At 42.3% G+C, this 60,948-nt stretch overlaps 5 protein-coding genes across 6 annotated transcripts; 1 reads left to right on the plus strand and 4 right to left on the minus strand.

Annotated features, from left to right (window-relative positions):
* Positions 1-1,865: 1,865 nt before the first annotated feature.
* On the minus strand, positions 1,866-3,587 carry LOC141774467 (tripartite motif-containing protein 16-like). Of its 2 annotated transcripts, XM_074647158.1 has the most exons (2): positions 1,949-3,572; positions 1,866-1,885 (listed from the first exon to the last, which is right to left on the minus strand). In XM_074647158.1, exons 1-2 carry the CDS (start codon positions 3,570-3,572, stop codon positions 1,866-1,868), a joined length of 1,644 nt encoding a protein of 547 aa, XP_074503259.1. The 2 variants fall into 2 exon arrangements, with proteins under 2 accessions (XP_074503259.1, XP_074503267.1); XM_074647166.1 differs by lacking the exon at positions 1,866-1,885 and having other exon boundaries at positions 1,901-3,587.
* Positions 3,588-18,727: 15,140 nt separating this feature from the next.
* LOC141777714 (tripartite motif-containing protein 16-like) lies at positions 18,728-20,403 on the minus strand. The gene has a single exon (XM_074652229.1). It carries the CDS (start codon positions 20,401-20,403, stop codon positions 18,739-18,741), a length of 1,665 nt encoding a protein of 554 aa, XP_074508330.1. The 3' UTR covers positions 18,728-18,738.
* Positions 20,404-35,366: 14,963 nt separating this feature from the next.
* Positions 35,367-37,122, minus strand: LOC141777719 (tripartite motif-containing protein 16-like). The gene has a single exon (XM_074652237.1). The coding sequence runs from the start codon at positions 37,109-37,111 to the stop codon at positions 35,447-35,449; it is 1,665 nt and encodes a 554-aa protein (XP_074508338.1). The 5' UTR covers positions 37,112-37,122; the 3' UTR covers positions 35,367-35,446.
* A 2,120-nt stretch (positions 37,123-39,242) lies between these two features.
* On the plus strand, positions 39,243-53,670 carry LOC141776554 (ral GTPase-activating protein subunit beta-like). Its single transcript, XM_074650234.1, has 21 exons — positions 39,243-39,250; positions 40,395-40,559; positions 41,740-41,854; positions 41,994-42,129; positions 43,606-43,667; positions 44,917-44,998; positions 45,161-45,294; positions 45,417-45,599; positions 46,080-46,228; positions 46,882-47,048; positions 47,381-47,484; positions 47,582-47,737; positions 47,877-48,062; positions 48,164-48,322; positions 49,772-49,895; positions 50,008-50,124; positions 51,009-51,112; positions 51,198-51,300; positions 51,520-51,574; positions 51,648-51,787; positions 52,991-53,670. The coding sequence occupies exons 1-21, from the start codon at positions 39,243-39,245 to the stop codon at positions 53,161-53,163; spliced, it is 2,622 nt and encodes an 873-aa protein (XP_074506335.1). The 3' UTR covers positions 53,164-53,670.
* Positions 53,671-56,919: 3,249 nt separating this feature from the next.
* Positions 56,920-58,602, minus strand: LOC141777728 (tripartite motif-containing protein 16-like). The gene has a single exon (XM_074652246.1). The coding sequence runs from the start codon at positions 58,596-58,598 to the stop codon at positions 56,931-56,933; it is 1,668 nt and encodes a 555-aa protein (XP_074508347.1). The 5' UTR covers positions 58,599-58,602; the 3' UTR covers positions 56,920-56,930.
* Between the last annotated feature and the right edge of the window lie 2,346 nt (positions 58,603-60,948).

Here is a 60,948-nt window from a genome sequence, read left to right on the forward strand (position 1 = left end):
CTGGACTTTGTGGTGTTTCAGGAGGAAAACTGCCTCAGTTATTCTCTCCTAGTCACATTTACTCCATCAGCTTTGTATGATACCCTGGAAAAAAGACAAGCAAAGACTTAGTTCATTCTTGTTTATTGATTATAGAAACCTTCAGTTTGTTCACACATCCCATCAGTAAAGTCTGCTAAATGACTCTTGTTCAATGATTTCACGTACAGATTCATTTTCATCCACACAATCAGTTTGTTTGAGCAGAATCTCAGCGATGTAACAGAGAATAATGATTTCCTTATTGATTATGATCATGATAATTACAGTTTCATTAAACATCTTAGGATCTCGTTTGTACGTCGATCTGGACGACAACATTTAGTCTGCCCAACAAATAAATGTGATTCTAGATATCTTTACAAAAAGTGGTGAGAACAGAATATCTATGATAAGAAATAAATCACTAGACCTTCCTTTAAGACCCGTGCAGTGGAAGAGAAACAACAACACACACACACACACACACACACACGCACACACACACACACACACACACACACACACACACACACAGACACACACACACACACACACGCACACACACACACGCACACACACACACACACACACATAGACACACACGCACACACACACACACACATATATATATATATATATACACAAATATTCATCAAACATTTAGAGCACAGAGAAGTTTACATTTTCATGCAGAGAAATATCAGTTCAGTTGAACAAAGATCATCATGAGCAGTGAAACAGACACAGGAAGGAGCCACCTGAAGACACTCACACATTTACAGAACCGCCGCCATTTTGGACTGAAAACACTTCTTATATTCATATTTTGTTGTTCAACACCGGCCATTTTGGTAGAATGTGACAATAGAATAGAAATAATGTGAATTTGTGGCTAAATTGTTACACAAATAATCAGTGGTCATGTCTATCATGTCTTGTGAACAGTTTTTTCCACTTATATCTTAATGTTTGATTGAAAGACAACTTATAATGATCAAATTGCATTCAGTAATAGTAAATGGTGACATTTACTAGTCAGTATATTATACATTTTATACAAGGTGTAAATGTATCATCATGACATACAGTCTGCAGGTTACAAGTATTTCAGCTTGTTATTAAAGCATGTGTATCAAAAGCATTCATCATATAAGTGGTGTGTAACAATATATACATACTTACAAAGTTGACGTCATCACTGATGTTGTTGCTGCCGTGTTTATTCCTAGATGGAGTGTTGATGGAGCAGCTACAATGTTAGCATAGCCTGGCACTGATCGATCCGGACTCCGTTCAGAAAACAAGCATTTTAAAAGTTGTTTGCTTGCTGTGTTGCGGACAGACCTGACAAAGCATGAATTCAGTCTTTTTACAAATCAACATCATATTATCGTTATTTCGGCATCATTTTGATCCGTTTATTGATATTAAATCACAGCACAGTGTGTTTATTTTGGGTTCATACCGCAGTAGCGACGTGTGGCTTGCTAATGTGCTTCCTGCTTGGTGTGAATGCACGGTGGTAACACAATACGAAGCACAACGTAACGTAACTTAAACTACTATAAACAATAGCACATGCACAACAACAGCACGATGTAATGATTCAATGAACCGCTGACACAATCCCCAGAAAACATAAACACTGAACTGTTCTCCAGCTTTTCATTTAGAAAGAGCAACAACCAATGAGGAACCTGCAACAGTCGCTGATGAATCCTGTAACTTCATCACTCAGTCAGTCAGTCAGTGACACACTTTAGTGTTTGTAGGGCTGGTCCTCTGCGGTCCAGACACAAATCAGCTCTGCAGCAACAATGATGGACACCAGAGAAGTTTAAGAGTTAAAACACTGAATTTAACCCTTAAATGACTTCTGTCTATTTCAGTTTACACAACTCAGCAGTGACATCATAACGGTAAAGACAAAGTCCAGCATAGAGAGGCTCAGTGAATGTGGTCTGGACTCTGTGGAGGAGAGTCATGGTTTCAGAGACGCTGTAGAAGGACAGAATACCTGCACTGTGATCCAGGTACACTCCTACTCTGGAGGACTGAGGACCTGAGACGGGGGTTTGGACTTTGTTGTACCAAAAGCTATAACTGTTTTGGTAACAATCTAACGCCCAAGATTTATCATTGTATCCAAAGTAACATTCATCACACCACCCTGCTCTGCTGATACTCTTGTATGTGACTGCTACATAAACTCCTGTCCCTCTCCACTCCACCTCCCAGTAACAACGTCCAGTCAGACTCTCTCTACTCAGGACCTGACCACAACATCCAGTGAATCTGTCTGGATGACTAGAATAAGACTGATGTTGTTTCATAAATGTTGCTTTTCTGTTCCCCTCAGATAATAACAGCTGTGTGTATGCTGTGTTTGGATCCAGTGTGATTTCCCGTGAATATTGTAAGAACCCAGCTCTGGTCTTGGGCTCTGGTTGTGACAGTAAAACATCCACTTCAGTCACTGTCTGTGAGACGTTTGTCCATTTCTCTCTCAGAACGTCCTGTAGTTTATCTCTGACTTCTGACACAGCCGCCGTCACGTCCTCAAAGTAGCTCAGAGGACGGATATTGATGCTGGATGTAGATTCACTGAGTGGTGACAGTGAGGGGTAGTTAAGAAGAAACTGGTTGTGATCCTCTGTGTGTGACAGCAGCTTCATCTCAGCGTCTCTCCTCTTCAGCTCAGTGATCTCCTGCTCCAGCTTCTCCTGAAGCTCTTTGACTCGACTCACTTCACTTTTCTGCTGGGATCTGACCTGCTGCTTCACATCACAGCTTCTTTTCTCCATGAGACGGATCAGCTCGGTGAAGATCTTCTCACTGTCCTCCACTGCTTTATCAGCAGAGCGATTGACAGCCTCCACCTCCTGTTGGAGCAGCTTCACATCTTTCTCTCTGTCCTGGATCCTCTGCTGGATGTTGAGTCGACTCACCTCCAGCTCTCTCTGCCTCTCGGTCCTTTCTGCTGCAGCTGAGACGGTGTCGTGGCCTTTATGTTCATCCACAGAGCAGAGATAACAGATACACTGCTGATCAGTACGACAGAACATCTTCATCACCTCGTCGTGACGAGAGCAGATGTTCTCCTGGAGCTTCTTGGAGGGCTCCACCAGCTTGTGTTTCTTGAACGGAGCTGAGTCATAATGAGGCTGGAGGTGTTTCTCACAGTAAGAGGCCAGACACACCAGACAGGACTTGAAGGCTTTCAGTTTCCTCCCAGTGCAGACATCACAGGCCACATCTTCAGGTCCAGCATAGCAGTGATCAGCAGGAGCAGCTTGGAGTCCAGTCTTCTTCAGTTCCTCCACTAAAACTGCTAACATGGTGTTTTTCAGCAGGACAGGCCTCGGTGTGAAGGTCTGCCTACACTGAGGGCAGCTGTAGATCTTCTTCTCATCCTCTCCATCCCAGAAGCTTTTAATACAGTTCATGCAGTAGCTGTGTCCACAGGGAATAGCCACCGGATCCTTCAGTAGATCCAGACAGATCGAACAAGAGATTGCTTCCTGGTCCAGCTGAACTCCTTTCTGCGCCATTTCACCTCTCAGTAGCAACGACTGTCTGAGTTTCACTTCCTGAGAACCGACACTAGTTTGAGCTCTGATGTAATCATCATGTGTTATGTTGGTTACACCCACCTTCAAACTGTCGATCTGAAGGGGAGGGAACAAGGAAATAAGAGGACCGGGTGTAGCAGTCTGTGTTTGAGAGCAGGAAGAGGAGGGAGGAGTTATCAAGCTATGAATCATTCCAGGACGAGGAGCAGCACGACTGACTACGTCCCAAATCACATACTTTTCCTTTTTACTTCTAGCACACTGCAGCTGCCCTTACAAAGTACGTACTGTTGCATGCAGTATGAATACAATATATCTGCTGTGCAGAGGATTGTGGGTCAGAACAGCCAGAAAAGCATGCTGGCTTTCATACTGTAAAATGTGACCAGATGTAGTAGGACATCCTGGTATTTTTGGCACACTGCATTTGACATACTATGTATTGGGACATAAGAAATCTTTTTTTCTGTCATACTAAGTAGTATGGTAGAATGGGTTTTGGAACGCACAGTATGTTTCGTCATTTACAAACGGAGCCTCGGTTCAAACCTGCTCCACATTTGAAAACATTTCAGTTTTCAGCTGTAAAATATTTCTTGGCTCCTCAGGCTTTGGTGATGGCTCCACATTTCTCATAAACTCTTCCTCACCCGGGACAGGAACCCGGTGTGGGCAACGGACCGCTGTACGGGCAGCCGTTTACAGACAGGCTAGTGACACATTACACACACTCCTGAGGCTGCAGAGATTGTTTTTAAGAAATCTCATAAGCCATTGTTTTACTGCTTAATTTCTGTTTTACATAAGAAAGTAGAGATAAGTAACCTAAGCAACTAGTGTAGTAATAATAATAATAATTTATATAACACTTGTCAAACTTAAGTACAAAGTTCTTTCCAGATTAAAAGATTTACAGAAAAGAAATGAAAAAATAAAATCTAAATCTCATGTAACAGCGGGGCAGCTGAGCTGAAATATTCATAACAATTGTGCATTTTGCGATAAAAGCAACAAATTAGGCACAGATGTAGGGTTATATGTCACGAAAAGATATAGATATCGGGGCGCTGCCAATTCGGCCCCTGACGGACGCGGCAGCCATTTTCCGAAATGGCCGCAAAATAGGTTTTCCAAAACGTTGCAGAAAACTGATTTTACGACTCTTGATGATTTCCAAGGTGCGTTCAAGCTGATGAGATCAGATGTCAGAAGATCACAGAAATGATTTATTTACCTCATCATTTTTTAAGGGTACTTTTTAAAAGCTTTTAACCTGAGAAAAACATGAAAACCAAATAAAAGGAGCATGGTCACTTCAGGGTCAAACTTCACCCCCATGCCTTCATGGTAGAATGACAACCAATAAAGCAGTAAAACTGACGGAGATAACGCTGGATACTTTTCTTGGTTAACAGTAACCTCTAATCACAGTTAAAGTGATGCTGAACTTTGGGTTGTATTGCTAGCAGTAAAACTGACAGAGATAACGCTGGGTGAAGTTCAGAGATTGCCGGTATCTTCTAGTCACAGGTGACATGAGAACTTTTTAGTTGGAGTAAGCACTTCAGGTTCATATGACGATGTTTTATTTTTGCAATGGCCTTCTAATCTGAGCAAAGGAGCTGATATTTGTCCGGTCTCTAACCTGTGACCAAGCTGACTTGGTTGAACTTATAAGGAAACTTAGGTCAGTCTCCTGTTGAAATACAGGGTTAAAGAGACACACAAGCTTCTCCACCACGGCAAGGTGCCAACTCCAGTAGGATTCATTTTTTTGTTTTATTTTTTTGATATGCAATAGCACTTTAAAAACATGTATATACTATTGTATAACAGCAAACGCTGGCCGGGTTGCGGCATGATACAAGAACTGAGGAAGCGGGTTGCTGGAGGCAAAGTTTGACCAAAAGAAATCCAATTAAATATTCCATTGCCATACTCCAGCACATTGTTTACACTTTGGGATCCACAAATTTGAATGTTTTGGACGTGATTAAAGTGCGCACGTTGTTGGTTTGCTTGGTTTTGCGGAGCGTTTCAGACGGAGGGAGAATACAGGTATATTCAGGCAGGCAGTATGAAAAATAATGTTGCATTGTCAGGGAAAACATAGGGTGGTTCCCCTGAATGTTGGTGAATGAGGGGAGAGATGGACTGGTACCACGGGACATTTTAGAACATTTTCATATTTTTCGTAGGTCTTGCGCTGATCAGCCACCACACTCTAAGAAAAAACATCTGAAGAAAAACAGAAAATGTCCTGGAAGAAAATTACCAGGGGTCTCTTTTATAAAACAGTGCGTAGGATCCATACTAAAAATGTATGTGTGCACAAAAGCCTAAAAATGGCGTGCGGCAAAAAAAAATTGACTTATAAAACCGTGCGTACGCACACCTGCACGCAATGTTCCCTTTATAAATCACAGTCCACCTGGAAATGTGCGCACGTGGATCCGCCTCATATTCCGCCCACTACACGCCCACATTCAACCATAAATGGTCGATGCAAAGCACCTCATGAATGTTTCTGCATGTGAATGAGCCTGTTGATCAGTGGTTCTTTACGGTGAATCACGGCAACTCCCGAGAGGAAGACCAAGAAAAGGAGTTTTTCTGACACAGAGATGGAGGTGTTTGTAGGTGAGGAGATCTCTGAACACTCGTTCCCTCCTGATTCTCTCATTCACGTCACGTAGTCCTCACAGTGCCGGTATATCCACCAGCACCATGCAGCATGTTCCGAGTCTCACCGCTGTGTTTATATCTTTACAGCAATCACACTAATCCATTCACTTAAAATGATCAAGACAATCAGTAATATCCCCCACCTGGATATCATTAGAAAAAAGGAAGTTTGACAGGTGTACACTATTTATTATTTATTATTTAAGTTTTTATAGTGAACTTGTCCTGCATTATGATTAGGACTGATAATGATAATGAAGATATGGAGTGTAACGATTGTGTGAGAGCTGTCACTGGCTTCATTTACACACTTTGTTAATTTACACAATCCATACTGGTGAAGATGTGCTGGTTGGAGATGACTGGAGGAGGCAGAGTGTGTGGCGCAGCGCGGTGGCGCACTGGAGACAGTCTGATAGTTGCATCGGATAGCCATTTTCATTTTGTCTATATGTATACTGTATCTTTCCCTATCTAATAAACCATAAATAAATGAATAAGTCATGTCATTGTAACCCACCTGATGAATAAGTATACACTGGACTAGTATAACCTAGATTCGTAGAGAGGAATAATGAACAGGAATCGGACACCACAATGAGTAAGCAGAACACAGAATTAAGTTTAAGGGAAAATTATTGTATTGACACAGAATAAATTCACAATTACTGCCGACATTCAGTTTTGTTCAGTTTGAAATGTCTATTGAACTGGGTGCACCCTAAAAAATAAAAGTAATCCCCAAAATAAAATGTTCAGATCCAATTGTCTTTTGAGGTCCTTCCCCACAGTCCTACCACACTGACAGCAAGGCAGATGAAAGTTGAAAGCGCTCCTCAATCCAGGTGCTCAGCACGGGTAGCTCGCCATCCCCCTCGTCAGGGAGAGATTCCAATCCAAATCCGGAGTTCAAGGGTATCCAGAAAACCTAGCCTGTGTAAAATAACACGGCTTATAATAATAATAATAATAATAATAATAATAATAATAATAATAATAATAATAATAGCTTGGATTTATATAGCGCCTTTCATGAAACCCAAGGACGCTTAACAAAGACATAAATAAACACAACAAATGTAACAGTAGCTAGAGGCCATAGGCCTTGGTGAAGAGGTGGGTTTTGAGGAGTCTTTTGAAGGTGTCCAGAGATGGTGCATTGCGGAGCTCTATGGGGAGAGAGTTCCAGAGGGTGGGGGCTGTCACACTGAAGGCTCTGTCCCCAAAAGTTCTCATTCTTGTGTGAGGGACGGAGAGCTGACCCGTGCCTGAGGATCTAAGGTTCCGGGGCTGTGTGTAAGGGTGGAGGAGGTTAGATAAATACTGAGGAGCCAGGGCATTGAGGGATTTGTAGGTGAGGAGGAGGATCTTGTAGGTGATGCGGGACTTGACCGGGAGCCAGTGGAGGTGGATGAGTGTGGGGGTGATGTGCTGCCAGGGCTTGGTGCGGGTGAGAACCCTGGCAGTCGAGTTTTGCACATACTGGAGCCTGTCCAGGGCTTTGCTGGGAACCCCGGACAGAACTCCATTGCAGTAGTCCAAACGGGAGGTGACGAAAGCGTGGATGAGGGTTTCTGCCACAGAGTCAGAGAAAGAAGAATTATAGAAGAATTGCTATATATATAGCAATATATGCAAATCTATCCAAGCTCTTAACTGTACAGTTTAATTTGATCAATATCAACATATAATACAACTTTTCAATGCTTAACCCATGAATGTAGGATAACTGTTGCATCACAATATTAACTTGCATCGTAATATTAACATATGAAATATGTCAACCTCACTATTATTATAAACCACTCAATAGTAAAGTGTAAACAACACTATTAAATGACTATTTCATAATTGTGAACCCATTTGAGTTGTAGATTATTATGCAAACAACCTACAGTTTAAACATTAAATACTCACTATATGTGAATATTGTGAGTAAGGCAATGTGAATACTTTCCCTGTCACAACACTGACACCTTGCGTTGATGCACACAAGCAGCACAGGGATGAACAGAATCAAGCTAATCTCATAACCCATGAACTTCAGCTAAAGAATCCCTCTCTGTCCACACAATGTAAATAACACACACATATTACACACACATATTTCTTTCTGCCTCTATCACCAAAGAAATACAAAATATCATTTTAGAATACAGCTCAGTGGCAAAACATTTCGCTATGCCAGCTCTCAGAGCATTTGACTCGTGTTGCCATGTGCGGCGGCTGCTTTAATGTTTGGAACGCACCGAGAAAAGAAAAGAATCAAACGATGCTCTCAGATGTTCTCAGGTCGCTTCAATAGGTGACGGAGCTCTTACTGGCTCATATATAGTTTTACTTCTCTCTGTTCAGTAGTATATCAAGTATAAGTAGTAATAATATCACTCTGTAAATCCAGCTTCTCCGCTGCTCTCTCATCAATCTCCGTGTTTTCCACACTGCGTCTCTAACCTGAGTGAGGAGGCGGGACTTGGGATGTTTCTTCTTCTTCTCTTCTCTCGGTTTCTGGCGGATCGCAACCAACTTTAAGGTGCATACCGCCACCTACTGTACAAGAGTGTGTAACATCATGTCTTTTGCACTTTACTCCTACTCTTAAATTCTACCCACCAATCCTGTGTCTCTTAAGAACATTAATAATGCCTTCCTGGTGCCTTCAACCCCCTCACCCTCTGTTCCCAGTATCCCCATCAGATCCCAGTCCCGTCCCTCCTCTCTGACTTGGTCCTGTAGTCTTTTTCTTTCAGCCTCATACTTTTTACATTGAATTAGGATATGCTCCACATTTTCTTTATCACCACAATCCCCACACTTGTCACTGTTCCTTTTCCCCATTAAAGCCAACGTGCCATTAAGAGTCTTGTTATGATGATTTCTTCCCTTCTGTTCCTTTCTTTATACGTCTTTGTTATGACCGACTTTTGTATTTTGAAATATCTCCTTCCTTTCTGGTCCTCCTCCCATCTTTTCTGCCATATCTCAACTCCTTTCCTTTTAATCACAGCTTTTCCTTCTCCTTTCCCAAGTAAAACTTTTACTGTAATGTCTTTTTGCAGTGAACTTTTTGCTGGTTTATCTGCAAACTCATTTCCTTTCACCCCCTCGTGTGCTGGAACCCAACAGAATAATACATCTATACCCCCTCTGTGTAGTCTTAGCAAGCTATAGTACAGTTCAATGATTAGATCTTGCCTTACAGCTTTTGTTGAATGTATACTTTCCAAAACAGCTTTTGAATCCGTGCATATCACCACTCGGTCAGGTCTGACCTCCTCAACCCACTGCATTGCAATGATGATTGCCACTATTTCTGCTGTGTACACTGATACCTGGTCTGAAAGTCTTTTGGAAATAGATATTTTAAATTCTGGAATATATATACCAACTCCCACACACTCCTGTTTATTTTTGGATCCATCTGTATATATTTTGAGATAATTATTATAGCTGTTCCTTAGGTACACACTTGTTTTAACTCCCACTTCATTTACTTGCCATTCCCTTTTCTTTTCAATGATACTCATGTCTATTTTAACTTCTGGGAGCAGCCAGGGGGGTACGCTGCTTACTGGTGTCGACCTGGTGAACTCTAAGGCCTCCAATCCATATGTCCGCACTTTTTCTTCCATTGTCCATCCAAATCCATACCCTTGAAACTTAGAGTATTCCCAGCAGTTTTGTAATGTTACCTTTGTAGGATTTTCTTCTCCACTTCCTTTTAACCTGACCCAGTATGCTAGAGCTAATTTCTCTCTTCTTAATTCCAGTGTAGTCTCTCCTGCTTCAATTAATACTGCATTAATGGGTGTTGATTTGATAGCTCCGATACATAACCGTAATGCTCTACACTGTATTCTATCCACTTTTTGTAATGATGTCTTTGCTGCTGCTTCATAAACTATACAACCATAATCCATTGTTGATCTCATGTTCGCCCTATATATGTCAATCAATGACTGTTTATCTGCCCCCCAGTTACATCCAGCCACAGCTCGTAGTCAATTTATTACTTTTTTGCATTTTGTTTCCAGATGTTTTATATGAACATGCCATGTATATTTACTGTCTAACCATAGACCCAGATATTTGTATTCATTCACCCTCTCCATCAACTGACCATATAATGTTAAATTCTCAGTATTAATGTTTCTCTTTTTTGTAAATATCATATAACATGTTTTATTTGTTGACATTTTGAATCCCCACTCATATGACCATTTCTCTACTTTCCCTATTGCTTTCCTTATATTTTCCATCACATATGGCACATTTCTTCCCCTCATCCATATTGCCCCATCATCTGCATATATCGCTGATTTGATGCATCCATCTAAATTTTCAAATATATCATTTATCATTATGTTAAACAACACCGGGCTGATTGCACTCCCACTTGGAATGTTTGACACCAATAGCAACAGTTATTTCACTTTGAACCAATGAGCTTATTTGTTGTCAAGTTTTTGACTGGTAGAACACATCCTGATGCAAAGTTAAAACTCTGAGCAAAAACGGAAATAAAATAAACAATGATAAATTAATTTCAGAATAAAATATAGAATGTGGTTATTTATTAAATAAAAGGAATTTTCAGTGAGGGAAATATCTCTAAATGTTTTAGAAACAACTGGTTTTCCCAGAGGGTTACATCATGTTTACTGCAGCGATTTTACACAACAACTTTATGAAAACTAATATGGTACTTGGTGATATCTGCACACTATTAGTAGATATTATTAAAACTATTGGCGCTCTGTTCTGCCATTCTTTAATGCTATTTGATATAATCTTGGATTTCTACAACCGATGATGATGATTTCATCAGCTGCTCCACAGCTGACTGCGACTGTCGGAAGTCCGGTCCTCTCCTCTCAGATCTCCTCTGAGCTCCGGTGGTGGAGGGGGGGACATGATGGTGAGACAGCGCTGATGAGATATTGAGCGGAATTTGCTTTGAGATTTGAGTTGATCTTTTACATTTGTAAGGTGCTTATGTAATAGTTATGGCTCACTAGCACAAAGAACACTGCTGTTTTAAATGTTTATGATAAAGTGGATATAAGTATGAAGTGAAGTTAAATGTGTGAGAGGCATCATTATACGTATAATGACATTTAATGTCTACAGTCTGGCTTCAATTCATCTGCGTCTCCAGTTTCCCCTGCCTCGGTGCCTCCATAATATGCATACGCACGGGTCAAAGTTTCCGTACCGGTGCGCACGTCCTCCCGTCAAGTTTGTTTTTATAGATCACAACTGTTGCGTGGGAAGTGGCGTACGCACATTTCAGGCCCCGTTTTGTGCGTACGCAACGGTTATAAATGAGACCCCAGGACATTTTCCGTTAAGTTAACCATCAGGGGGACAGGGGGAGGGACGCAATTGCGGACCAGGGGCCTCATGTATAAAAGACTGCGCAGCTTTCACACTGGAAGATGGCGTACTAACAAAATTGGAAAAGTACGTAAGCACAGAAATTTCCACATGTAGAAAACTGTGCGTACGCCTGTTCCTGCGTACCTTTCCTTTATACATCTCAATGAACGTGAAATTGAGCGCAGCTGCACGTGCCACTTGGTCCGCCTTGTCTCCTCCCATTAATAACTATGCAAATGACTATAAACACGCTCCATGCTGTCACCTATTGTCCAAATAACGATGGCAAATCGCGCTGGAAAAGGAATAAAAAGAAGTCAGCTGCGCCCGAGCCTCGACTGCTGAGGGGCGGCGGTCTGGCCGTGTCCTCACTAACGCTGTGCTGTGAGTCACAGAGAGAGATTGTCAATACAATGAAGAATATATATGCAACGAATTAAAAAGAATGAATGAGGTTCTTGGTGGGATAAGTTATATATTAAAAGACCTTGTTGAAAAATAAATGTTTGTTTCAACTCACCTCGTTGCTTTACATTCTGTGTGTTGCATCTAAACGGCGCTGTAAAGCTGCTGCTTTTGGCTCATTGTTAGGTGTGCCAGGGTCCGGTTCATCCATCTGTAGCTCCTCTGGAGCACAGACACAGCATGTTGGTCTGCCACATTGTGCAGCACGCGATTTTGTTTTTGACACAGTGGTTAAGGCATGTCATCTCTGGGAAATTAGTTTAAATGTGTTTTTGTTGTGCCTTCTGATGTTAAATATTATGCGCAAACTAGTAAAGAAATATGTGTTTTTTTTGGATCCCACATCATAAATAAAGCTCAGTAAGTTGAGTGGAAAAAATATTTTTACGCATTTAGCGAGTTTCAGGACTTTGTAGTTTGACACTGCCAGATGACAGAGTTTGGAGGACGGCCCGCACATTTTCACGACTGGTCTAGAATTTACGGCACGGTCCGCACATTCTCACGTCACGTTGACTTTTATACATCCCGGCGTGAGCGTGAAACACAGCGTATGCAACATTTTAGTACGTGCGCACCGTTTATACATGAGGCCCCAGGGGAATCTTAAAGTTACTCATGAAGGATAACCACAAAAATCGCAAGCGATTCAAAGGGAGAGGGGGAACACCAAATGAAAACAGGCCTAAAGGAAGGCTCCCTACACTCAATATAACTTGAAAAGACTAAAACTAAAACACCGCTATCGAGCAGCTGACTAGAACAGAGATCCTGCAGGTCCTTTCAGCTGTCAGCATTCCTACGCATTTTCAGCAGGAAATGCATTTTCTAGTTAGTATTATTAGACTGCAAATCAGCCACGTTGTAAGTGTGGCTCCGTCTATTTCTTTAGATGCCCACTTAAGCTACAGAGTCCAAGCATGTAGTTGACGCGTGTTTCAATGAAACTCTGTAGTCCATGTTCTTCATTTCAACCGTTTACTGAAAATCTTTCTTTAGTCTTCAAATACAAAAATGGTAACAAAATATCAAAAACATAAGCAGTAAAAAAGCAAGAACAGTAATATTAAGCACGGTATATTAAGCACGGTCAAAGACTAGTGTGCTCTCCAGGCTCCATGGCTTCAACTGAATCGTTTAACGAGCACATGCAGCACAATTTAGCTTTCGACCAATCAGAATACAGGACTGGCTGCAGTCACAATTGGTCCTTATTGAGCACACTGCAGTGAAACTACAGTTATTTATCTCAAGCAAATAAAACAAAATGTAAATTAACCGCAGATATTTCTACTGAACAAATGGCTCTAACATGCACATTTTATCTTAAACTATGTTATTCAAATTTAAGGAAATCATTTTGAAAGATGTATGTCACAACTCAAATATGAATTGAGAATTTGTGCTTACATCAATTCCTCAAAGTAAGCATGCGCAAAATATCCAGAAGTGAGGCTCTACTCAGCTGCTGCACTGCGTGACCACTGAGACCATGACGCCTTCTCTGCACCGACGGTGACTGTTCGGCCAGGACGGAGCAATCTGTTTTAATAACTCCATTACAAAATTCATAATTATTATGTAACCCGGGCACTTAGCAGAAACCCAGGCTATTACAACCCGACAACGCCACTCTGGGAATTTCACCCAGAGCATAACCCAACCAAGTTACACAAGTTCCTTGATAAAGAGACGGGGCAGAGACGTGAGTTTCAAGTTTCAAAATCAAATAACTTTTATTTAAATTCAAAAATGGTGATTAGTTGCTGCAATTATAAAAGCTGCAAGAGAAGCCAGGCTAGAAAAATAATGTCCTTTATTACAAAAATAGAGTTCAAATGTTTTTAAAAATGTCACTACACCACTAACCTTACCAGTACAGGAGGAAGGGTGCCAGGGAAACCCACAGGAGGAATGGAGTGAGGGGAGAGGAAATGCAGAACAGTTCACCACCACCACCAGTAGTTGGAAAAACACAGTTACTTCCACTCACACTGCAAGGTAAAGAGCACACAGGGGTTAGGAGGACACAGCAAGCCTCATGCAATAAGAACCCCAACACAAGAAGAATCCCTCCACCCACTGACCAACCACCTGCAAGGATATAGCAACCCAACCGTCCTGTTAACTGGCAGAGAGCTAGGAATGTTCACTTCCCGATTACCTCCACAACAACTGGTTTACAGATAAACTAAATAAATGCCCCCTCCCCTATTACAGCAAGAAACCTATGTTGGTGTTGGGCCACCACTTTAAACAAAAAGAAAGAAACAAATGAACAAAAGCAAAACACACTAACCACAAATGCAGAAGATAGAGGTAAACGGGTAAACAGATTATTAAAAATAAATCAACATACAAAAGCCCAATACAACCAAAAATAACGTAATAACCAGAAATAGGATAAATAAAATAACTAACTAAGGGACAAAAACAGCAGTGGCAACAGAGCTCCTCCTCCGCCACGTACAGCCAACTACGTCACACAGGAAGCACCAGTTTCCTCGTTCCTCGAGCCGCAAGTTACGGTGACCAAACAATTGGCCCACGTGTGATTCTCCAGCACGCCAACGCACACACACCGTATCCTACGCTCTTCATATAAAGCTGCACGAGCGTCGCGGGGGGGAGCTAAGACTGCAAACGGCACCTTAGTCTGATGTTCATCTCCCTCAACAGCAGTAACAGGACAGAACAGAGTGAGCCGAGCCTCCGCTTGGCCACCAACTGCTCCCTTTAAGGGGCTGCTAGACTAGGGGAGTAATCAAGGTGTCAACCGTTCTCAATCTCAGTGATTAAGGGGTGTGGCGACGGGGGAAAGATCACCAATGACAATTACTTGCAACTTTGACGTGATCTGTTGGGGGTCTTGGGAATGCATGTCGCCTAGCTCACTAGCTATAGAGTGCTACAGGAATGAGTCCTAAAGCCCGGATATGAGTCAGCATTTTAGCACATTAGAGCTAACTAGAATCAGATACTGATGTGCAAGATGCAAGTAAAATCATATCTAAATTTAGTCCTCCGCCGCTAACCTCTGGAACAGCTTACCTTTTCATATCAACAGCTCAGACAAACAGAATAGTTGAAGTCGCTGTTGAATCTCTTTTTGCTGGCGTTTCATTAAGTTAATTTTCTGTTGAGCTGCAACTCCTTTACTGCTATTATGTGCACATTATTACCTCCTTCAAGGCCCGAGGTTATGTTTTCATCAGCGTTGGTTTGTCTGTTATCAGGATTACTCCAAAAGTTCGTGAAGGATTTGAATGAATTGTTTTGGAGGGGTGGAGTGTAGCACAATGAACAATCCATTAGATTTTGGTGGCGATCCGGATCATGATCCAGATTCAGGATTTTCTTTTAAGAATTCCAATGAGCCTGAGCATTAAGACCACAGGGTATAACACATGCGCAGTGTAGCTGATGACACGTTGATGACGCGTGACCCCGCCTTCTTCCTTCTGAGAGCAGAGAGATACGTGTGTGGATGTGTGGTGAGACATCGAGGTGCGACGGGAGCTGCTGTCCGTCCGCGGTGAGAAAGAAAAAAAAGCGGTAGATGACGGGATGAGAGACGACGTAGTGTAACGTTATACAGACATAACAAGGCTGCTGAATGAGAGAGGCATCCGCCGATACGTTACACGGAAACACACCGTGTTAATAACAAGCCGACCACCTCACGGTACCGCCAGCTGTGAGCTGAGATCTGTTTTTAAAGTCAGGCACCTTGGCGGAGGTCTGCGCTCTCCGAGTGCCATTCTAGTGTTCATTGTTTTTACTCTGTTCTTATTATTGCTTGCTTTGTATTCATTGTCATCATGTACATGTTCAGCACTGCGGTTGTTTTTAAAACGTGCTGAGAGAGAGAGAGAGAGAGAGAGAGAGACTGCACACACTACAATTACCTCGGTTTAAAAATGAGTTCAACTGGACATTTTAAAGAGGCAGTTCATGAGCTGAGAGAGAAAGCACGCAGGGCTTTCTATGCCATTAAAAAAAATATCCAAACCGAAATACCGATTAAAATTTGGCTTAAACTTATCGAGTGTGTTATTGAACCAATTGCACTCTGTGGCAGCGAGGTGTGGGGTCCACTTACAAACCAAGACTTCACTCAATGGGATAAACACCCCACTGAGACCCTGCATGCAGAGTTCTGTAAGATTCTCCTACATGTCCAGAGGAAAACTACAAATAATGCATGCAGGGCAGAATTAGGCCAGTATCCACAAAAAAGAGCAATTAAATTTTGGACACATCTAAAACATAGTGACCCCCTCTCATATCATTACCAAGCCCTGCAGTGCCAAGAGATGAGCAGAAAGGGGAATACACACTTTAAATCAATCTCATGTATTGCAACGAACAAAATAAATGCACATAAAGAAAGAGATGTAAATATGTAAAGAAAGAGATGTAGAGTCCATGTGGCAAGACGGTTTCGTTCATGTATCCAAAACAGTTTAAAAAGCCATAAATCCACAACAGTTGTTGTGTTTAAAGCTGCATGATACGGTTTGAATGAAGAACAAACAATAGTCCCGTTTGTGTGCTCTCCAGGTTGCTCAGAGAATCACCAAAGCACCACAGCTGTGGTTATACAGAGGAGACAACAAGCCCAGTGGAAATAAAACGTTCTGAACACGGTCTAGAAACAAGTGTTGAGCGTATCGTCAGAGGAATAATACGAGCTGAAGTGGAGAAAAAGAGCGTTCTTCTATCAGTATGTGGGGAAAGAAGTTGGAATTTGTATTCAATATATGAACTTGTGATTGTGTTCAATAACTATGATAACAAAATCCTCATGTCACAACTAATAAGTTATGTTACCTTTTAGTTTTAATCTTTCTTTAGATTGTTTTTAAACAGAGACTGACTGACTCTAAACATGAACACTGGACTTTGTGGTGTTTCAGGAGGAAAACTGCCTCAGTTATTCTCTCCTAGTCACATTTACTCCATCAGCTTTGTATGATACCCTGGAAAAAAGACAAGCAAAGACTTAGTTCATTCTTGTTTATTGATTATAGAAACCTTCAGTTTGTTCACACATCCCATCAGTAAAGTCTGCTAAATGACTCTTGTTCAGTGATTTCACGTACAGATTCATTTTCATCCACACAATCAGTTTGTTTGAGCAGAATCTCAGCGATGTAACAGAGAATAATGATTTCATTATTGATTATGATCATGATAATTACAGTTTCATTAAACATCTTAGGATCTCGTTTGTACGTCGATCTGGACGACAACATTTAGTCTGCCCAACAAATAAATGTGATTCTAGATATCTTTACAAAAAGTGGTGAGAACAGAATATCTATGATAAGAAATAAATCAGTAGACCTTCCTTTAAGACCCGTGCAGTGGAAGAGAAACAACAACACACACACACACACACACACACACACACACACACACACACACACACACACACATATATATATATATACATATATATACAAATATTCATCAAACATTTAGAGCACAGAGAAGTTTACAAAGTAGAGCCCATAATGTTTGATTGACAGCTGATCTCTGTGCAGTGAAGACATGAAAAGAACAAGACTCAGTCTAAAGCGAGTATCTGTCTGGACCGTATCTGGTCAGGATGTGAATTTGTGGCTAAATTGTTACACAAATAATCAGTGGTCATGTCTATCATGTTTTATGAACAGGTTTTTCCACTTATATCTTAATGTTTGATTGAAAGACAACTTATAATGATCAAATTGCATTCAGTAATAGTAAATGGTGACATTTACTAGTCAGTATATTATACATTTTATACAAGGTGTAAATGTATCATCATGACATACAGTCTGCAGGTTAAAAGTATTTCAGCTTGTTATTAAAGCATGTGTATCAAAAGCATTCATCATATAAGTGGTGTGTAACAATATATACATACTTACAAAGTTGACGTCATCACTGATGTTGTTGCTGCCGTGTTTATTCCTAGATGGAGTGTTGATGGAGCAGCTACAATGTTAGCATAGCCTGGCACTGATCGATCCGGACTCCGTTCAGAAAACAAGCATTTTAAAAGTTGTTTGCTTGCTGTGTTGCGGACAGACCCGACAAAGCATGAATTCAGTCTTTTTACAAATCAACATCATATTATCGTTATTTCGGCATCATTTTGATCCGTTTATTGATATTAAATCACAGCACAGTGTGTTTATTTTGGGTTCATACCGCAGTAGCGACGTGTGGCTTGCTAATGTGCTTCCTGCTTGGTGTGAATGCACGGTGGTAACACAATACGAAGCACAACGTAACGTAACTTAAACTACTATAAACAATAGCACATGCACAACAACAGCACGATGTAATGATTCAATGAACCGCTGACACAATCCCCAGAAAACATAAACACTGAACTGTTCTCCAGCTTTTCATTTAGAAAGAGCAACAACCAATGAGGAACCTGCAACAGTCGCTGATGAATCCTGTAACTTCATCACTCAGTCAGTCAGTCAGTGACACACTTTAGTGTTTGTAGGGCTGGTCCTCTGCGGTCCAGACACAAATCAGCTCTGCAGCAACAATGATGGACACCAGAGAAGTTTAAGAGTTAAAACACTGAATTTAACCCTTAAATGACTTCTGTCTATTTCAGTTTACACAACTCAGCAGTGACATCAGAACCATAAAGCCAAAGTCCAGCATAGAGAGGCTCAGTGAATGTGGTCTGGACTCTGTGGAGGAGAGTCATGGTTTCAGAGACGCTGTAGAAGGACAGAATACCTGCACTGTGATCCAGGTACACTCCTACTCTGGAGGACGGAGGACCTGAGACGGGGGTTTGGACTTCGTTGTACCTAAATATATAACTGTTTTGGTAACAAACTAACGCCCAAGATTTGTCATTGTGTCCAAAGTAACGTTCATTCCCCCCCTCTGCTCTCCTGATACTCTTGTATGCGACTGCTACATAAACTCTCCCTCTCCTCTCCACCTCCCAGTAACAACGTCCAGTCAGACTCTCTCTACTCAGGACCTGACCACAATCAGTGAATCTGTCTGGGTGACTAGGATAAGACTGTTCTTGTCTCATTAATGTTGCTTTTCTGTTCCCCTCAGATAATAACAGCAGTGTGTATGCTGTGTTTGGATCCAGTGTGATTTCTCGTGAATATTGTAAGAATCCAGCTCTGGTCTTGGGCTCTGGTTGTGACAGTAAAACATCCACTTCAGTCACTGTCTGTGAGACGTTTGTCCATTTCTCTCTCAGAACGTCCTGTAGTTTATCTCTGACTTCTGACACAGCCGCCGTCACGTCCTCAAAGTAGCTCAGAGGACGGATATTGATGCTGGATGTAGATTCAGTGAGTGGTGACAGTGAGGGGTAGTTAAGAAGAAACTGGTTGTGATCCTCTGTGTGTGACAGCAGCTTCATCTCAGCGTCTCTCCTCTTCAGCTCAGTGATCTCCTGCTCCAGCTTCTCCTGAAGCTCTTTGACTCGACTCACTTCACTTTCCTGCTGGGATCTGACCTGCTGCTTCACATCACAGCTTCTTTTCTCCATGAGACGGATCAGCTCGGTGAAGATCTTCTCACTGTCCTCCACTGCTTTATCAGCGGAGCGATTGACAGCCTCCACCTCCTGTTGGAGCAGCTTCACATCTTTCTCTCTGTCCTGGATCCTCTGTTGGATGTTGAGTCGACTCACCTCCAGCTCTCTCTGCCTCTCGGTCCTTTCTGCTGCAGCTGAGACGGTGTCGTGGCCTTTATGTTCATCCACAGAGCAGAGATAACAGATACACTGCTGATCAGTACGACAGAACATCTTCATCACCTCGTCGTGACGAGAGCAGATGTTCTCCTGGAGCTTCTTGGAGGGCTCCACCAGCTTGTGTTTCTTGAACGGAGCCACATCATAATGAGGCTGGAGGTGTTTCTCACAGTAAGAGGCCAGACACACCAGACAGGACTTGAAGGCTTTCAGTTTCCTCCCAGTGCAGAAATCACAGGCCACATCTTCAGGTCCAGCATAACAGTGATCAGCAGGAGCAGCTTGGAGTCCAGTCTTCTTCAGTTCCTCCACTAAAACTGCTAACATGGTGTTTTTCAGCAGGACAGGCCTCGGTGTGAAGGTCTGCCTACACTGAGGGCAGCTGTAGATCTTCTTCTCATCCTCTCCATCCCAGAAGCTTTTAATACAGTTCATGCAGTAGCTGTGTCCACAGGAAGTAGCCACCGGATCCTTCAGTAGATCCAGACAGATCGAACAAGAGATTGCTTCCTGGTCCAGCTGAACTCCTTTCTGCGCCATTTCACCTCTCAGTAGCAACGACTGTCTGAGTTTCACTTCCTGAGAACCGACACTAGTTTGAGCTCTGATGTAATCATCATGTGTTATGTTGGTTACACCCACCTTCAAACTGTCGATCTGAAGGGGAGGGAACAAGGAAATAAGAGGACCGAGTGTAGCAGTCTGTGTTTGAGAGCAGGAAGAGGAGGGAGGAGTTATCAAGCTGTGATTCATTCCAGGACGAGGAGCAGCACGACTGACTACGTCCCAAATCACATACTTTTCCTTTTTCCTTCTAGTACACTGCAGCTGCCCTTACAAAGTACGTACAGTTGCATGCAGTATGAATACAATATATCTACTGTGCAGAGGATTGTGGGTCAGAACAGCCAGAAAAGCATGCTGGCTTTCATACTGTAAAATGTGACCAGATGTAGTGGGACATCCTGGTATTTTTGGCACACTGCATTTGACATACTATGTATTGGGACATAAGAAATCTTTTTTTCTGTGATACTAAGTAGTATGGTAGAATGGGTTTTGGAACGCACAGTATGTTTCGTCATTTACAAACGGAGCCTCGGTTCAAACCTGCTCCACATTTGAAAACATTTCAGTTTTCAGCTGTAAAATATTTCTTGGCTCCTCAGGCTTTGGTGATGGCTCCACATTTCTCATAAACTCTCCCTCACCCGGGACAGGAACCCGGTGTGGGCAACGGACCGCTGTACGGGCAGCCGTTTACAGACAGGCTAGTGACACATCACACACACTCCTGAGGCTGCAGAGATTGTTTTTAAGAAATCTCATAAGCCATTGTTTTACTGCTTCATTTTTCATTTTACATAAGAAAGTAGAGATAAGTAACCTAAGCAACTAGTGTAGTAATAATAATAATAATAATTTATATAACACTTGTCAAACTTAAGTACAAAGTTCTTTCCAGATTAAAAGATTTACAGAAAAGAAATGAAAATAAATCTAAATCTCATGTAACAGCGGGGCAGCTAAGCTGAAATATTCATAACAATTGTGCATTTTGCGATTAAAGCAACAGATTAGGCACAGATGTAGGGTTATATGTCACGAAAAGATATAGATATCGGGGCGCTGACAATTCGGCCCCTGACGGACGCGGCAGCTACTTTCCAAAATGGCCACAAAATAGGTTTTCCAAAACGTTGCAGAAAACTGATTTTACGACTCTTGATGATTTCCAAGGTGCGTTCAAGCTGATGAGATCAGATGTCAGAAGATCACAGAAATTATTTTTTTACCTCCTCATTTTTTAAGTGTACTTTTTAAAAGCTTTTAACCTGAGAAAAACGTGAAAACCAAATAAAAGGAGCATGGTCACTTCAGGGTCAAACTTCACCCCCATGCCTTCATGGTAGAATGACGACCAATAAAGCAGTAAAACTGACGGAGGTAACGCTGGATACATTTCTTGGTCGCCAGTAACCTCTAATCACAGTTAAAGTGATGCTGAACTTTGGTAGAACTTTGGGTTGTATTGCTAGCAGTAAAACTGACAGAGGTGACATGAGAACTTTTTAGTTGGAGTAAGCACTTCAGGTTCATATGACAATGTTTTATTTTTGCAATGGCCTTCTAATCTGAGCAAAGGAGCTGATATTTGTCCGGTCTCTAACCTGTGACCAAGCTGACTTGGTTGAACTTATAAGGAATCTTAGATCAGTCTCCTGTTGAAATACAGGGTTAAAGAGACACACAAGCTTCTCCACCACGGCAAGGTGCCAACTCCAGTAGGATTCATTATTTTGTTTTATTTTGTTGATATGCAATAGCACTTTAAAAACATGTATATACTATTGTATAACAGCAAACGCTGGCCGGGTTACGGCATGATACAAGAACTGAGGAAGCGGGTTGCTGGAGGCAAAGTTTGACCAAAAGAAATCCAATTAAATATTCCATTGCCATACTCCAGCACATTGTTTACACTTTGGGATCCACAAATTTGAATGTTTTGGACGTGATTAAAGTGCACACGTTGTTGGTTTGCTTGGTTTTGCGGAGCGTTTCAGACGGAGGGAGAATACAGGTATATTCAGGCAGGCAGTATGAAAAATAATGTCGCATTGTCAGGGAAAACATAGGGTGGTTCCCCTGAACGTTTGTGAATGAGAGGATAGATGGACTGGTACCACGGGACATTTTAGAACATTTTCATATTTTTCGTAGGTCTTGTGCTGATCAGCCACCACACTCTAAGAAAAAACATCTGAAGAAAAACAGAAAATGTCCTGGAAGAAAATTACCAGGGGTCTCTTTTATAAAACAGTGTGTAGGATCCATACTAAAAATGTGCCAAAAAAAATCGGACTTATAAAACTGTGCGTACGCACACCTGCACGCAATGTTCAAGGAGTTTTTCTGACACAGAGATGGAGGTGTTTGTAGGTGAGGAGATCTCTGAACACTCGTTCCCTCCTGATTCTCTCATTCACGTCACGTAGTCCTCACAGTGACGGTATATCCACCAGCACCATGCAGCATGTTCCGAGTCTCACCGCTGTGTTTATATCTTTACAGCAATCAGACTGATCCATTCACTTAAAATGATCAAGACAATCAGTAATATCCCCCACCTGGATATCATTAGAAAAAAGGAAGTTTGACAGGTGTACACTATTTATTATTTATTATTTAAGTTTTTATAGTGAACTTGTCCTGCATTATGATTAGGACTGATAATGATAATGCCGATATGGAGAGTAACGATTGTGTGAGAGCTGTCACTGGCTTCATTTACACACTTTGTTAATTTACACAATCCATACTGGTGAAGATGTGCTGGTTGGAGATGACTGGAGGAGGCAGAGTGTGTGGCGCAGCGCGGTGGCGCACTGGAGACAGTCTGATAGTTGCATCGGATAGCCATTTTCATTTTGTCTATATGTATACTGTATCTGTCCCTATCTAATAAACCATAAATAAATGAATAAGTCATGTCATTGTAACCCACCTGATGAATAAGTATACACTGGACTAGTATAACCTAGATTCGTAGAGAGGAATAATGAACAGGAATCGGACACCACAATGAGTAAGCAGAACACAGAATTAAGTTTAAAGGAAAATTATTGTATTGACACAGAATAAATTCACAATTACTGCCGACATTCAGTTTTGTTCAGTTTGAAATGTCTATTGAACTGGGTGCACCCTAAAAAATAAAAGTAATCCCCAAAATAAAATGTTCAGATCCAATTGTCTTTTGAGGTCCTTCCCCACAGTCCTACCACACTGACAGCAACGCAGATGAAAGTTGAAAGCGCTCCTCAATCCAGGTGCTCAGCACGGGTAGCTCGCCATCCCCCTCGTCAGGGAGAGATTCCAATCCAAATCCGGAGTTCAAGGGTATCCAGAAAACCTAGCCTGTGTAAAATAACACGGCTTATATAGCAATATATGCAAATCTAGCCAAGCTCTTAACTGTACAGTTTAATTTGATCAATATCAACATATAATACAACTTTTCAATGCTTAACCCATGAATGTAGGATAACTGTTGCATCACAATATTAACTTGCATCGTAATATTAACATATGAAATATGTCAACCTCACTATTATTATAAACCACTCAATAGTAAAGTGTAAACAACACTATTAAATGACTATTTCATAATTGTGAACCCATTTGAGTTGTAGATTATTATGCAAACAACCTACAGTTTAAACATTAAATACTCACTATATGTGAATATTGTGAGTAAGGCAATGTGAATACTTTCCCTGTCACAACACTGACACCTTGCGTTGATGCACACAAGCAGCACAGGGATGAACAGAATCAAGCTAATCTCATAACCCATGAACTTCAGCTAAAGAATCCCTCTCTGTCCACACAATGTAAATAACACACACATATTACACACACATATTTCTTTCTGCCTCTATCACCAAAGAAATACAAAATATCATTTTAGAATACAGCTCAGTGGCAAAACATTTCGCTATGCCAGCTCTCAGAGCATTTGACTCGTGTTGCCATGTGCGGCGGCTGCTTTAATGTTTGGAACGCACCGAGAAAAGAAAAGAATCAAACGATGCTCTCAGATGTTCTCAGGTCGCTTCAATAGGTGACGGAGCTCTTACTGGCTCATATATAGTTTTACTTCTCTCTGTTCAGTAGTATATCAAGTATAAGTAGTAATAATATCACTCTGTAAATCCGTCATACGTATAATGACATTTAATGTCTACATTCTGGCTTCAATTCATCTGCGTCTCCAGTTTCCCCTGCCTCGGTGCCTCCATAATATGCGTACGCACGGGTCAAAGTTTCCGTACCGGTGCGCACATTCTCCGTCAAGTTTGTTTTTATAGATCACAACTGTTGCGTGGGAAGTGGCATACGCACATTTCAGGCCCCGTTTTGTGCGTACGCAACGGTTATAAATGAGACACCTGGGGCCTCATGTATAAAAGACTGCGCAGCTTTCACACTGGAAGATGGCGTACTCACAAAATTGGAAAAGTACGTACGCACAGAAATGTTCACATGTATAAAACCGTGCGTACGCCTGTTCCTGCGCACCTTTCCTTTATACATCCCAATTGACGTGAAATTGAGCGCAGCTGCACGTGCCACTTGGTCCGCCTTGTCTCCTCCCATTAATAACTATGCAAATGACTATAAACACGCTCCATGCTGTCACTTATTGTCCAAATAACAACGGCAAATCACGCTGGAAAAGGAACAAAAAAGAAGAATTTCACAGAGTGTGAAATTGAAGTGTTTGTTACTGAGGTGGAAGCTAGAAAACATATTTTATTTGATGGTCTTTCATCAGGAATCAGTAACAAACGCAACGTCTCCACAGCAGCTGACCGTGCGCTCCCGAAGGCTCCCGAAGGCTCCCGAAGGCTTCCGAATGCGCACGGTCAGCTGCGCCCCGTGCCTCGGCTGCTGAGGGGCGCCGGTCTGGCCGCGTCCTCACTAAATATATACTATACGCTGTGCTGGAGTCACAGAGAGAGATTGTCAATACAATGAAGGATATATATATATATGCAACGAATTAAAAAGAATGAATGAGGTTCTTGGTGGGATAAGTCATATATTAAAAGACCTTGTTGAAAAATAAATGTTTGTCTCAACTCACCTCGTTGCTTTACATTCTGTGTATCTCATCCAAACGGCGCCGTATAGCTGCTGCATTTGGCTCATTGTTAGGTGTGCCAGGGTCCGGTTCATCCATCTGTAGCTCCAGGGGACACAGGCTCACCACGGTGGTTTGCCACATTGTGCAGCATGTGATTTTGTTTTTGGCACGGTGGTTAAGACATGTCATCTCTGGGAAATTAGTTTAAATGTGTTTTTGTTGTGCCTTTCTGATGTTAAATATTATGCGCAAACTAGTTAAGAAATATGTGGGGTTTTTTTTATCCAACATCATAAATAAAGCTCAGTAAGTTGAGTGGAAAAATTATTTTTACACATTTGGCGAGTTTCAGCACTTTGTAGTTTGACGCTGCCAAAATGACAGAGTTTGTAGGATGGCCCGCACATTCTCACGACTGGTCTAGAGTTTGCGGCACGGTACGCACATTCTCACGCCACGTTGATTTTTATACATCCCGGTGTGAGCGTGAAACACAGCGTACGCAACATTTTAGTACGTGCGCACCGTTTATACATGAGGCCCCTGATGCATTTTCCGTTAAGTTAACCATCAGGAGGACAGGGGGAGGGACGCAATTGCGGACCAGGGGCCTCATGTATAAAAGACTGCGCAGCTTTCACACTGGAAGATGGCGTACTAACAAAATTGGAAAAGTACGTAAGCACAGAAATTTCCACATGTATAAAACCGTGCGTACGCCTGTTCCTGCGTACCTTTCCTTTATACATCTCAATGAACGTGAAATTGAGCGCAGCTGCACGTGCCACTTGGTCCGCCTTGTCTCCTCCCATTAATAACTATGCAAATAACTATAAACACGCTCCATGCTGTCACCTATTGTCCAAATAACGACGGCAAATCACGCTGGAAAAGGAACAAAAAGAAGAACGGTCAGCTGCGCCCGAGCCTCGACTGCTGAGGGGCGGCGGTCTGGCCGTGTCCTCACTAACGCTGTGCTGTGAGTCACAGAGAGAGATTGTCAATACAATGAAGAATATATATGCAACGAATTAAAAAGAATGAATGAGGTTCTTGGTGGGATAAGTTATATATTAAAAGACCTTGTTGAAAAATAAATGTTTGTCTCAACTCACCTCGTTGCTTTACATTCTGTGTGTTGCATCTAAACGGCGCTGTAAAGCTGCTGCTTTTGGCTCATTGTTAGGTGTGCCAGGGTCCGGTTCATCCATCTGTAGCTCCTCTGGAGCACAGACACAGCATGTTGGTCTGCCACATTGTGCAGCACGCGATTTTGGTTTTGGCACGGTGGTTAAGGCATGTCATCTCTGGGAAATTAGTTTAAATGTGTTTTTGTTGTGCCTTCTGATGTTAAATATTATGCGCAAACTAGTAAAGAAATATGTGGGGTTTTTTTGGATCCCACATCATAAATAAAACTCAGTAAGTTGAGTGGAAAAAATATTTTTACGCATTTAGCGAGTTTCAGTACTTTATAGTTTGACACTGCCAGATGACAGTTTGGAGGACGGTCCGCACATTTTCACGACTGGTCTAGAATTTACGGCACGGTCCGCACATTCTCACGTCACGTTGACTTTTATACATCCCGGCGTGAGCGTGAAACACAGCGTACGCAACATTTTAGTACGTGCGCACCGTTTATACATGAGGCCCCAGGGGAATCTTAAAGTTACTCCTGAAGGATAACCACAAAAATCGCAAGCGATTCAAAGGGAGAGGGAAACACTAAATGAAAACAGGCCTAAAGGAAGGCTCCCTACACTCAATATAACTTGAAAAGACTAAAACTAAAACACCGCTATCGAGCAGCTGACTAGAACAGAGATCCTGCAGGTCCTTTCAGCTGTCAGCATTCCCACGCATTTTCAGCAGGAAATGCATTTTCTAGTTAGTATTATTAGACTGCAAGTCAGCCACGTTATGATGAATAATAGTAGAGACAGGACTGTACAAAAACCTCTTTACACGCTTTCAGATGATTGGTGTGAATGCATAGTGAAAACGTCGGGGAGCGCAAGGACACGTGCATGGGGTGTATGACTGTGAGATCGCTGTCATACACTTTTTTATATAGAGTTAATGGTTAATGGTAAATAGACTTGCATTTATTTAGTACTTTTCTAGTCTTCAGACCACTCAAAGCGCTTTACACTACATGTCAGCATTCACACACACATTCACACACTGATGGCAGAGGCTGCCATGCAAGGTGCCAACTAGGATCTAATCTAAATACTCGTTCACACACCGATGGCTAATTTAGGATTAAGTGTCTTGCTCATGGACACATCGACATGTGACCGGAGCAGCCGGGGATCGAACCACCGACCTTATGATCGGTGGGTTTAACTGCTTTTGACCTGTTAATCAGGGAAAACCTCCTCGCTGGCGTGCTTCTATACATGGCCTTAAATACAGATCAATAAGATCACTTCCTGAACAGATTTCACAATCAGCAGATGGATTTATTAGTTTAGCTTTTGAAATCATGCTAAAATTACATAAACAAACCGTACCAGAGTCCGCATGGAGGCGGACCGAGACCCACCTTTTCAGGTAACCAAACGGGTTATGAGTGAAAGCAACCTTAGCGACCTGTTTCACTAGCAACAGGACTGAATGGAGAGAGAAAAGAAGCAGCAGAAGCAATTGATGATGATTTTCTCCTTTAGTTGGGCCGATATCACGGCTAGTTAGCAATACAACCACTTTAACTGTGATTAGAGGTTACTGGTGAACGAGAAATGTATCCAGCATTACCTCTGTCAGTTTTACTGCTATTGGTTGTCATTCTATCTAAATACATCTATCACACAGGTCTGTTCATACAGGTATTTAGGGGTCAACATCGACAACACTCTCAGCTGGAAGGTACATGTTGGAAACCTTTTTACGCAGACTCAGGTTCTATGGAGCGGAGCAGTAGATCATGTTACTTTTCTACCGGGCTGTCTTGGAAAGCATCATTAGATATGGTATCACGGCATGGTACGGTGAGGGTCGGCGCCAGAGTGTTAGGGGCGGACGGGCAATCAGCTTTGACAGGGGGGGCATTTTTTTTCACCTCATATAGCCTTTATTTAAGGGACTATTTGTAACTTTCAGAAATGCTTATTACAGTTTTTCTCGATTGTTTACACACATTTTCTGAAAGCATGCCTCATACTCTCAGAATTCTACACACAAATCAAAAAACACACACACAATGGGCAAAACCCCTCAATTCTCCTGCAAAATGAAACTTTACATTCAAAACAATGTTATTTCTTCTCAAAATGGTATTTTGTTTTCAAATGACACACACAAACCATCATATGAATAGACATTTATAAGAACCAGTTGAACACTGATGTGCTCAATGTAAAACACTATGATGAATGGAAAACACTTCTTCTCCATTCATCATAATGACTTAGGCCTTTTTTTTCTTCAGTGTTACACTTACTACAGACAGTACTTACATAAGTGTGTTGTAAAATATTTTAGAATATTGTTTTTATACTCAGAACACACAAATACACGGTAACAAATATATTTTATTTTCCCCACAAAAACAATGTACACAGTGAACATCCCAACCAACACAAAGTTGCACATACAGTGGTCTACATACAAAACAACAGAAGAATTTACTGTATACAGTTACAGTAAAAACAAACTATGCTGCATCCTCTCTTCTGTTTCGGTCTGGCCACAGCACCTCATCCACATCACAAGCAATGTTTTCCCTGGCCAAGCAGCGGGGGAAATATCGCTTAGCATGTCGAATCCAGCCATGAAAAGCATCAACTGATTGCTAATTGTAACACTGTGTGACAGGTGTTTGCCCATGTGATGAGTCAGTGTGTAGGGCAATTGACTTTAGAATTTTGAATGACAGTGTGTTCCTTGTGAAAACGAGATTTTCTTCATGAAAATTGTGCCAAATGCAGAGAATTGTGTGTAGTGTTTTGAAAAAAGTGTGTTTTAGAACTGCAATTTGAGTGTAAAGCAGGAATTGTGCTTGTAGTTTAGCAGAATTGGTTCAGGGGGTTGGTGCATGAGTTACATGTTGTGGTCATTGTGTGTCAAGTACCAGTATTTGTGTGTAAACAATTGAGAAAAACTGTAACAGCGACAGCTGTGGCTGTGAAATCAACGAAGCATTGCTCAAAACAGTGAGGCGACACACGTCAGCTAAAAGCACAATATCCCTCTATATTTCAGCTGCTTGGCAGTAATGTTAGCTGAACAGACGAAGGTCTCTCCATGAATCAATGCTGATACTGTGTTTGCTTCTCCTGCCTCAGCGCAGGCTTCAGCAGCGGGGCTCCCCAGCGAGAAACTCGTATCCCTCCGCCCGCAGCCGGAGAGAGCAGGAAGACACCGGCAACCGGTCGGTAACGAGACGGTAACGTTTCTCTCTGCGAAGCCCCGTTACTTCCCAAGACACGGAAAACCTCTGTTGGTCTGGAGGAGCTGCAGCATTTATTTCTGCACAAACGTCCACTGTACATTCACTAGATATTCTCAGAGCTAAACTAACTCTTCTGCAGTGTGTAGTGAGCGTGCGTTCACGTCTAGAGGTGGAGCGAGTACGCGAGAACGCGCGCTCTGTCTGAGTGAAGGCGAGCAGGCAGAGGAGACGAGTCAGCCGCCACACTCGAGCGCGCATATGCGAGCGCGCATGTGTGGCAACCCGCTACATTTATACGCTTAGAAAGTTACAAACAGTCCCTTTAAGTGTATCTTTAACATTATCATGTTTCATGAAAGAAATAAACTGACAGAGAGGTGTATACATACTGCCACTTATGCGCACAGGTGCGCACGCACGCATACACGTGCTGTTATGTCCACAAAAACAGGTTATAAACTAACACCGTGTCCTAACTGGATGAGAGCGTCCGACTATCGCGCTGCATCGCGCATCTGACGCTCTCTGTCCTTCTCTGCAACTCTGCACTTCTGTTACATCATGTAAACAAACCAGGAACATATCAGCTGTGAGCTCCAGATCAGACTGGAGCTGAAGACATAAACACCTCAAAGATGGGTTAGTAGTACTTAATAATATGTTATCTTCCTACAGTCGTACCTTTTTTTTTTTCTATCAGAAAACACACGTTTTATTTGTGATATTTACTGGAAATAACATACGATATGGCCAAGAGCAAGTAGGTTGTTGTCTAGTAATCTTCTCCAGCCAGCTGCCACCTTATTTTGGTTTCTGTTTTGAAATGAGGAGGTACTGGAGGCTACAGATAACTCCTCAGGCACGCCCTGCGTCTTGCTCGTGCCAGGGTCAAAATGTGCACACACGGGTACCGAGATAAAGTAAACAGGGAGTTAAACAACACATTAATCTAACAGTCTGACTGATTTCTTCATAACTATAATTTAAGTTAATAAAGACTAAATGTGGATGTTTCACTCAGCAGTTGTTGTCCCTGCTCAGCCTGCTGTAGTGTAACATTAGTCTGTTGTTTTATTCCACATTACTGAACAGAATAATCCAAACAGGTAGAAAAAAGTAAGATGTGAGAGGAGCACAGGATGCTTTATACTCTCTTGGTCCTAATTGTGTTTTAATGCACCGGGTTTGTAGGTCTACTTTCTCTAATTTTTTCTATTGAGCTCGATAAAAAAATAAAATAAAAACAAACACGCAAACGGAGCGGATCAAAACGAGGCTTCTTACTGAAATATTGTAGTGACGGTTCATATTTCACAGAGTTTCCATAGTTGTATCTTTACGCTGTGTGTTCGTGTTTTATTTGAACCATTAGTGAGGTGTCTGTTATATTTGTTGACAGGTAGCTCGTAATAAAGTTTCACTAGTGAACTTTATTACATATAACTGCGATCGTCCATGCCTGTGCTGAAAGTGTCAGTAATCAAGTTAATATTTTCATTTACATCCAGGACAACTGACCCGGTTTGTCGGCTCATTTTATCTAAACTAATCAGCCGTTCCTCTCAATATGAGTGACAGTAAAAAATAGGAACCGTGTATCCGATAGAAGTTCAGACAAAACGTCGCTGTGCAGCACCGTGTTGTTCGCAGCCAGTTAGGACACTCCAATAGAAAACAATGTAATCAAGCCCAAGTACATGTCCTAGTTGTTTCCTAAATGCAAAACTATCACTGTTTTGTGCTTTATTTTGCATTGCAGTGTTAAGTCCTTCCATTACCAAACTGAATGACTTCATTTGACTTATAGCCTAGCTGTTATTTCAGTTTAGTTTTTTGTCAGGCGAGAATTCAGCTGAGGGGGCACAGTGACCTTTTTGGACGCTGGGTACGGTAACCTGACCGTGCAGTTGAGGTCACAGATTTCTTGCCTGGTGCAGACTGCTATGAAGATTATGGGGGTCAAAACCCACCCTACCCTCCAGATGCTTTATGAGCAGTCTGTCATCAGACAGGCACAGAAAACTGTGTCAGACCCAACTCACATCTTACATCAGGAGTACCAACTTTTACCTTCCGGCAGGAGATATAGAGTCCCACGGAGCAGATTGAACCGTCACAAACATTCATTCTTGCCGATGTCGATTAAACCTCTCAACAATTCGTAACATAAAGCTGCAGTGCAATATGTTAAATAGGGACAGTGCAATATGTTAAATAGGGACAGTGCAATATGTTGCATCTGTGTAATATTGGGGTATTGTATGTGCAATATGGGCAAGACGGTAGACGGTGCAGTGCACTACCTCGGTGCAATACCTGCCATGGTGTGTGTGATAGTATGTGCCGTTATGTACGTGGACTGTGTTTGTGTTGAAACATCCGTTTCTGTGAAACTGTTTCCCTGTCTTGTGTGGAATCGTTTATTATTGGTGTTGATGTTGTTTTAATTTAGTGTTTGTAACTGCAGTTGGACGGAGTATATACAATTAAAGTATATCTTATCTTATCTTATCATGAAGGCAAGGAGATGAAGTTTTGACCCTGAAGTGACCATGCTCCTTTTATTTGGTTTTCACGTTTTTCTCAGGTTAAAAGCTTTTAAAAAGTGCCCTTTAAAGATAAAGAGGTAAAAAAAATCATGCCTGTGATCTTCTGACATCTGATGTCATTAGCTTGAACTCACCTTAGAAATCATCAAGAGTCATAAAATCAGTTTTCTGCAACGTTTTGGAATATTAACGCGGTTTGCTGTCCTTCACACCATGCAACGTCTTCTACTAGAGGTCAAGAGGTCAGACGATCTCCATTAAGCTCACTGCAGTGTCTGAACTACTGTCCATCAGTCACATGTTCTACAGAAATCTCTGGATCAAAATGAGCATTCACAGTAATGACAGCGATGACGAGGTTCAGGACCGCTAGTTCAGCATCTGACTGTGATATGGCTCAGTGTCCTGATGACATTCATGTCCTTCAGACTAACAGCTAGATGTGAAAGCTTGGCTTGGACTTTGACTGAATGAGTTCAGGCTGTCAGATTGGTGGATTAACATCCTCAGACCACTTTAAAACTGAGCACTCCTGACCTCTTGTGGTCCAAGTCGGCGCTTTCTGAGAGAATCTCCACGTGTTCAGCAGTCAATATGCAGAGACAAAAGTATTTCACATTATTTTCGTAGATAGTACCACCTGCTGACCAGCAGTCATTCCCAAGCTGCTGCTCTGCTGAGCATTACTCAATCACAATATCATCTGATACTGTTTAATGACAGCAGCCGTACTGTGTGATGGGCTACGCTGACATTTAAAATGAGTGATCACAGGAGGCAACAACAGCTTTTCTTACTGCCACACAGCCCTCACTGGGCCGCTCTATCCCCAAGAGCTCTGTTTGGGGTGAGACAAACGGCGGCCTAGTGAGGACGGAGCCCCAAACTGAGAGACAAATATGCACTTGTGAATCTTTACGGGTTCATTTGGACAAAGACTTCTCTATATACACTATTCAGGACACTCAGACAGAAGACAGTGTGGGGTAGTCCAGAACTTAAACAGTAAAGTAAAGCCACCTCTACACACAACAAACAGAGAAATCCATCTGAGAATAACTAATAATAATTAATGTTAGATATGAATAATGTTGTGGGATTATTCCTTATTTCATGTGATATTTATCATAAACAGACTAAGCATTGGAATAGTGATTTAGAGGTTGAATACCACGAACACCAAATCAGTTTGGATCCAGTGTGATTTCACAACAAATGTGTTCTTTGACTGGTTAAAAACAGCTGACTGACAACAGGGAGTTATCAAACTAAACCGTCCTGAAATATTTAAATATGCTTCATAATAACTTTCTCACATATTTAACTTTGAAGCATTTGTGACAAAACGGTTCAATTTCAGGACGTCATCCTGATCCAAAGCAGCCTGGAGCTTTGTATGATACCCTGGAAAAAAGACAAGCAAAGACTTAGTTCATTCTTGTTTATTGATTATAGAAACCTTCAGTTTGTTCACACATCCCATCAGTAAAGTCTGCTAAATGACTCTTGTTCAATGATTTCACGTACAGATTCATTTTCATCCACACAATCAGTTTGTTTGAGCAGAATCTCAGCGATGTAACAGAGAATAATGATTTCCTTATTGATTATGATCATGATAATTACAGTTTCATTAAACATCTTAGGATCTCGTTTGTACGTCGATCTGGACGACAACATTTAGTCTGCCCAACAAATAAATGTGATTCTAGATATCTTTACAAAAAGTGGTGAGAACAGAATATCTATGATAAGAAATAAATCACCAGACCTTCCTTTAAGACCCGTGCAGTGGAAGAGAAACAACAACACACACACACACACACACACACACACACAGACACACACACACACACACACACACACACACACACATATATATATATATATATACAAATATTCATCAGACATTTAGAGCACAGAGAAGTTTACAAAGTAGAGCCCATAATGTTTGATTGACAGCTGATCTCTGTGCAGTGAAGACATGAAAAGAACAAGATGTGGTCAGGATGTGAATTTGTGGCTAAATTGTTACACAAATAATCAGTGGTCATGTCTATCATGTTTTGTGAACAGTTTTTTTTTCACTTATATCTTAATGTTTGATTGAAAGTCAACTTATAATGATCAAATTGCATTCAGTAATAGTAAATGGTAACATTTACTAGTCAGTATATTATACATTTTATACAAGGTGTAAATGTATCATCATGACATACAGTCTGCAGGTTACAAGTATTTCAGCTTGTTATTAAAGCATGTGTATCAAAAGCATTCATCATACAAAGTTGACGTCATCACTGATGTTGTTGCTGCCGTGTTTATTCCTAGATGGAGTGTTGATGGAGCAGCTACAATGTTAGCATAGCCTGGCACTGATCGATCCAGACTCCGTTCAGAAAACAAGCATTTTAAAAGTTGTTTGCTTGCTGTGTTGCGGACAGACCTGACAAAGCATGAATTCACTCTTTTTACAAATCAACATCATAATATCGTTATTTCGGCATCATTTTGATCCGTTTATTGATATTAAATCACAGCACAGTGTGTTTATTTTGGGTTCATACCGCAGTAGCGACGTGTGGCTTGCTAATGTGCTTCCTGCTTGGTGTGAATGCACGGTGGTAACACAATACGAAGCACAACGTAACGTAACTTAAACTACTATAAACAATAGCACATGCACAACAACAGCACGATGTAATGATTCAATGAACCGCTGACACAATCCCCAGAAAACATAAACACTGAACTGTTCTCCAGCTTTTCATTTAGAAAGAGCAACAACCAATGAGGAACCTGCAACAGTCGCTGATGAATCCTGTAACTTCATCACTCAGTCAGTCAGTCAGTGACACACTTTAGTGTTTGTAGGGCTGGTCCTCTGCGGTCCAGACACAAATCAGCTCTGCAGCAACAATGATGGACACCAGAGAAGTTTAAGAGTTAAAACACTGAATTTAACCCTTAAATGACTTCTGTCTATTTCAGTTTACACAACTCAGCAGTGACATCATAATAATAAAGCCTAAGTCCAGCATAGAGAGGCTCAGTGAATGTGGTCTGGACTCTGTGGAGGAGAGTCATGGTTTCAGAGACGCTGTAGAAGGACAGAATACCTGCACTGTGATCCAGGTACACTCCTACTCTGGAGGACTGAGGACCTGAGACGGGAGTTTTGACTTTGTTGTACAAAAATGTATAACTGTTTTGGTTACAATCTAACGCCCAAGATTTATCATTGTTTCCAAACACACATTCATTCACCCCTGCTCTGCTGATACTCTTGTATGTGACTGCTAAATGAACTCCCCCCCCTCTCCTCTCCACCTCCCAGTAACAACGTCCAGTCAGACTCTCTCTACTCAGGACCTGACGACATGCAGTGAATCTGTCTGGATGACTAGAATAAGACTGTTGTTGTATCATAAATGTTGCTTTTCTATTCCCCTTAGATAATAACAGCTGTGTGTTTGCTGTGTTTGGATCCAGTGTGATTTCTCGTGAATATTGTAAGAACCCAGCTCTGGTCTTGGGCTCTGGTTGTGACAGTAAAACATCCACTTCAGTCACTGTCTGTGAGACGTTTGTCCATTTCTCTCTCAGAACGTCCTGTAGTTTATCTCTGACTTCTGACACAGCCGCCGTCACGTCCTCAAAGTAGCTCAGAGGACGGATATTGATGCTGGATGTAGATTCAGTGAGTGGTGACAGTGAGTGGTAGTTAAGAAGAAACTGATTGTGATCCTCTGTGTGTGACAGCAGCTTCATCTCAGCGTCTCTCCTCTTCAGCTCAGTGATCTCCTGCTCCAGCTTCTCCTGAAGCTCTTTGACTCGACTCACTTCACTTTTCTGCTGGGATCTGACCTGCTGCTTCACATCACAGCTTCTTTTCTCCATGAGACGGATCAGCTCGGTGAAGATCTTCTCACTGTCCTCCACTGCTTTATCAGCAGAGCGATTGACAGCCTCCACCTCCTGTTGGAGCAGCTTCACATCTTTCTCTCTGTCCTGGATCCTCTGCTGGATGTTGAGTCGACTCACCTCCAGCTCTCTCTGCCTCTCGGTCCTTTCTGCTGCAGCTGAGACGGTGTCGTGGCCTTTATGTTCATCCACAGAGCAGAGATAACAGATACACTGCTGATCAGTACGACAGAACATCTTCATCACCTCGTCGTGACGAGAGCAGATGTTTTCCTGGAGCTTCTTGGAGGGCTCCACCAGCTTGTGTTTCTTTAACGGAGCTGAGTCATAATGACGCTGGAGGTGTTTCTCACAGTAAGAGGCCAGACACACCAGACAGGACTTGAAGGCTTTCAGTTTCCTCCCAGTGCAGACATCACAGGCCACATCTTCAGGTCCAGCATAACAGTGATCAGCAGGAGCAGCTTGGAGTCCAGTCTTCTTCAGTTCCTCCACTAAAACTGCTAACATGGTGTTCTTCAACAGGACAGGCCTCGGTGTGAAGGTCTGCCTACACTGAGGGCAGCTGTAGATCTTCTTCTCATCCTCTCCATCCCAGAAGCTTTTAATACAGTTCATGCAGTAGCTGTGTCCACAGGAAGTAGTCACCGGATCCTTCAGTAGATCCAGACAGATCGAACAAGAGAATGACTCTCTCTCCAGCTGAACTCCTTTCTGCGCCATTTCACCTCTCAGTAGCAACGACTGTCTGAGTTTCACTTCCTGAGAACCGACAATAGTTTGAGCTCTGATGTAATCATCATGTGTTATGTTGGTTACACCCACCTTCAAACTGTCGATCTGAAGGGGAGGGAACAAGGAAATAAGAGGACCGAGAGTAGCAGTCTGTGTTTGAGAGCAGGAAGAGGAGGGAGGAGTTATCAAGCTATGAATCATTCCAGGACGAGGAGCAGCACGACTGACTACGTCCCAAATCACATACTTTTCCTTTTTACTTCTAGCACACTGCAGCTGCCCTTACAAAGTACGTACTGTTGCATGCAGTATGAATACAATATATCTGCTGTGCAGAGGATTGTGGGTCAGAACAGCCAGAAAAGCATGCTGGCTTTCATACTGTAAAATGTGACCAGATGTAGTAGGACATCCTGGTATTTTTGGCACACTGCATTTGACATACTATGTATTGAGACATAAGAAATCTTTTTTTCTGTCATACTAAGTAGTATGGTAGAATGGGTTTTGGAACGCACAGTATGTTTCGTCATTTACAAACGGAGCCTCGGTTCAAACCTGCTCCACATTTGAAAACATTTCAGTTTTCAGCTGTAAAATATTTCTTGGCTCCTCAGGCTTTGGTGATGGCTCCACATTTCTCATAAAGTCTTCCTCACCCGGGACAGGAACCCGGTGTGGGCAACGGACCGCTGTACGGGCAGCCGTTTACAGACAGGCTAGTGACACATTACACACACTCCTGAGGCTGCAGAGATTGTTTTTAAGAAATCTCATAAGCCATTGTTTTACTGCTTCATTTTTCATTTTACATAAGAAAGTAGAGATAAGTAACCTAAGCAACTAGTGTAGTAATAATAATAATAATTTCTATAACACTTGTCAAACTTAAGTACAAAGTTCTTTCCAGATTAAAAGATTTACAGAAAATAAATGAAAAATAAATCTAAATCTCATGTAACAGTGGGGCAGCTAAGCTGAAATATTCATAACAATTGTGCATTTTGCGATAAAAGCAACAAATTAGGCACAGATGTAGGTTTATATGTCACGAAAATATATAGATATCGGGGCGCTGCCAATTCGGCCCCTGACGGACGCGGCAGCTACTTTCCAAATTGGCCGCAAAATAGGTTTTCCAAAACGTTGCAGAAAACTGATTTTACGACTCTTGATGATTTCCAAGGTGCGTTCAAGCTGATGAGATCAGATGTCAGAAGATCACAGAAATGATTTTTTTACCTCCTCATTTTTAAAGGGTACTTTTTAAAAGCTTTTAACCTGAGAAAAACATGAAAACCAAATAAAAGGAGCATGGTCACTTCAGGGTCAAACTTCACCCCCATGCCTTCATGGTAGAATGACGACCAATAAAGCAGTAAAACTGACGGAGATAACGCTGGATACATTTATTGGTTGCCAGTAACCTCTAATCACAGTTAAAGTGATGCTGAACTTTGGTAGAACTTTGGGTTGTATTGCTAGCAGTAAAACTGACAGAGATGACATGAGAGCTTTTTAGTTGGAGTAAGCACTTCAGGTTCATATGACAATGTTTTATTTTTGCAATGGCCTTCTAATCTGAGCAAAGGAGCTGATATTTGTCCGGTCTCTAACCTGTGATCAAGCTGACTTGGTTGAACTTATAAGGAAACTTAGATCAGTCTCCTGTTGAAATACAGGGTTAAAGAGACACACAAGCTTATCCACCACGGCAAGGTGCCAACTCCAGCAGGATTCATTTTTGTTTTATTTTGTTGATATGCAATAGCACTTTAAAAACATGTATATACTATTGTATAACAGCAAACGCTGGCCGGGTTACGGCATGATACAAGAACTGAGGAAGCGGGTTGCTGGAGGCAAAGTTTGACCAAAAGAAATCCAATTAAATATTCCATTGCCATACTCCAGCACATTGTTTACACTTTGGGATCCACAAATTTGAATGTTTTGGACGCGATTAAAGTGCGCACGTTGTTGGTTTGCTTGGTTTTGCGGAGCGTTTCAGACGGAGGGAGAATACAGGTATATTCAGGCAGGCAGTATGAAAAATAATGTCGCATTGTCAGGGAAAACATAGGGTGGTTCCCCTGAACGTTTGTGAATGAGGGGATAGATGGACTGGTACCACGGGACATTTTAGAACATTTTCATATTTTTCGTAGGTCTTGCGCTGATCAGCCACCACACTCTAAGAAAAAACATCTGAAGAAAAACAGAAAATGTCCTGGAAGAAAATTACCAGGATATTTTCCGTTAAGTTAACCATCAGGGGGACAGGGAGAGGGACGCAATTGCGGACCAGGGGAATCTTAAAGTTACTCCCAAAGGATGACCACAAAATCGCAAGCGGTTCAAAGGGAGAGGGGAAACACCAAATGAAAACAGGCCTAAAAGGAAGGCTCCCTACACTCAATATAACCTGAAAAAACTAAAACTAAAACACAGCTATCGAGCAGCTGACTAGAACATAAATTAAACAAAAGAACCAGCGAAGGCAGGCCACACAGACCTAACCCACTCTAAGAGACTCTGAGAAGAGAAGAAGCTAAATGGTGAGTGAATCCCACAGATAGGTTCACGTGGTACTTCTGCAGATTCACACACCCCTATACAGATACAGCAACAACAGGACAGCACTCTCACTACTCTCACTACTCTCACTACTCTCACTACTCTCACTACTCTCACTACTCTCACTACTCTCACTTACTCTGTCCCCAGAGTTACAAGAAGCCAGCAGACCAAAGGGCCTTTTCCTATCATACCACCTTCTTATGGAATGATTTCCCTTAACATCACACAGTCTGTTTCTGTCTGACTGACTGCTTCCCCATACATACACACACACACACACACACACACACACACACACACACACACACACACACACACACACACACACACACACACACACACACACAACCCGTCATAATAAAAGCCCCATAGAGTAACTGTATCTTAACAGGAAGCTCACGATGACACTTGCTTTACAAAATAAAAGCTCTCATCTCTCATTGTATGACAACAGGAAACTAGGGATTCACCAAGTTTTTTCAAAATAAAAGCCCCCAACTCTTACTGTATTTTAACAAGACACTGTTGTTTTTTTTACAAAATCAGTCTAACCTGTCTTAAGATGCTTTCTGCCCCCCTCTCTCCCCCCAGCACAAGGCACACTGGTCAAAAGTTCTTGCAAAATGTTCTAGTCAAGTCTAGTTTAATTTAAAACTTAAGTGCGTTCTCCCCTCCTCTGTCCAACCTTCAGGTTCTACCTGGTTCTCCTTCAGGGTCTGCAGGTGGAGGAGGTGTGTCCCCGTGTTCTGGCCTCCATCCTGCTGAACTCCACATGTCTGTTCTGCTGTGACCTGAGAGGAGTCAACCTGCTGCTCCCCTCCTTCGTCTCAGCTGTGGAGAACGTGCTGCTCGACAGGTACAAGTACTGCAAATACTACAATAACTGTGAATACTAGAATCACTACTGTAGACACTGCTACTTTCAATACTTATACTGCAGATACTTAACTACCAATGACAGTTCTGCTGCTCTTGACCTCACAGCCTGATCCGGTCTGATGAGGCCCAGTGAGTCTCACCTGGACCAGGTTCTTGTGAGGAGCAATGTCAGATTCTGTTCTGTTTGTTTTTCCTAAAACATAATTTAAACAAACTGTAGTAGGCTATAGTTTTTTACAGTCAGGGGTTAGCGGGCTCCCGCCTCTGACATCACACAGGACCCCATGTCTCTCTCTAAGGATGGTGGGTTCACGTTGTCCCATGTTATTTCTTTAGGCTGAGCTGGACCCAGAACCCTGTGGGTACCAGCTCGTTTCACCAGTTTTTTCACTTTTACTTTGAACTGATCTATTGAGCGCACAAATCCCTTCTCCAGTTTATCTCAAATGACTTTATAAGCGTCACTTTTTTTGTGGACTTTATTTAGCATATTGCGTATGTTCCCTTCGGTCCAGATCATAAGCAAACATCGGACTTCTGCAGAAGTCCAAGTCAGTCCTCTCCAACTCATGTTATCATTTTGTTTACCTGTGTCCATCTCAACAACTAACCGTGCAGGCCTAGTTCAATTCGTGCAATTGGGTCGAAGTATGTTCTCACTGCCATCAAACTGCACTAGGGTCTGCGTGGAAACATGGTTGTTTTGGTCCACACCAGAGCATGATTACTGCGTTCACAACTGGCCAAACAAACCGCACCAGGGGTTGAACCGCGCCAGAGTTTACAGTTTAAACGGACTAAATGTTGGCTTGTGAAAGCGACCAAAAAATACAAAACTATTAGCATCAAAAGTACAATATTTCCCTCTGAGATGAAGTGGAGTAGTAGTATAAAGTAGCAGAAAATGGAAATTGTCAAGTAAAGTATTAGTATCTTAAAATTGTACTTAAGTAAAGTACTTAGTACTTAGTTACTTCTGAAACTGCATATCTGAAACCTAAAGGAGGCGATATTTTGAATCATCCAGCAGTAATGTCTTCATGAAGGATGTAACCAACACCTGACGTAGTCATACAATCACTGACTCTACTCCTACAGGTACAGACAAGTGTGACTGCAGGTAAATCTCTCTCTGTCTGTGTGTGTCTCTCGCCCAGAGAGCTGTTGAGGTTCAAGAGTTTTGTGAGTCCGGTGGATTTGAGGCGAGCCTCCATCCTGGTCCTGCTGTCCCTGCTGCCCCTCCCTCTGCAGTTTGGATCCGTCCAATCAGAGGTCAGCTTCTATCCACCCTGTTAAACACCTACACACACCTGTGCAGACCTGACCTGGACCTCACAGGTGAAGTAAGAACACCCATTAATAACCACAGATACAGTAACAGTCAGCTGTGTGTGTGTGTGTGTGTGTTCAGGTGTTATTGGACGGGCGGTTCTGTGGTGATGATGTCACAGCAGGTAGCTTCCTGTCTCTGAAGCCCCGTCTCATCGGTGTTCTGATTGGAGCTCTGCAGACGGAGACCAACACCTCCAACACACAGCTAATACTGGGTCAGTTTCACATCCTGATCATTCATTCACTCATTGATTCATTCAGTCACTCATTCACCTCCAACACACAGCTAATACTGGGTCAGTTTCACATCCTGATCATTCATTCACTCATTGATTCATTCAGTCACTCATTCATCTCCAACACACAGATAATACGGGGTCAGTTTCACATCCTGATCATTCATTCACTCATTGATTCATTCAGTCACTCATTCACCTCCAACACACAGATAATACTGGGTCAGTTTCACATCCTGATCATTCATTCACTCATTGATTCATTCAGTCACTCATTCATCTCCAACACACAGATAATACGGGGTCAGTCATAGATTTCTGCTTAAAGTTTAAAACCACTCCCACCGGAGGGGAAAAACAATCAGTGCCACAATATGCAACCAAGGGCTGAAACGCTATAATACATGCCTTTAGCTAGCTAAACACATCAGATTTAAGCATGTCAAAGAATTATTTTAGCACCGTACGTCTAGCAGGGGTGCAGTTGATGACTAAAATGATGGTGGATGATGATGAAGTTAGCTGTTAGCTAATGTTAGCTATGTTAGCTAAGCTACTGTAGTTAGCTAAGGCCCTTGCAAATATAATATATACTGCATATTTCTGATTTATCCAAATTCCACTATAACACAAGCAATGTTATATAGCCTAGTACATTTTATATAATGAAATCTGAAACCTGCGTTTGCTTTAGAGTTGAAAGCAATGTCGGTCACATCAACTGACCACTAGACCGACTAGACTGGCCGCTATAAGCCACAAAGGAAGCTCGAAGCTGTACTAACAGATGCAAACTGTATTACCGTGTTTTATACACAAACTCACTGCAGGATAATCCTCCGTCCGTGGTGCCTCCCTTCGTGTGCGCCGGCAAGCTGAACAGTTTTTTGACTGCAGTGGAAATGTTGTTTTTGAAAGGCTAAATGCCAACAAATAAGAATTGAAGCAGAATATTTTGTTTAATAAAAACATGTTGTGAGTTTTGGAAATGATTACATTTATCTTTTTTCAATTAAGTTTGACTTTTTGACTTTACAACACTCGTTCTATAGCCCTAGAACGAATGCAAACTGTGTTATACACACAGACTCATTGCAGGATAATGGTGCACATTTGAAACCATACCACGGTAACAATAAAAATACAGTCGGCACTGTCGTTGGTGCGCGACCATATTCCTATGTTTAACACATTCTACCCATAATTCAGAAACCCTTTATGTTTTTTAATTCTTCTTTTTCATTTTTAAAGTTTAAGGTTATTGGCGAGTGAAAGATGCAAGTGCTACAGCCACCACTAGGCTTCAGCAATTGTGCTCTGTGTCTATCTGTGAAACATGTAGCAGTGCATTGTGGGTTTGTTATTCTGTCAGACTCTACTGTTTTCATTCTGTCAGACTCTACTGTGTTACACTCTCCGCGTTCACACAGCCTGAATGAATTCTGTTCTGTGTAGCGGCCATGTTGAACCTGGTTCAGGACTCGGCTCTGTTAGAGGCTGCAGGACAAACTCAGCAGGTGAGTCCACTCACATCTATTGACATCTACTGAAACTCGACTGACACACAATATGTCAGATCAGATGAACATCATTACATAACAGAAATCAGATTTTGAATGTTAATGTGTGTAGAAACACTTTTCAGGTTGACAGTTAACCGTTTTATTCAGCCTCTTTTGAGGGAACATAAACAAAAAGAACCGTCTATATGTCATATTGTAAATTCTGATTTGTTGTTTTAATATTACACATTTTCTTAATGATCTTTACTGCACAGTGTCTTGTTGTCTTTCACTCAGTCTTGTAATGTTTGTGGTGTTCATGGAATCCCTGGACTTCAGATAATATTCATGAGGTCTTATTATTAACATATTTATGTAGATGAATATTAAAAAATAAATAAAATAAAATACATCCCCAGAGCTTTTAGAAAAGTGCTGAAGAAAAGTATGGCTTTTCATGAAAAAATAAATATTGTGATTGTGAATGAATCACTTAAAAAATGTTGGTGGGTCCAAAATTCATGTTTTGTTTATCTCCGTGGATGATATCTGACGTTCGGTTCTCATTTCTAACAAGGCTTGTGAGCCGATAGTATAACAACGTTGGTATCACGTGGTACCTCTGGGTCATCAGTTAGTGTGGAAAAAACGGATAAATGACTGAGATTGAGGGTCAGTGCCTGACAACGACTTGTTTTGAAGTGAATGCAATGGAACGGGAGAGGGAGAATACCACATCTAGTGGCTGAATGTTATGAATGTTATCAATAGCACCTTTAAACTACTAAATTTGACTTAAATCCAACAATCAGCCTGCAGGTGTCGCCAACAGGACTTTACACTGTTACTCTGGGTTTTTATACCCCCACGACAATGTGGTCGGGGGTAAAAATATATATAATATAATATAAAATTATAATATAATTTAATATATACCGCTCAGCGTGTTTGTCCTTCTGTCCGTCTGTCCGTCCTTCCCTCCATTTGCGTGTCACACTTTCGTTTCCGGAGCAGAACTCGGAAACTATTTCACTTAGGAACCTCAAATTATGTGTGATGGTTGACAGTGTGGTCTAGTTGTGCCTTTTGGGGGTTAGAAGTCCAGGGTGCCCAAAATTTGTAAAATTTTTCCAAAAGGGCAAAACCTCTTGCTCTACTTTAGTAGGGATCAAGCAGTTAGTGGGGGTATGTGAGCCATGCTCACTTTACCCTTGTCTTTTACTATCAGGAAAAACCAAAACACTTCATCTACTTTTGTTTTCAGGAAACTGAGTCTCAGCAAGGAGGAGCTAGTAGACCCAGATGGACCGGGGGAACCAGTGCAAATAGATGGACCAGAGGAACCGGTAGTTAACTATGCTGATTGGATTTTAGTTAAGTTTAACTGACTTTTATAACATTGATCGTCATGTCATGGAAATCTACGTGTGTGTGTGTGTGTGTGTGTGTGTGTGTGTGTCTGTCTGTGTGTGTGTTCGTGTGTGTGCTTACATTGCCATGGTAACCAGCCGTTCAGTCAGACGCAGCATCGATCCTGTGGGTTCAATTTGTGCGCCTGCTGACTCAGCGTCTGACGGCTCAGTGGAGGAATGACTCAGCAGTTTGTCTGTCTGCACTGGAAGTACTGGGAGGACTGGCTAAGGTGGGCACACACACACACACACACACACACACACACACACACACACACACACACACACACACACACACACACCATTAACTGTAAACGTTATTATGACGTTACTCTCTCCTGTTGGCCTGCAGGTGAAGGTTAGTGTGGAGGAAAGTGAGAGGATGCGAGCGGTCACTTCAGTTTGTTGTTACATCGTGTTTCAGTGCAGTCGTCCTCCTCCGCTTCACTCCAGAGATCTGCACTCCATCATCGTTGCTGCTTTCTACTGTCTGAACGTCTGGTTAACTGAACACCCCGCCATGCTCGACCACCAGGTAACTGACCGACAGGTGACAAACTGCCAGGCGGCTAACTCACTATACGTTTGCGTTAACAAGATCTGTCTGGCAGCCTCCCCCGCCATCTGATCCCACTCACCAGCACTGTAGGTGGTGATCAGTTGACAGCTCTGCTCCTCTCTTCACCCGAGTGTTCAAGACATGCGGCCGCAGATCTGATGATACAACCACAAAGACGATCATCGATCTTTTCCACCTGCTGAAGTCCACCACCAACGCCTCCGTCTTGCCAGTGTTAGGCTGCAGGTGCTTCTGCTCACACCACTCAATGAAGTCCATGAGTCCACAACGCTCCTTTTCTCAGCGTCCTTCAGCCAACATTGCGGAGTTGTTGGATAACTTCTGCAGGTGGCAGGACTTGGAGTTGTAGCTGAAGTCCGAGGTGTAGAGGGTGAACAGAAATGGGGACAGGACTGTGGTTTGCGTGTATTAAATGTACAGTTATGTTGTTTTCAGGAGTGTTTGTTGGAGATCCTGGAGATCGTAGAATTGGGGATTTCAGGCAGTAAGTCCAGACAGGAACAGGAAGTGAGGTGTAAAGAGGAGAAAGAACTGAACCCGGCCTCTCTGAGGGTGAAGGAGGCTGCAGAGGCCACGCTGAGCTGGTGAGCAAAACAAACACACATGTAAAGGTACTAGATGTTTTAAAATAAGAGCTGTTTTTCATCTCCACTACCTTAATCACTTGAGTGATCAGACCAGAGTTCACATCCGGTACTTTGGCCTGTTGGTTACAAAGGATATTTTCACAGTTTGCTGAATTATTGAAATAATGTTTGTGCAATTAGTTGTGTATATATCTGGTTAATATGATAATGATGATCAGCTGTGGTAGAAGGAGGTGGTGAGACTAAGTGTACTTGTGTAGAGTGGGACATCGGTACAGTCTTTGATCTCACGTCGTTGATATTTTTTGTATGTTAAAATGTGAAAATAAATGAGCTGAAATGAAGGCAGCGATATCTGTGACTGTGACTGTTGCAATTTGGACATGGATTGGAAAAGAACAGGCCACTACAGGCTCTTTCTGAACCGAGACCATGATCTTTCCCTGACGTGAAGCAGGTTTGAGTTGCCTTGTCTTAACCTGTAGTTGCCATGCGCAGATCAGATCAGATCAGATTCAGACATAATTCAGATTAGATTCAGACCAGATACGGCCTGACTCTAAAACTAGTCAGGGGGGACCGATTCAGGACTAAAGTCGGGCCAACCCCGAACAGTATCTGCACCAGTCTGATCTTTATTCATATCTCAGTGTTATGCAGGTTTCGGGGGCCTTCCCATTCCTTGGAGGCCTGCTGGATGAGGACGCTCTGATTGGCTCCACCATGAGTGATAGCAGTGTGAAGAAGTTCAGATATTTTGTGGTGGACAGCTCAGTGATCCTGGCCATGCTGGAACAACCACAGGGACCTGAACAGGGTCAGTCCTGACTCACTGATCCTGAACCACATATAGACGGAAACACAGATGCTCATACAGCAGGAACACAATGAAACCAAAAAGCTCCCTGACCTTTCCCCTGTCATCATCAGTCCAACATTTCCACATGACAAAATCAAAATAATCTCTAAATGAACTCAAAAGTGTTTAACAGCATTTGACGACACAAACTGAGAGGCTGATGTAACTTCCTCTTGCTGCTCTTTTGTTTCTTGATGTTGCTTTTGATTCACTTTCTGTTGATCGACTAATCAATCAATCAACTAATCCTAATGTTCAAAAAATCCTAATGTGTCTAATGGTGTGTGCAGCGCCATGTCCGTCGATCACAGTGCTGATCAGAGGACCGTCAGGAGGTCACACATGGACTCTACAGCTCCACCTGCAGCCCAGAGAGGGAAGAACCGACACACAGGTGACCACTCCCATCAATGACAAAAAATGACAATAAAATACATAATAATAGGCTTGAGATCAGTGTTTTATCTCTCCTGTCTGTTGATCTACTTTAGCAAACTCTGATCCCAGAACAGCGCGGTTTAGCCCAGGAGGATGCTGGGATACGAGGTGGTGTCAAACATCAGCTGTTTCCTGAAAACATGGACAGAGTTGCTTCAGTTAAAGCAGATCTGAGTATTCCAACTCTGCACGAGACCGTTACTGAGGAGGTATGAACCTGGGTCAACCCAGATCCAGATCCTGTTGGATGTCACAGAACTTTCTGAAGCTACATTAAAGTCAGACAGGTGTTCTTTACCTGTCTGTCTGTAAAGAATTAGCACCTGCAAACTCCTCCTCCTCCGTCAGGTGCAGCAGCAGCTGGAGTGTCTGCAAGCAGCGTTGAAGAGGCAGCGACGGGTCGAGGCTCGGCCGCAGGTGAGCGGGCGATCGGTCGTCATGAAGACCTGCAGGCCGCCGCCTCCTATTACCAACTTCCAGACGGCGAGACTCTTCCTGTCCCACCTGGGCCTGCTGACACCTGAGACCCTGAAGGTACTGAGGACTGGACAGAGATTGATTCATTGATTCATTTAGACCTGTCTGTTGCCTCACCCGTCTGTCTCACCTGTCTCCCTCTCACTTGTCCTCTGTAGAATCCAGGTACCAGCGGTGTCCCGGCTCAGTTGGTGTCTCTGGACTCGTCCCTTCCAGGTCTCTCTGAGGATCTGAGACGTCTGGACCAGCTGCCGTCAAGAAACTTTGACTCTGCTTTCGTGTTCTACATGAGAGCAGGACAGAGGACAGCTGCTGAGGTCAGATACACCTGTCTGTCTCACCTGTCTGTCTGTCTGTTAGCTGCTGAGGTCATTCAATATGCTTTATTGGCCTGAGTGTAACAATGACAATATCGTCAAAGCGTCAAGAAATAATGAGATTATAAAGAAAAAGGTGCAAATTAATAAAATCAAGAAAATAGCAGGAAACAATTAACCCTTGTTTGTTTGAGAGAGACTGGGGAAGTTGTTAGTGTGTTTGTGTTGATGTTGTTTTTGTTGCTCTCACATTTGGGTATTTCCCCAAGTAAATATGGGTGTTTCTCTACGTCTGTTAGGTGTTCAAATTCAGGGTGTATTTTTATTATATTGGGAAAATTGGTATTGTGGTCCTTCTGGCCTGTCTCTGTGTCTTATGGTGCATGTCCACAGTGACGTTTTCAGACGTGAGGCACCGCCTCGCTTCCAAGCATCGGACGCTTGATCGGCTGCCACTAGGCACCTGATTGGACGAACGCTTTCCCTCGTGGGCTGCTGCTCCCAGCTTTCAAACCGGAACCAACATGGTGGCTCAGAAACTTTTTTCTCTTATGTTACGAAAATAGTTTAACGAAATGTGTTTCTGAAAACGTACAGTATGCAAGATTAAAGCCTTGTAATTGCTGAATCTGTCTTTATTTTAGATCGACAACAGTTAGTTTAAACATTTCTCGGGAGTTCCAAAAGTGGCGAGTCTCAACGGACGCCCCTGATTTACATAAAATAGCCTAAACCTCAACTTTATGCAAATGAGGAGCAGCCACCCCACTACCAGAATACATTGTACGGCTGCTTTCATTGACAATGACTGTCCTGTGGACACCATCATGCCTGGTTCACACTACAGGACTTTACCCCTTATTTTCCACTCGCCAACAGTTTTTGGAGCTCCCCGACAAAAAGCCCCAGATAGGAGGCAAATAATTGGCTTGGTGCTCGAGCACTGTATGAGAACTGTTCAAGGACGCAAGCTGACAGGCTTGATGCTGCATCGGGGACACTTTCCAGATATCTAGCATGCTAAATATCTGAACATGTTGGGGAGTCTGTCGGGGAGCTACAACCAATGAGAGCGCAAGACACAGGTTGAGGGGAAACCTGTGGGATGGGTCACCTGTAACTGTGTGTGCTATGTGTAGTATTTGCAACACGCACCAGAGTTATTGTTGCACCTAGGATGTTGGATGTTTGCATGAATAAACATAGCGACTGATCTTCATAGGGGAAATAGTAAAGACGTGTGGAAATAGGCTATTATGTGAACACGTGCCAATGATAACATCACTTCCTGAATGTTCTTTTCGTGACAAAATGTAGTGTGAAAACCACAACGACTTCAAGTCTCCCGATTACAAGACAGCAAGTTGTGTAGTGGGAACAGTACAGCCATCTCACCACTTTAAAAGTTGTGTAGTGTGAACTTGGCTTAACCTGTCCGTCTCTTTGTAGATCCTGACGAACGTGGAGTCCAGCTGCAGCGTCCCGTCTCACTTCCTCGACTTCCTGTCATCTCTTGGTCAGCCGGTGGAGGCGGGGCGACGACAGGGGGGCGGGGTCAACACCAACAGTTCAGGTCAGTGCTCTGATTGGTCACTTCTCATCAACAGGACACTGTCAGAGGTCAGAGGTTAGCTGGGGTCACTCTGTTCGTCTTGATCGTTGATTGATTGTTTTCTGTCTTCCAGAATTCCCTGCTGTGCTGGGTGACAGTGGAGGGGGCGTGTTTAATGGCGAGAGGTTTGTCCTGATGTACGCCAATGCTCTGACAGAGATCACCTTCATCGTCCCCTCATCATCATACAGTGAGTGTCTGATGATCTAATAATAGTCACTAAACTCTTCTGTATTGACCATATGAGGAGAGGTGGTGCCATAGAAATAGAATAGAAGTAGGACGGACATTCCCAATGTAGTAGGGTGGTTGGAACGGCTGCCATTTTTATGTGTACCGTCGCCATTGCGACGTTGTAGCGGGCTCATTTCCGTATAGACCAAACTGACTAATGGCCAGTTGCGGACTCACTGAGGTGTGGTTTTGCAATAACGATTCAAACCAGCAGTGGAGTAGTAAGTCATGTTACAAAGCATAGAGAGCCAGAGTAAATGAGTACAATTTAACAACTTAATGCTTCAGCCACACACTGTTGTCTCAGTGGAGGAAAGCACATTTCTATCGCCATATGAGTGACAACTTTGTTCGCCTCATTTTCTGTTACCAGTATGGCATTAAAGTATGGCGGAATTAGCAAGCTAGCTAACTTGCCAGCTGTCCGCCAGTTAGATAGCTAGCAGTTGCTGAAAGGCAACAGTGGGCTGGTGGCCAGCGGCAGCGCTGAGTCCAACGGTCCTTCCGCCTCACTCCCCGCCGCTTCGGAGAAGGACAAGCTACCAACGAGCTGCGACCACACTTTACGGCCCCAATGACGCATGTTCTTTTGTCACCATAAAAGCTAACAACTAACAGTTCAATGTCCGTTCTACTCCTATTCTATTTCTATGGTTGGTGCCATATAAGGACACGTAGTACCATAGAATGAGAGGTGGTACCATATAAGGAAACATGTGACCATATAAGGAGAGGTGTGACCATATAAGGAAAAGTGGTATCATATAAGGAGAGGTGGTACCATTTAGGAAAGGTGGTACTTTTTACTTTATTAAATTCTTCTTTTTGTTTTGTTTAAAGCGGCTGATTTGTCGAAGAGTCCAGACAAGGCGGAGCCTCCGACTGAGCTGCCATCCAACTTGAGTCTTTCTGAGCCAAGCCAAGACTCCGCCCCTCAACCCACAGTATGGACCTTCAAAATAAAAACTTTTTCATGTCGTTATGACTTATCTTTATTTCTGTCAGTCTCTGAGCTTTCTGTTTGTCCAGAGTTCTCCAGTTGAAGACATCAAGTCTTTTCGTTTTGTGTTGTCATCTGTCGCCTCTGAATCCAAACTCCTGATAGTCTGGGTCGAACGCTTCGAGGATATCGGTAACTAACTTTATATCAACATTATAATAAGTAGTTATATTAGTAATTATAATAATTTAGTATTGTTCCAACTAGTACCAGTATAAATGAGTGCACCAAGCCAGATGAGATCAGTTGTTTGGTCAGAATAAACCAGTCCAAAATAGATTGGGGAGTGACAATAAGCCGTAGTTTTCTGGAGTGATGAAGTGAGAACAGATTTGTGACTTTGTGTTTCAGAGAGTTTCCCTCTGTCCGACCTGCTGTCAGAGATGAAGGCAGAAACACCGACCAGGTGAAACATCCAAATACACTGTAACAAACTGCTTCAGTCTCATTAATGACAAAACTGTCTCTCTGTCTGTCAGTGCGTCAAATGTCCAGCTGATCTTTGTCCATCCTCTGAAAACTGGACTCTACCGGATCCATTTCCATGGAAACACCACCAGCAAGTTCAGTTTGGTTGTCCCATTGGTCAGCGGGAGTGTGGTCAGCAAGAGGTCTTTGGGTATGTCTGACTGACTGTCTGTCTGTCTGTCTGTCTGTCCCCACATAGAGGAGATCAATACCAGAGGGAAGTAGACTAGGTGGAATATTAGTGGTGTGCTTTAACCAAAATCCTGACTTGAAAATAACTAAATAGATATTGGATTGTGACAAGTTGTAAGAGGTGGCAAATAGACCCCCCAAATTTGGAGGGAGCAAAAAGGTATGGTCACTAGAGGTATGGAAGACCAGAGTGGAAGTAAAACCTTCATTGCTTCATTTGGGCCCAGACCTTTAAAGGAATACTTCAACCCCAAAATGATTATTAGTATATCAAATACTTACCCCGTTACCTTGAATTCATGAAGAAAACATAGTTTTTCTCACATGCCTCCACGGCGAACGAAGACAACTACAACCACAACTTGTTCAGTATAATCCAGGTCTCATTTATCCAGTCTTATGCTCACTACTTCCCAAGCACATGCATCTTTGCTAAAACCTTACTATTTAAAACACTTCTGCATGAATAATAATCGTAGGGACGTGTAGCACGCGTGTGCAAACGTGAGATTGTTTGTGCGTTTTCGGCATAAATGCATTTGTGAAGTAGTGAGCATGCGACTAGATAAATGAGACTTGGATTATACTGCACGAATTGTGTGAGAGTTTATAAACGGATGTTTTGATTTAGTTTTGCTGATGTTAAACGCGGCCCCCACACTTTTGTCCGTTATTTGATTCTTCGTTCACCGTGGAGGCAAGCAAGAACAGCAACGTTTTCTCCATGAATTCAAGGTAACGCGGGATGCGTGTAATTAATATACAAATAACCATTTTGGGGGTGAGGATTTCTTTAACTGTGAACGACATCTACAGTCATTGAATATTTGGATGACATGAAGTCGATCTACATGCTAAAGCTCGGAGGGATGACGATAGCACCAACTATCCTGCTGTTCACTGCACCATAATGCTATCTTGTGAAGGTCAGCTGTATTTATCCTCCTACAGATGAAGATAATCTGGATTATTAAATGATACATACAAATGAAAATAATAACCGTCCGTCTTTTATCTCCTCGATAGTCTGGAGGTTTAGTTGGTTATTGTTTAAAGTAGTCAGTTTAGTCTCGTCTTCATCGTGGGACAAAAACCTTTAACGAATGTATTTTCATTAATAAAACACGATTGAAACAGACCTTGTTTCTTTCTCTGTCTCCAGGTTTCCTGGTTAGAGAGACGGTGATCAACTGTTGCCATCGGCGACGGTTAGAGAGTGACTCTGCCCTTCCATCCCATGTCAGAAGGAAGCACATGATCAATGACATCATCCTTCGCTACCGCAGCCGCCGTTCTGAACCCGCCTTTTACTCCGCCCTGTTCCAGGACCCCTGAACCCCTGACCTTTAACCTCTCTGACTGACCCCTGACCTTTAACCTCTCTGACTGACCCCTGACCTTTTATCTCTCCGACCGGCCCCCCTGACCTTTAACCTCTCTGACTGACCCCTGACCTTTAACCTCTCTGACCGACCCCTGACCTTTTATCTCTCCAACCGGCCCCCGTGACCTTTAATCTCTCTGACTGACCCCCGACCTTTGACCTTTCTGACCAACCCCCCATAACCTCTACCTACTGTACACCATAGACTGTATATAAAGATGGACGACATGACAGCTCCCCAAAATTGAAGCCAAAACATCTTGATTGCCAATCATAAGCTGCGGCCGTGCTCGGCTTGTGATTGGGTCGGTCGGGTGTGTGGGCGCGACCAGGATATCGCGGCTCCAGCGCCCCGATCACAACTGCACAGACTCTGGCTCCAAATGATGTCAAAAGCGTGAGATGGCTGCTCCCATATCCGAGATATTTGGGCTTCATTTTACAATGCAAAGAAGTGGAGACTCGTCGTCCATCTATCTATACAGTCTATGCTGTACACCAACAACCAGCTCCACTGTTACCATGGCAACCTGATGTTTTATTTACCATTCACAGATTTAAAAATGTGCTTGTGTGTTTGTCCTTTTTCTGTTTGTCAATCTCAGACAAACAGAATAGTTGAAGTCGCTGCTGAAAAGAGAGAGAGAGAGAGAGAGAGAGAGAGAGAGAGAGAGAGAGAGAGAGAGAGAGAGAGAGAGAGAGTAAAAATAAAAATAGAAATAAAAATATATATATATATATATATATATCAGCCTGACAACCCACAGTAGTCATCATGGTAAAAAAGTGTTATTAAGTTTCTCAAAGTCTGGTGTTTTATGGAGAAAAAAGCCTGAACTACAGGATTCTCTCTATTATTGTAGATTTGTTAAAAAGAAAAAGTAGTAGGAAGAAATTCCCCAAACTTCCAGTTATCTAACAGCATTTTAAACATGGGCTTTTTTCTTTGCTCAGATAATGAAACGAAGAAGCTCTTTCACCCCAACAGATATGTGTTTGAGGCTTTGGAGCTCTGAACAAACTGGAAAAGGAGAACACTACATAGACTTGACTCTTTCTATATTGTTGTCTTTAGTCAAAGAGTGTTAAACTGAATCAAAAACCAACATCTCTGCCGACACCAACGTCAAACAGACGCGAGAGTCAGAAACAACTTTATATACAGCTTTCACACACACACACACACACACACACACACACACACGAAGCATCCTATTGGAGGATTGCATCCTTCAGTAATCAGGCCGTCAGCTGTAGCTCCACCTGTCTTCACTCTTGAAGTAATCAGTGCCGTCTGGTGATCCACCTCATTGTGGCTCTTGTAATGCATCTTACACAAAAATCCAAGAGATTTGATCAATACACACTTTAAATCAATCTCATGTGTTGCAACGAACAAAATAAAAGCCCATAAAGAAAGAGATGTAGAGTCCATGTGGCAAGACGGTTTCGTTCATGTATCCAAAACAGTTTAAAAAGCCATAAATCCACAACAGTTGTTGTGTTTAAAGCTGCATGATACGGGTTGAATGAAGAACAAACAATAGTCCCGTTTGTGTGCTCTCCAGGTTGCTCAGAGAATCACCAAAGCACCACAGCTGTGGTTATACAGAGGAGACAACAAGCCCAGTGAAAATAAAACGTTCTGAACACGGTCTAGAAACAAGTGTTGAGCGTATCGTCAGAGGAATAATACGAGCTGAAGTGGAGAAAAAGAGCGTTCTTCTATCAGTATGTGGGGAAAGAAGTTGGAATTTGTATTCAATATATGAACTTGTGATTGTGTTCAATAACTATGATAACAAAATCCTCATGTCACAACTAATAAGTTATGTTACCTTTTAGTTTTAATCTTTTTTTAGATTGTTTTTAAACAGAGACTGACTGACTCTAAACATGAACACTGGACTTTGTGGTGTTTCAGGAGGAAAACTGCCTCAGTTATTCTCTCCTAGTCACATTTACTCCATCAGCTTTGTATGATACCCTGGAAAAAAGACAAGAAAAGACTTAGTTCATTCTTGTTTATTGATTATAGAAACCTTCAGTTTGTTCACACATCCCATCAGTAAAGTCTGCTAAATGACTCTTGTTCAATGATTTCACGTACAGATTCATTTTCATCCACACAATCAGTTTGTTTGAGCAGAATCTCAGCGATGTAACAGAGAATAATGATTTCCTTATTGATTATGATCATGATAATTACAGTTTCATTAAACATCTTAGGATCTCGTTTGTACGTCGATCTGGACGACAACATTTAGTCTGCCCACCAAATAAATGTGATTCTAGATATCTTTACAAAAAGTGGTGAGAACAGAATATCTATGATAAGAAATAAATCACTAGACCTTCCTTTAAGACCCGTGCAGTGGAAGAGAAACAACAACACACACACACACACACACACACACACACACACACACACAGACACACACGCACACACACACACACACATATATATATATATATATACACAAATATTCATCAAACATTTAGAGCACAGAGAAGTTTACATTTTCATGCAGAGAAATATCAGTTCAGTTGAACAAAGATCATCATGAGCAGTGAAACAGACACAGGAAGGAGCCACCTGAAGACACTCACACATTTACAGAACCGCCGCCATTTTGGACTGAAATCACTTCTTATATTCATATTTTGTTGTTCAACACCGGCCATTTTGGTAGAATGTGACAATAGAATAGAAATAATGTGAATTTGTGGCTAAATTGTTACACAAATAATCAGTGGTCATGTCTATCATGTTTTATGAACAGTTTTTTCCACTTATATCTTAATGTTTGATTGAAAGACAACTTATAATGATCAAATTGCATTCAGTAATAGTAAATGGTGACATTTACTAGTCAGTATATTATACATTTTATACAAGGTGTAAATGTATCATCATGACATACAGTCTGCAGGTTACAAGTATTTCAGCTTGTTATTAAAGCATGTGTATCAAAAGCATTCATCATATAAGTGGTGTGTAACAATATATACATACTTACAAAGTTGACGTCATCACTGATGTTGTTGCTGCCGTGTTTATTCCTAGATGGAGTGTTGATGGAGCAGCTACAATGTTAGCATAGCCTGGCACTGATCGATCCGGACTCCGTTCAGAAAACAAGCATTTTAAAAGTTGTTTGCTTGCTGTGTTGCGGACAGACCCGACAAAGCATGAATTCACTCTTTTTACAAATCAACATCATATTATCGTTATTTCGGCATCATTTTGATCCGTTTATTGATATTAAATCACAGCACAGTGTGTTTATTTTGGGTTCATACCGCAGTAGCGACGTGTGGCTTGCTAATGTGCTTCCTGCTTGGTGTGAATGCACGGTGGTAACACAATACGAAGCACAACGTAACGTAACTTAAACTACTATAAACAATAACACATGCACAACAACAGCACGATGTAATGATTCAATGAACCGCTGACACAATCCCCAGAAAACATAAACACTGAACTGTTCTCCAGCTTTTCATTTAGAAAGAGCAACAACCAATGAGGAACCTGCAACAGTCGCTGATGAATCCTGTAACTTCATCACTCAGTCAGTCAGTCAGTGACACACTTTAGTGTTTGTAGGGCTGGTCCTCTGCGGTCCAGACACAAATCAGCTCTGCAGCAACAATGATGGACACCAGAGAAGTTTAAGAGTTAAAACACTGAATTTAACCCTTAAATGACTTCTGTCTATTTCAGTTTACACAACTCAGCAGTGACATCATAACCATAAAGCCAAAGTCCAGCATAGAGAGGCTCAGTGAATGTGGTCTGGACTCTGTGGAGGAGAGTCATGGTTTCAGAGACGCTGTAGAAGGACAGAATACCTGCACTGTGATCCAGGTACACTCCTACTCTGGAGGACTGAGGACCTGAGACGGGGGTTTGGACTTTGTTGTACCGAAAGCTATAACTGTTTTGGTCACAAACTAACGCCCAAGATTTATCATTGTATCCAAACACACATTCATACCCCCCCCCTGCTCTCCTGATACTCTTGTATGCGACTGCTACATAAACTCCTGTCCCTCTCCTCTCCACCTCCCAGTAACAACGTCCAGTCAGACTCTCTCTACTCAGGACCTGATAACATCCAGTGAATCTGTCTGGGTGACTAGAATAAGACTGATGTTGACTCATATATGTTGCTTTTCTGTTCCCCTCAGATAATAACAGCTCTGTGTGTGCTGTGTTTGGATCCAGTGTGATTTCTCGTGAATATTTTAAGAATCCAGCTCTGGTCTTGGGCTCTGGTTGTGACAGTAAAACATCCACTTCAGTTACTGTCTGTGAGACGTTTGTCCATTTCTCTCTCAGAACGTCCTGTAGTTTATCTCTGACTTCTGACACAGCCGCCGTCACGTCCTCAAAGTAGCTCAGAGGACGGATATTGATGCTGGATGTAGATTCAGTGAGTGGTGACAGTGAGGGGTAGTTAAGAAGAAACTGGTTGTGATCCTCTGTGTGTGACAGCAGCTTCATCTCAGCGTCTCTCCTCTTCAGCTCAGTGATCTCCTGCTCCAGCTTCTCCTGAAGCTCTTTGACTCGACTCACTTCACTTTTCTGCTGGGATCTGACCTGCTGCTTCACATCACAGCTTCTTTTCTCCATGAGACGGATCAGCTCGGTGAAGATCTTCTCACTGTCCTCCACTGCTTTATCAGCGGAGCGATTGACAGCCTCCACCTCCTGTTGGAGCAGCTTCACATCTTTCTCTCTGTCCTGGATCCTCTGCTGGATGTTCAGTCGACTCACCTCCAGCTCTCTCTGCCTCTCGGTCCTTTCTGCTGCAGCTGAGACGGTGTCGTGGCCTTTATGTTCATCCACAGAGCAGAGATAACAGATACACTGCTGATCAGTACGACAGAACATCTTCATCACCTCGTCGTGACGAGAGCAGATGTTCTCCTGGAGCTTCTTGGAGGGCTCCACCAGCTTGTGTTTCTTTAACGGAGCTGAGTCATAATGACGCTGGAGGTGTTTCTCACAGTAAGAGGCCAGACACGCCAGACAGGACTTGAAGGCTTTCAGTTTCCTCCCAGTGCAGACATCACAGGCCACATCTTCAGGTCCAGCATAGCAGTGATCAGCAGGAGCAGCTTGGAGTCCAGTCTTCTTCAGTTCCTCCACTAAAACTGCTAACATGGTGTTTTTCAGCAGGACAGGCCTCGGTGTGAAGGTCTGCCTACACTGAGGGCAGCTGTAGATCTTCTTCTCATCCTCTCCATCCCAGAAGCTTTTGATACAGTTCATGCAGTAGCTGTGTCCACAGGAAGTAGCCACCGGATCCTTCAGTAGATCCAGACAGATCGAACAAGAGAATGACTCTCTCTCCAGCTGAACTCCTTTCTGCGCCATTTCACCTCTCAGTAGCAACGACTGTCTGAGTTTCACTTCCTGAGAACCGACACAAGTTTGAGCTCTGATGTAATCATCATGTGTTATGTTGGTTACACCCACCTTCAAACTGTCGATCTGAAGGGGAGGGAACAAGGAAATAAGAGGACCGAGTGTAGCAGTCTGTGTTTGAGAGCAGGAAGAGGAGGGAGGAGTTATCAAGCTATGAATCATTCCAGGACGAGGAGCAGCACGACTGACTACGTCCCAAATCACATACTTTTCCTTTTTACTTCTAGCACACTGCAGCTGCCCTTACAAAGTACGTACTGTTGCATGCAGTATGAATACAATATATCTGCTGTGCAGAGGATTGTGGGTCAGAACAGCCAGAAAAGCATGCTGGCTTTCATACTGTAAAATGTGACCAGATGTAGTGGGACATCCTGGTATTTTTGGCACACTGCATTTGACATACTATGTATTGGGACATAAGAAATCTTTTTTTCTGTCATACTAAGTAGTATGGTAGAATGGGTTTTGGAACGCACAGTATGTTTCGTCATTTACAAACGGAGCCTCGGTTCAAACCTGCTCCACATTTGAAAACATTTCATTTTTCAGCTGTAAAATATTTCTTGGCTCCTCAGGCTTTGGTGATGGCTCCACATTTCTCATAAACTCTTCCTCACCCGGGACAGGAACCCGGTGTGGGCAACGGACCGCTGTACGGGCAGCCGTTTACAGACAGGCTAGTGACACATTACACACACTCCTGAGGCTGCAGAGATTGTTTTTAAGAAATCTCATAAGCCATTGTTTTACTGCTTCATTTCTGTTTTACATAAGAAAGTAGAGATAAGTAACCTAAGCAACCAGTGTAGTGATAATAATAATAATTTATATAACACTTGTCAAACTTAAGTACAAAGTTCTTTCCAGATTAAAAAATTTACAGAAAATAAATGAAAAAATAAATCTAAATCTCATGTAACAGCGGGGCAGCTGAGCTGAAATATTCGTAACAATTGTGCATTTTGCGATAAAAGCAACAAATTTGGCACAGATGTAGGGTTATATGTCACGAAAAGATATAGATATCGGGGCGCTGCCAATTCGGCCCCTGACGGACGCGGCAGCTACTTTCCAAATTGGCCGCAAAATAGGTTTTCCAAAACGTTGCAGAAAACTGATTTTACGACTCTTGATGATTTCCAAGGTGCGTTCAAGCTGATGAGATCAGATGTCAGAAGATCGCAGAAATGATTTATTTACCTCATCATTTTTTAAGGGTACTTTTTAAAAGCTTTTAACCTGAGAAAAACGTGAAAACCAAATAAAAGGAGCATGGTCACTTCAGGGTCAAACTTCACCCCCATGCCTTCATGGTAGAATGACAACCAATAAAGCAGTAAAACTGACAGAGATAACGCTGGATACTTTTATTGGTTACCAGTAACCTCTAATCACAGTTAAAGTGATGCTGAACTTTGGTGGAACTTTGGGTTGTATTGCTAGCAGTAAAACTGACAGAGATGACATGAGAGCTTTTTAGTTGGAGTAAGCACTTCAGGTTCATATGACAATGTTTTATTTTTGCAATGGCCTTCAAATCTGAGCAAAGGAGCTGATATTTGTCCGGTCTCTAACCTGTGACCAAGCTGACTTGGTTGAACTTATAAGGAAACTTAGATCAGTCTCCTGTTGAAATACAGGGTTAAAGAGACACACAAGCTTCTCCACCACGGCAAGGTGCCAACTCCAGTAGGATTCATTTTTTTGTTTTATTTTGTTGATATGCAATAGCACTTTAAAAACATGTATATACTATTGTATAACAGCAAACGCTGGCCGGGTTACGGCATGATACAAGAACTGAGGAAGCGGGTTGCTGGAGGCAAAGTTTGACCAAAAGAAATCCAATTAAATATTCCATTGCCATACTCCAGCACATTGTTTACACTTTGGGATCCACAAATTTGAATGTTTTGGACGTGATTAAAGTGCACACGTTGTTGGTTTGCTTGGTTTTGCGGAGCGTTTCAGACGGAGGGAGAATACAGGTATATTCAGGCAGGCAGTATGAAAAATAATGTTGCATTGTCAGGGAAAACATAGGGTGGTTCCCCTGAACGTTTGTGAATGAGAGGATAGATGGACTGGTACCACGGGACATTTTAGAACATTTTCATATTTTTCGTAGGTCTTGTGCTGATCAGCCACCACACTCTAAGAAAAAACATCTGAAGAAAAACAGAAAATGTCCTGGAAGAAAATTACCAGGGGTCTCTTTTATAAAACAGTGTGTAGGATCCATACTAAAAATGTGCCAAAAAAAATCGGACTTATAAAACTGTGCGTACGCACACCT

This window comes from Sebastes fasciatus, chromosome 1 (assembly GCF_043250625.1).
Source record: "Sebastes fasciatus isolate fSebFas1 chromosome 1, fSebFas1.pri, whole genome shotgun sequence".
NCBI classification, from domain to species: domain Eukaryota; kingdom Metazoa; phylum Chordata; class Actinopteri; order Perciformes; family Sebastidae; genus Sebastes; species Sebastes fasciatus.

What these genes read in the sequence shown, in the direction of transcription:
- LOC141777728 (XM_074652246.1), bottom strand. Translation starts at nt 58,598, where the DNA reads ATGGCGCAGAAAGGAGTTCAGCTGGAGAGAGAGTCATTCTCTTGTTCG.
- LOC141776554 (XM_074650234.1), top strand. An exon ending in TACTGGGAGGACTGGCTAAG is followed by an intron (nt 45,295 to 45,416) that starts GTGGGCACACAC and finishes GTTGGCCTGCAG; the next exon opens with GTGAAGGTTAGTGTGGAGGA. An exon ending in GACAGAGGACAGCTGCTGAG is followed by an intron (nt 48,323 to 49,771) that starts GTCAGATACACC and finishes GTCTCTTTGTAG; the next exon opens with ATCCTGACGAACGTGGAGTC.
- LOC141774467 (XM_074647166.1), bottom strand. Translation starts at nt 3,572, where the DNA reads ATGGCGCAGAAAGGAGTTCAGCTGGACCAGGAAGCAATCTCTTGTTCG.
- LOC141777714 (XM_074652229.1), bottom strand. Translation starts at nt 20,403, where the DNA reads ATGGCGCAGAAAGGAGTTCAGCTGGACCAGGAAGCAATCTCTTGTTCG.
- LOC141777719 (XM_074652237.1), bottom strand. Translation starts at nt 37,111, where the DNA reads ATGGCGCAGAAAGGAGTTCAGCTGGAGAGAGAGTCATTCTCTTGTTCG.